The sequence below is a fragment of the Ictidomys tridecemlineatus genome, chromosome 2 (assembly GCF_052094955.1).
Source record: "Ictidomys tridecemlineatus isolate mIctTri1 chromosome 2, mIctTri1.hap1, whole genome shotgun sequence".
NCBI lineage: Eukaryota > Metazoa > Chordata > Mammalia > Rodentia > Sciuridae > Ictidomys > Ictidomys tridecemlineatus.
The window spans coordinates 200,450,203-200,522,291 of NC_135478.1; the positions used below are offsets into that span (position 1 = coordinate 200,450,203).

The 72,089-nt window shown below is 35.5% G+C and overlaps 3 protein-coding genes and 1 long non-coding RNA gene across 7 annotated transcripts; 2 read left to right on the forward strand and 2 right to left on the reverse strand.

Annotated features, from left to right (window-relative positions):
• The first annotated feature begins 10,662 nt into the window (after positions 1 to 10,662).
• LOC110597023 (uncharacterized) lies at positions 10,663 to 39,299 on the forward strand. Of its 2 annotated transcripts, none has more exons than XR_002482873.3 (7): positions 10,663 to 10,853; positions 23,890 to 24,033; positions 24,128 to 24,299; positions 24,975 to 25,045; positions 29,774 to 29,853; positions 36,258 to 36,367; positions 38,663 to 39,299. It is a non-coding gene; the product is annotated as an uncharacterized LOC110597023 (long non-coding RNA). The 2 variants fall into 2 exon arrangements; XR_013435299.1 differs by having other exon boundaries at positions 10,663 to 10,822.
• Positions 15,366 to 19,720, reverse strand: Gng11 (G protein subunit gamma 11). Its single transcript, XM_005340528.5, has 2 exons — positions 19,228 to 19,720; positions 15,366 to 15,795 (listed from the first exon to the last, which is right to left on the reverse strand). Exons 1-2 carry the CDS (start codon positions 19,321 to 19,323, stop codon positions 15,670 to 15,672), a joined length of 222 nt encoding a protein of 73 aa, XP_005340585.1. The 5' UTR covers positions 19,324 to 19,720; the 3' UTR covers positions 15,366 to 15,669.
• Gngt1 (G protein subunit gamma transducin 1) lies at positions 23,742 to 30,196 on the reverse strand. 3 transcript variants are annotated; one of them, XM_040291515.2, is made up of 3 exons: positions 30,178 to 30,196; positions 26,774 to 26,879; positions 23,742 to 24,002 (listed from the first exon to the last, which is right to left on the reverse strand). In XM_040291515.2, exons 2-3 carry the CDS (start codon positions 26,867 to 26,869, stop codon positions 23,874 to 23,876), a joined length of 225 nt encoding a protein of 74 aa, XP_040147449.1. In that variant the 5' UTR covers positions 26,870 to 26,879; positions 30,178 to 30,196; the 3' UTR covers positions 23,742 to 23,873. The 3 variants fall into 3 exon arrangements, with proteins under 3 accessions (XP_040147449.1, XP_077896540.1, XP_077896539.1); XM_078040414.1 differs by lacking the exon at positions 30,178 to 30,196 and adding an exon at positions 27,123 to 27,243; XM_078040413.1 differs by lacking the exon at positions 30,178 to 30,196 and adding an exon at positions 26,963 to 27,069.
• Positions 39,300 to 40,775: 1,476 nt separating the features above from the next.
• On the forward strand, positions 40,776 to 45,968 carry Tfpi2 (tissue factor pathway inhibitor 2). The gene is made up of 5 exons (XM_005340530.5): positions 40,776 to 40,999; positions 41,194 to 41,376; positions 42,779 to 42,958; positions 44,504 to 44,674; positions 45,036 to 45,968. Exons 1-5 carry the CDS (start codon positions 40,912 to 40,914, stop codon positions 45,116 to 45,118), a joined length of 705 nt encoding a protein of 234 aa, XP_005340587.2. The 5' UTR covers positions 40,776 to 40,911; the 3' UTR covers positions 45,119 to 45,968.
• Positions 45,969 to 72,089: the final 26,121 nt, after the last annotated feature.

A 72,089-nucleotide genomic window follows, 5' to 3' on the forward strand; every position in this document is an offset into this window, starting at 1 on the left:
GCTTCCTCAGCTACCAACTAAGAGTCCCTGGATGGGTATATACAGAACAATGGGAGGAAAATCTGACCTCGTAGATTCAAAATGTGTGGTGTGCCATCACGAAGCCAAACTGGGTAGTTTGTACTTTTATGAGATGATAAAAAAATTAAAGTCACTGAGGGTTTCTGGAAAAAGAAATGTTTTATTGGATGGGTGGATGGGTGGTAAGAGTCCTCAGAGAAAAGTAAAGAAAGAAGTGTAAGGAACAGGGGTCATTGAGTACCAGTGGATAAGAGCCCTGGGAAGAGTCATGCCTAACATGCTGGGAAAGTGCCACTTGGTAGAGGTGGGCAAAAAGAAGCATGGCAGGCAAGGCTTCCTCTCAGAGCAGAAAAGGGCTCTGAGCTGAAACCAACTGCAATGATACAGAAGACCGTGAGATGAGAATTTAAAGACACTGGAGTTGGTGGTTGGAGTAACACAGGAAGGAATTTGCAATGGGAATGGAAACAGATTGCAGAATTTCAAGGAAGGGATGGAGACACACAAATAATGCAGGCAATGCTCTAAGAAATAGGCAACTGGTCAAAAATGAAAGGTGTTGCACTCACAATAAACAGGAACAAGGAGTTTCTCCTTTTGTTTTATCACCCAGTCTCATGTAGGAAGAAAAAATAGGAGAGTGCACAAATGATACTCTCAGATCTGTTTCTACGGAGTAGTAGCATGGGGCGTTTGCAGCAAGATGGCAGGCTCAAGTCGGGATGGGCTCTGGAAGAGATGAAAGAAGCATTGTGATGGAGGCAGTGGAGCCTTCAAATGAGAAGTAAAAGAATCCCAGAGCACAGCACTAGTTAGCACAAGTTTTCTCCATACCAAGTGAACGTCCTGAAAGCAGATGAAACTCAAAACTATGATGACAAAACTATGCTCTAAGATATAGGCAACTGGTCAAAAATGAAAGATGTTGCACTCACTTTCCTGTGGAGAGGCTATAGAATGCTTTGTCAAACCCATCCCTTTCTTACTACATTATCTAATATGTAACTGAGTGAAAGGTACCATGAGTGATATATGTACAAATGCCTTGCAAGGACAGTTTGGGGGAAGTGACTCAATAAAGAATAGCAGCAAGAACATAATTGCTCTATTAACTAATATTGCTGAGGCTTATGATACTTTGGTGTTATACACATGCTTTAGTGAATATCCTGGCATATGCATTTGTGCACACATGGCTGGTGTTTCTACAGGACAATTGCCTGAAGGGGGATTGCTAAACCATCCTTATGGCGTGTGCATGCAGGAGAGCACACAAACACACATTCAAAGAATAGCAGCAAGAGATAAGATGCAAGTATGCCAGACAGATGCCTTGAGTAGAATTCAGAGCAAGAGGTGACCGTGGGGAAGTCAGTCTCAGGGATCCTAAAGGACCATTTAATATGGTCTGACCTTGGAGTGATACAGGTATGCCATTAAAATGGTTGATCACCTAATACAGGGTGGTGGAGGCTAAGAAAGTCAGAATGTGGGGGAAATTTTGGAGAAGTAGAAAGACTAGAGAGTAGTATGGACAAATACTGATATTTATGTAAAGGAGAGGGAGAAATGGAGGCTTAGAAAATTTCTAAGTTTGAGATACTGAAGATGTAAACATTTTAAAATAAGGCAGTACTGGTGAGGTAAAGAGAAAGGGAAGATGAAGGAGACTAAGTAGTGACTGCCACTCAGAAATAAAAGGACAAGAGTGGTATTTTGATATTTAAATTCATAATTTATCATAAAGTGAAAATGAATTATCATCATATTCCATATTCTGCCCAAGGTGCTGTTTCCTCTGAAAGAAGGTCAAGGTCCAGAACTGTGATACCTTTGGCCTTCTGGCTCTGATGATTGATTTAAAAAAAAAAAAGTCATGGCTTAAATAAATCATCCAGGAGCACCAGGGGTCAGGCCCCTGACAATTTATGAGGCTTATCCTAATAAGGGAATGAGAGTGAAGTGCATCATTAATCAGCCTACAGAGACCATGTGGGAACCAGACAAGGTAATGACCTCCCACCCTTCATTACTCTCTTGTATTTCCAGAACCCCTAGGGCACACAATCTCCTGTCCTCCTTATTGTTGCTCCTCCCACAGTTAAGAAGATCCTATAAAGGACCCCAGGAAATGCAGCACAAACTGACTTTGGGGAATTACAAATGAGTAAAAACATTAAAGGGTGTTGAACTGACTATTATCCATGGAAATTAGATTTAAAACCAAAATAAAATAAAATAAAATAATAAAACAGCTTTTAAATGACTAAAGGAAAAAATGAAGTCAGCATACTTCCTAAGTGACATCACAAGTGCACATATTAGAGTATATGGCACAAATAACTTTCACAAAGTGAATACACGTTGCCAGGGACTCTACCCAACACAGAACATTATCTGCATCCCAGAAAACCCCTCAGGGTTCCCCCAGGAAAACCCAGTCTTTACTCTTAGCACCACAGATTAGTGTCACATTAAAATATTTGGTCATTTTGTTCAAATCTTAAATAATCTCAAGATCATTTAAAAATTTAAAGATAACATTATTAATATTTTTAATTGGCAATATACCAACAAAAATATTAGTATTTCTGTACCTTAATAGCACAGTATATGTAAGGCAGTGGTGGCCCAGATAAAGAGGAAGGGAAGATGGGAGAGACTAAGTAGTGATTGCCTACTCAGGACTAAAAGGGGAATAGTGGTATTTTAACACTCAAGTTCAAAAGGAGTCTTGTAACTACTGAGATGAAGGAGATGGAGAAATTGTAAGGTGGCAGTGTGAAGAGGGTCTTGGTCTCAGACCTTAAAGTTGGCAGGCAGGGGAAATGAAGGGTGGAGTTGAGGTCCCTGAGCCACATGTTGATGTCATCAAGGAGGAAGCTCAGTGAGCTGGTGATTGCATCCCAAGGGAGCAGAGGGCCAAAGCAAGGAACCAACTGGGAATGTTAACAGAGTGGTGGTCAGAGGGGTGGGGAGCCCCTCATTCCATGGAGGAAAACTAGTGGACAAAGCAGCAGCGGCCTCTTTGATTGTGATGATAGAAAGGTTAACGAAGGAAATGATTGGCAAGAAAACCCTAATGGTCAGTCTGACCACCCTGCAGCGGGAGGGGGTCAGGAGTCCCTGAGCTGACACCACGCAGCCTCCAACCGTCTCCACTAAGGGCCCAACGCCATCTGCTCGCGTGGGAAAGCGGTGCCCGCAACCTTCCACTGAAGGTAAAAAGATTCTGACCATTATTGCCTCATGCACATTTTTTGAGATGAACAAAGTAGATTGTCTTGTGGCTGGGGAGTGGAAGTATGTATACACAATACTGTAAATTGTATTTCAGAAAGTTCACTGACACCCCTGCCCCCACCAACAAAAACCCTCAAATATATCCATAGAGAGTAGGAGTTAGGGACTTGGGATTTACAGAAAACGTGTGTTTGAAAACACAACTCACCAACTGAAGATATGTATTTAAACAGAGTAAAGACACTAGTGAGAAAAGAACTCTATAAAGTTAGAACTCATGGCTACCTTTATGGCAGTGGGAAAAAAAACCCGTAAATTATTGCTTAATTTTCTCATTTCCAGGATGAAAATAAGTGAGGGGAGTATAATTCTTACTCTGCCTACTTCTCAGGATTAAGTAAAATAATGCCGATATGCTATCAAAACATCACACTCACAGAAGTCACAATTAGTGTTAAGCTTTGCCTATCACTTGTTGGTTTATTCGTCCCCTTTAGAATCCAGATTTCCTGCAATATAAACTAATTGAGGAGCAAGACAAGGTGTGTCTTCTTCCCTGTGTGACTACATGAGTGAGTCTTCTCTGCAATGTGGAGTTACAACTGGAAAAAAAGGAAATAGGGATTTTATGTCAAAAAGGATTTTCCTGTGGAAAATGTAAACCCGTGTAAACTATGATCTGTGCAACTACGAAAGACCTTTGATTTAAGAGTTAAGTAAATGATAAGTGACACAAAAATTATTCTGCACTTATTTTTCACTTTTCTTTTAATCTTATATTTCATCTTCTGGATATCTTTACCCTAATCATCTGAAGGAATAAAGATAATTTTGCTGTACCAAAAAAAAAAAGAAAGAAAGAAAGAAAGAAAGAAAGAGAAAGAAAGAAAGAAAGAGAAAGAAAGAAAGAAAAGAGAAAGAAAGAAAGAAAAGAGAAAGAAAGAAAAAGAAAAAGAAAGGAAAAAAGCAAGATAGTGAAAGTCTGCTTAAGCAAAACCCAACCAAACAATCATTAGCAGAAAATTTCAGTTAACTCAATTTTTAGGAGATAATAAGGTTGAGATCAGCCTAATTGGGTTTTGGTGACCACATGTTTTAGTCAGCTTTTTCACTGCTGTGACTGAAACATGACCAGAACAACTGTAAAGGAGGAATGGTTTATTTGGGGGCTCATGGTTTCAAAGGTCTCAGTCCATAAGTGGCTCAGTCCATAAGTCCATATCCTGCCTCACACTAGAGGTGAGGCAGGGTGTCATGGTGGAACAATGTGGCAAAGGGAAGTGGCTCACATGAATATCAGTAAGGAGAGAGAGGGAGAGGGAGAGAGGGAGGGAGGGAGGAGGAAGGAGGGAGGGGAGAGAGAGAGGGAGAGACTCCACTCTCCAGATACAAAATATACACCCTATAGCTATGCCCCCAATGAACTGCTTCTTCCATCCCACACCCACCTGCCTCCAGTTCCCACCCAGTTAATCCCATCAGAGATCAATTCACTGATTAGGTTAAGGCTATAACCCAATCATTTCTCCTCCAAACCTTCTTGCATTGTCTCACACGTGACCTTTTAGGGGCCACATCACATCCAAACCATAACACTACAATACTAGTGATAATGAATATGAAGGATGAGAAGAAGAGAAAGTAAGAGGGAGAGAAAAAAAGCAGAAGAGGGAGCAGAAGGAAGAGGAGTGAGAAGAAAAAAATTGGAGAGGAAGAAAAGAAAGATGTCAACAATAATGTAGATCAAGAAAATACATGGGATTCTAAGCCTATAATCTCTATCTTTCTTCCCCACTTGTTAAGTCAGTCTCTCTTTAAGAAAGGTTAACTATACTGTGTACTAAGGGGAATGCAAAAGGTGTATCTAATGCTGTTCCTTGTTAGGTACCTATATATGAAGTAACCTGCTGGTTTCAAGTGAAAGAAGTTAAACCATGCGTCGGTAGAGAATGGAGTGTACAATATATCCAAGGAAATAATATTAAGCAGTAAAAATCTAAGAATTGAGTTTAAATCAGAATCCCTAGCTTTGAATCCTTCTTCCCATCATTTAAAACCTGTACCTAGGGAAATTTTCTAAGCTCTCCAAACCTCAGTTTTGTCAAAAGGAATAATCCAGCACCTATCATATAAAGTTCTTGTGAGGCTAAAATAATGTGAACAAATCCCTAAGCACAATACTTGATACACTCAACAAATGTTGGCAAGCAGCAGGAAGCAGCACAGAAGGAAGGAGACTTTAAATATGAAGATGTCAGACTTGTCTCATTGTGACTTTGCCACCAATTTGCTGCTCCACTTTTAAAAAGGTCACTCTCTCGTGGTTTCCTCATCTCGTGGTTTTTTCATCTGTCTTAGAAGTTAAGGGGTGTGCAGTCCATGAGACTGACTTCGCTTCTGATACCAATTACAGCTTCAAGCACTCCCCAGGACCACCCTCAGAGTCACAAATATACCAGGAGAACCCACAGAACTCACCCAAAGCTCTATTATCACAGATTATTCAAGCTAAAGAATACAGATCAAACTTAGTCAAGGGAAGAGATTCTTGGGGTAAACTCCAAAAGGTGTTTGAGCATGAAGCTTCTAATTATGCTCTCCCAGAGGAGGTGTGAACAGCTCCCTTGGAAACAAAGTGTGACATTACACACGGAATACAGCTAACCAGGAAATGCACCCAATCCTTGGTATCAGAGTCCTTACTAGAGCTCCATGGCCCACTGGCCTCAGTCTCTCAAGTATCCAGTTGATACTCCTAGTGCACATTAGACTCCTGGCCAGGTGCAGTGGCACATACCTGTAATCCTAGCAGCTTTGGAGGCTGAGGCAGGGGGATCACAAGTTGCTGAGCCAGCTTCAACAAATTAGAGTGTCTCTAAGCAACTCAACAAGACCCTGTCTCTAAATAAAATATTTTTTAAAAGGCGCTAGAGATATGGCTCAGTGGTTAATCACCCCTGGGTTAAATTAAAAAAATAATAAAAATAAAAATTTAAAAATTTAAAAAAAGACTTTCTGGCATGGCCCAACCCTTGTAGGTAAAGAGAATCCCTCTCAGGTAGGACATTCAAAAAGCTGAGAGAGTACCTCCTGGAGGTAACAGGTAAAGACCCTCTCTTTGGTCAAGGTTAAATTCATTACTACAGACACTATAAAAAGCTGAGTTTTCAACATTAACACACCTTCAAACTTTTATTAACTGGAACGTACAAAAATAAATAAATTTTACATATTAACTAGAACACAAACAAATACATGTTTCATAAGACAAAAAACCTTTTTACTCTATAGGATATATGCGAATATTTTTGGTTGATTTTATTTGATCTTATTAAAAATATTGGTTACGTTCCACTAAATCAACGACTAATGGTTTCTAACATGTAGTTTGAAAAACATTCATCTAAAAGAGGGGTCAAGGGACTATGGCTGTGGACCAAGTCCAGCAGCTGCTTGTTTTTATAAAAAGTGATTTTATTGGAGCACAGCTACATTTATGGGTTTATTTATTTTATTGTTGGGCTGCTTTCATATTAAAATAGCTATGTCAGAGATAGTAGGCTTGCAAAGGCTAAAATATTTACTATCTTGCCCTCCACAGAAAAAGTTTGGTAACCTCTGATCTAGTGTACCGTTATGATTTATGACTTCAGGGAAATACATTTATAATATTACCTAACATCCTTTCCAATATTTGACAAATGCAAAACCTTATGCTCACTTTTGGGTCTATAAAAATGCATGATAATGTGGTAAGTTTCAGTTTCAGGCAAAGAAGTAAATTTTTCAAAGGGAGGTCTGTAATATTGTTTTGGAAAATGACCTTTTAAAAAGGATAGAAGAATCTTGTATTTCCAGAGCCAGCTACCTAGTCAATAAGGCACCACCAGCTCTGTAATGCTTTAAGTCCATTACTTGTGTGTCCCAAAACTTGTGGCTGTATTACTCATTAATCAAAAAATATTAGCAAACTCCATCAGACAACCTGTACCTTTCAACTGTGGCAAAATGTGAGGAATTGTGTGGCATAGTAAAGCAAAGCAGGAAATCCTATTCAGGATTTAGGAGAAAGAGTTTAATCTTAACAAGAGAATTATATTGAACCATGGAGGGGGACAAAACTTTCCAACACACAGATATTTGTAGGAGCTGCTCTAAAGTCCAGATCCAAACAGGGTAGTCAGGAAAACTGAAACAGAAGCAAACATGTTAAGTGGAGAGGAGGTAAATAGCAAACTCAAGTTCTCTGGGCATCTCTCTTATCTCTGTCATCTTCTGCTGAATATGAGGAAAAGACTAGAAAGAAATGCAAGGTGCCCCAGAGATTGAGCTAGGGAGAGGTGGAAGCCAGGGTATACCAGTTTTTGAAATATTGGGAGTATTGTTATACTGTAACTTTTACTCTCACTGTGTCCTGTGTTAGGAACAAAAATAAAATCTTGGGGATCCACTGAAATTGTCTCTTGAAAATGAATCCCTCTGTGTGAAGAGGTGACCACATTGCAAGGATTTTTTGTATATCTAACAGGTATAAGGGACATAGTCAGATCCTGTAGTCTTCTACTTCCCAGAAATTGATATTTCTATCAATTGACTTAATAAATTTTTAAAAGGTTACTCATTTTCTCATAGGTAAAATTAGATTTTGCCAGACCCCTCCCACTCTTTCTGAGGCTTCTGTCTCAACAGCTTTCAAATCTTCTCCTCCCACCAATTTCAATTACTTGTCTGTATGCCCTGACCATTCTGTGTTTTGCCTTCAGCATCCAACCTTAAACCATCAAAAGAGTTCCTTGTCTTACACATTCCTCTGTCATTCTGACTGGCTCCTACAGCCCAGGGCTGAGACAAAGATCCTTACCTAATAAGGTGGATTGATTGTGAAATGACCCCAGTTTTCTACCTTTCCTTGTAACCATGCTTCTCTCCATGACTTTGCAACTTCTCAAAAGAGACATCCATTTTCCTTCCTTTATTCTGGGTTGGATTGTTGTCTTGCTTTTTCAACTGAATGCAGTGGAAGTAAAGTTGTACTGATTCTACTCTCAGACCTTAAAGCACCTTTTTTAAATACTTCTAATCTCTTTTTCTGAGAAGCTTGTCATCTCATAAGAACTAGCCCAGGCAAGCCTAGTGAAGAATGAAAGACATCCACTTTGCTCCAATTAATTTCTAGCCAAAACCCAACTTACCTGCCAGGCCCCAGCTGATCTACCAGCTGACCCCAGATGAGTAAAACCAGCCAAGATTAACAGAAGCAGGCCCAGATAATTTGACTGGTAGACTGATAAGCTGTAATAAATGTATTGTTTTAAGTCATTGATTTTGAGAGTCTGTTACCTACAATAGCTGAAAAAGGGCAAAGGTTTTTTACTAAAGACAATGTACCCCATTAACTAGTATGTTCTTTCTATTCTTACATAAATTTGATCAATAGCTCCTTGGTCTGCCAATCCATACCCAATAAATGAAATTTCTTCCTGCTAGTTTAGTATTTCACAAGTTGTTTTCCTTCACTTAAGCCACTGTGTCTCCTTCCATGAGATGTTACAGAAGGGAGAAAATATCCAAGTTTTTCTCTAATTATTCACTTATTAGCCTGCCTTTTATCAAGCACTTAATCCAAAATTAAATTAAGTCGAATTTGATAAATGTCACTACCATTTATTTTAACTGTTTTAACTGCCTGTTCTTAGAATGCAGGAAAAATACGGGTTGAATTGTCTATAAAATTGTTTGCAGGCCTTTGATTTGTCAAATCAAATTGAAATGAATGGTCTTTTTAAAAAATATATTTATTTTTTAGTTTTAAATGGACATAATATCATATATATATATATATATATAGTGCTGAGGATTGAACCCAGTGCCTCATGCATGCTAGCGAGTGCTCTATCAGTGAGCCACTATCCCAGCCCCTAAAATGAATGGTCTTTAAATTTCCAAATTACTCTCCACTCAAGACTGAAAACTCTAAATAGTCATAATTATTAATTTATTCTATCTCATGTTTGCTTTTACATTCAAATAATTAATGTAAATGTCAATTAGCAGAAAATACAATTGTGTACAATCTTTTGAAGATGTATAAAAACAAAACAGAGAAAAGGCGAATCTGCATATTAGCAATTAAAACATGTCATTCATATTGTGATGTTCCTCCCTCAAACACACTTCTATAATAAAAAATGAATTTTTAGCAACAGTGGTCTTTGACCTGTTCTTAAATAACAGTGAACTGTACCAATATCAGAGTTTTCAGGTTGTTTCTAAAGTCCTTAATATAAATTAAAAGGCCTCCTTTTAAACTGAGACATGTATAGGTTTCACATCATAAAACATGAAGACCAACTTTCTTTCTTCCTTTCCTGTACAGTATCAGAGTGCATTAGATTTTATATGTGAATACTCTAATGACTTCCAATAGGAGTTTGAAGCTGCTAGTATTAAGTAGCAAAGAGTGCTAAGACATGAGTATTTTTACAAATTTAAAGATCTCTATTCCACAGTCCAGGGAATCAGGTCCATTAATTCTCAAACTAACTCTGTAAAGTAAATCATTTACAACAACTGTCATAGACTGGGCCCAAGATTAAGATGTGACAAGCTAAAACCTATGGTTACCTTGATTATAGAAAACCCAAGTTTTTACAGATAATGGGGATTTGATAACTTCTTAGAAAAGATTCTTTAGTACCTATAAACAATTGTCTAGGGCTAGCTCAACTATACCTCAATAATTTTGCTATTTTCAAGAAAATCTTTATAGTTTCTGATTGATTTCTTTTAGGCAGTCTACCATAATTGGTGTGGCTACCATCAGATAACTTCTGGTGTTAAATTGAGACTATATTATTCAACAAATGAGCAAAAGCTATTTTATGCATGATTATAGTTCATCACTATCATAATAATCTAGAGCTGTGATTTTTTTTTAATGAAAGCAAAATTCACTAAGTTGGTATACACTAAAATTATTATAATCATATTAGGTTGTGATTAGATAAAACCAACACTGAAACAACTAAAATAAGCTACTACACAACATTGCATCAAACAGAAAAGCTAAACTTTAACAAGGCTTTAATAACTATGCCAAAAGTCCCTTCAGAAAGTCGTTTAGGTAATAGTTCTTTTCTCTCCTCATAATCATTGAGTCCCATAAGGTCATTAGTATTATATAGTATTTCAGGCACAGTTTCGCCGTTGTTATGGTTTGGATCTGGAATATTCCCCCCAAAGCTCATGTGTTCAGAACCTGGTTCCAATGCAGCAAGATTTAGAGGTAGGGCTTTTAGGCAATGATTGGATCATAAGAGCTCTGACCTCAATAGTTAGATCAATCCATTGATAGCTGAATGGATTGGTGGGAGGTTGGACCTAGCTGGAGGAAGTAGGTCACTGGAGGTATGTGCTAAAAGATTCTCTCCTTCTTGCCCCTTCTACCTCTGTCCGTGCTTCCTGCCTGCCATGAGCTGAGCAGCCTTCTTCTGCCATGTCCTTCTGCCGTGATATTTCTACCTTGCATCCAGCCAACCATGGACTGAATCCTGAAACTGTGAGCCAAAATAAATCTTTCTTCTTCTAAGGTATTCTTGTCTGATATTTTGGTCACAACAACAGAAAGCTGGCTAACACAGCCATTTAAACTAGCAATATGACTGTGCAAGTTATTTGCCTTATTATGTAAGGTATTTATGAGAATTGAATATTATAAATTACATAAAAAGTTTACTCCAGTTCTGAGAAAATATTAAGCATTTTGTATGTATGAGCTATGATCATCACTAAAAAATACGAAAACCACTTTCTTGTTTATTCTATCTTATATATCATAATATATTCTTATCTGATTAATTAGAATTTCTATAAATGGCCTGACATTAAGGACTTCAATTCATCACTGCATTTCTTTGGTCTAAACCAGGACCAAGCATAGAGGGAGTGCCATACATATTTATTGTTGAATAAATAAATGAATATATACTCTTTGTCCCAAGTAGTTACCTGGATTTTTCACTTCTTTGCATCATATTAGACCTCCCATGACTTGACTTAATTTGCTTGACTTTTAGCATGTTCTGCCTGGAACCTCATAAAGTGAGGGACAGTCTATAATGTCTGCTTCAATCTTTACTCTTTATCTTTTGTTCTTTCTTTCTCAAAGTATAAACCTTGTTGTTGTCAGTATAGTCTTTGTGTTATAAGAGTATCCTCTGGCCATTCTTCAAGAGAAGGTCTGCTACCAGTCAGTTCTCCTAATTTTCCTTTAGGAGAATGTCTCCTTAGAAAGTCTTTATTTTCTCTTTATTCTTGAAGGGTAGTTCCACTGGTATGGGATTTAATTTTAACAGTTCTTTTCATTTAGTTTATTAATAATGAGATGTTGTGCCTCTTCTTTCTGGTCCATGTTTTCTGAGGACAAATCCATTTAATCCAAATTTTTCTTCCTTTATACATAATGTATCATTTACTTCTGTCTTTTAAGAAGTTTTTTCCTTCGTCTTTCATTTTAAGATGCTTAATTATGATGTCTCTAGGTGTGAATTTCTTTGAATATATTTTATCTGTGGTTTGCTCAGTTTCCTGACTCAGTAGATATATGTCTTTTGCTAAATTTGAAAGTTCTCATCCATTATTTTTCTCTTGCTACTTCTTCATCCCACTCGACTGTTTTCCTGTGGGCACTCCGATTACACCCATTTAGATCCTTTGTTATTATCCTATATGTTCTTGTGAATCTGTTCATTTCTTTTTCGATTCATTTACTGTTGTTCAAATTGAGTAAATACCACTGATTGGTGTTCAAGCCCACTGATCCTATCCTCTCATCACTGCTCTATTTTTGAGTCCATCTAATGAGATTTATTTTTTAAAATTTCAATTACTGTGTTTTCTACAATTTTCACTAAGTATTTCTATATAACTTCTACTGCTTTGTTGGGATTTTCTTTTTCTTTTCTTTTTTTTTCTTTCTTTGTACCAAGAGACTTTGTAATTGACTGTTGAAGCATTTGTATGATGATTGCTTTAAAATATTTGTTAGATAATTCTCACACCTGGATCATAGTGGTATTGATATCAGTTGATTGTCTTTTCTACTCAGATTGCATTTTTTTCTATTTTTTTTTATAAAACAAAGAATTTCAATTTTCTCATGAATATTTTGGCTATTATATAAGAAAACTATTGATCCTACTTAAAATTTCTATTTTAACATTTAAAATTTTTTTTTAGTTATATATGGACCCAATATCTTTATTTTGCTTATTTATTTTTATGTGGTGCTAAGGATCGAACCCAGGGCTTCACACCTGAGAGGCAAGTACTCCACAACTGAGCTACAACCCCAGTCCCTTTACATAGGTTTTAACTACTTTTGTGGACTTTGGTTTGATTTTCAGGGATCTTGCGATGCTGTTCAAGGTTGCTTTTTTCCACTGGTGTTGCTGAAGCTCCTGCTCAGTGTGACTCTAGGTCTCCTCTGAGGGAACTGTTTGCCCTCAGCTGCCTTGGATATAAAGATTTTAATTTAAGTAGTGAAACAATGAATTTTTATCTTAGAACTTGGCATATATGTGTGTGTGTGTGCAAGTTTAACAAGTTTTTTTTCCTACCTGAAAGTGATATTCTTCTACATATTTTTCTAAAAATTTTAAAGTTTGCCCTTTACAATTTTGATTCTTGACACTGCCAAACTGTTTTTTAAACCATGATTTTAAAGATTCATTTCATCTGCTTAAATTGACCAAATTTTATACCTGCTGTTATCACTGTGCATTTCTTTGTGATTTCCTGTGAATTTATAATTATTTCCAAAAAATTAACAAGTGAAAAATCCTCTGTGTTTCAATAAATAGTTCTCAATAGACAAAGTGAAAAATTAATGGAATAAGAGAAGTTATTCCCTAGATGTATCACCACAAAGAATGACTGTCTCAAATATATGAAGAGTTCCTACAACTTAATGAGAAAAAAAATGAGAAAAAGATGATAACAGGAAAGTTAAAAATATAAAACTGACCTAAGTTAAAAGTTGACAATAAAAATCCCTGGAAATCAAGGAAATGAAAATTTAAACAGTAGTGATATACTAATTCTTAATGTTGTCTAAACTAATTCTCATCCAAAATAAAAAATATGTGATCTTAAAATACTAAGTGTAGGTGAGCTTGTAATGTAGATTCTAAGAATAGAAAAGATCAATTTTTCTAACTTAGGATGAGTTCAAAGAATTTAAATCTCAATGCACAAAATATGGCAACTAATTTTAATCAATATCAAATGATTACACAATTATCTACTTGCAAAAATTTGAGTGATGATTTAAATTTTACTTAAAAAATTCTCACTGAATATTACATTTATAGCATTCAAATACTAGTCATTGTAGTTTTTACTATTATAAGTTTCTAGCACTTAAACATTTGAAAAACAAAACAGTTTTATTATATTTCTATTGGTTTGCTGAATTATGATGATGACAAAGTAAAAAAAATTAATAACAGTTTTGATTTAGTAGAAAAAGCTACAAGATTGGGTATTTATTAGAGAAAACTGGAAACTGGTTGGCTAATTTGTCAGATAGTTGGGACGTGAAGAACAAAAGGTAAAACTTATGGGTGCCCATGGATAGATGGCTGAATGTGACTGGTATTTTGAGTGGGAGACAGCCTGGTAATACAGCTCTCAAGATGTTAGAGGATAAAAGTGCTGATCTGCTTTACCAGTGACCAGAATAGATGTTTTCTTTATTATGCAACAAAATTGGATAACTTTAAAGAAATGAAGCAGCTCATCAAAGTAAAACTTTAGAAGCACCAAGATAGTAAAATGCCATGTCTTATTAAATGTTAAATGACTAATAGCAGCAACACACTCAATACTAATTTTTCAATGGTGCTTGGAAGAAATATATGTTATACTCTTAAATCTTACCTTGGATTGGATCATGCTTTAGACTAGAATTGTCCCTGGGCTCTCAGTAATCCTAATTGATGTCATCACTTGGAAAATGACAGGAAACTGAAGGAAATAGTCTCTGTTTGGAGTTTGATGTAATCTACTTTTTGAAAAGCCTTGGTATCCTGTTTTCTATCAAGTATGTCAGAGCAAGAAGACTAATATGCTTTAGAAAGCTGTTATAGACCACAGATACCTCTCTAGCTTAATAAGGAAGGCACACTTACATATGTGAGTGGGAGAAAATATAAGAAGTATGGGCTTCCAGTGCCACAGTTTAAATCACAAGACAAGTTAGTAACTTTTGTTTATCTTTTGCCCAAATCTGGAGCACTTTGCAATCAAAGATAGAGTGGAAAAGAGGGAAACTGCATAGAGAGGAAGAAAACTACCTTTCTTTGAGGTATTCATGAAGTAACTTGTATTTGGTACTCTCCAGCTAAACCCACTGCAGCTAATGTCACTAAGAAAATTGAAGTCATGGCGTAGAGGTATTTGCAACATGTTATCATCAATGATGGATGAGTGCCCAAAATATGTAAAATATTCTTAATAATCAGTATTTAAAAGGCAAATCAATTTTTTAAATGGACCAGGGTTCACTGTATTATTATTATTTTTTTTTTTTTTTTGAAGAGAAGAAAAATAGTCATGTTTGGCTTGCATCTGCTAAAGAGCACCTAGAAGATACAGCTTTTTGATGGCAAACATACTGGCTAGATCCTCAAAGCCAGGGCTGGCCCTCCCACTGCACTGCAGGTAGGAGGGGTATCTCTGTTTCCCAGCCTGGGCCTTTTCCCAAAGCCACTGATGCAGAAACACTTTGAACAAAATCTAAATGATGATAAACTGGGGAAAGTGCTAATGTAGACATGGCTTGGCCTGGGTCCTGACTCGGATAATCTGAATCCTGTCAACATTATTAGGAATTCAACCTGCTCAGTTTCCTAATGGGGTTAGATCAAACACATTCCAGAAGTCAGAATGCAGCACAGTAAACACGTGGAACAGAGAGAGCTGATTTGGAGACCTGATCCAACACACCACCTGATCTTCTCATCCATTTCCCAAACACTCAGAAGGTTACAGAAAGGAATAGTAGCTAATGCATGAAAAGTGCTTTCTGAAATCACCAACACTTATTTTCCCAAGATGAAACTTTATTTGGGGCATCAAGCAACATATTAAAAGAGGTGAGTCATGCACAATTCATGTCCTTAATTCCATAATTGTACATCAGATATTCTGTCCTCTTAAAAAGGGCATACAGTGAGCAAAGATGAGAAGCAGATATGCTTTTATACATAAACCTATCAATATAGTGCTTAAGAGATTTCTTCTTTAGACTTCATTTTTTCTTCCTTAAAAGGCTGGTAGGTTTTATTTGGGGAAACTAAAACAACTATCTCTTTCACTGAGGATGAGGTTTCTCCCCAGAGTTATTTATGAAATAATGCAGCTGCCTTTTTCCTTGAAGGGATTCTTGTCTTCTGGAATTCCCTTCACCAGTGGATCTTCTCCAGAACGTTCTTCGATATAGTTCTTTATTTCTTCAGAACACTTAGACACCTGATGTACAGAAACAACAAATAAATAAATATTAATAAAAAGAATTAGTTCAGAAATGTTCAAACTTTATCATCACCTTTTAGTGAAATTATTATAGTTGTATAAGCCAGCTTTACTTTTTAAAAATTTACATTTGTACATAATTTCTGTACTAGACACTTAATAATATTATTTCTATATAAGATATAATCTATTCAATATAGTTCTTACTATTGGTCAAGATCAAAATATTTCAAAGTCACTGTATTAAGTAAATCATCCCTAGAAATTTGCATTCATTATGTCTCATATGAGTTCCTTCCTAGGTTAAAACATAATTTTGACATGTTTACCATAATTTGGGAACTCAAACATATTATACTTTAAAATTTTCATGATAATGAAGAAATGCAGCAGGAAAAATGCCCAGTTTTGGCGTGTGTTGTGCCTCAATTCTCACTCAGTGGTATGTGCCCTGTCTGGAATTTCACACAGTGACAGCAGCATTAGGGAAAACCACTCTGGGAAGGGTGGAGTTGCCCACATAGCTCATTCTGTGTCTCTGTTCATAGTCCCTTCCTGCTGCATAAAGGCAATAATCATAATAAAAGCCTTATCAAAGGCTTATTAAGCTTATCTGAAATTCTTGGGTTCATGTAATCAGTTTAAACTTTTTCTGCAATGAAAAAAGGATTGAATAGTTTCTTCAAAAAGTTTATCCTTAAAGGACAGTTTGAAAGAGTTTACACACACACACACACACACACACACACACACACACGGAATAAATAGGAGTGAAAAGAGAAGAATTGATGTCTTAATAAATGTTTATATTCCTAGTAAGAAATTAGAAGTAAAAACTGTAGATGCTTTAACCAATTGCACTGGAGATCTATTGAAAGCAGGCGAATATTCCCATTGAATTTGTTAGCTAGATTAGTAGCTTCAAACTATTTTAATGAATATCACTATAACATATTTTCATATGCATCCCAAAATGTACATAATAATTTACTTATAAATAAGTGCAGATACCACAGTGTTAATATATTATACACAATTTTAAAGCACAAATGATAATTATGGAAGTATGAAATTTAAACTTTGACAAAAATAAAAATTTCATTATTTCACTTAAAAACCGCAAGGGTTATTCTTTGCACAGCAGAGTGGAGGTCACTGATTCAAAATTTAAAACTAGGTGATACAACTTAAAATATAGTTATGTAACTTTTTACAGCAAAATAAAATCTTTTCAAGGACCATTCTCTCAGATAATATTTGCTCTCAATTGTTGCTGCCAATCATAGGGTGTGTTATTATAAATAAATTATCAGAATTGATGAAGCAAGTGGCTATTACCTGGAGTCTGTGGCCCTCAAGAAATTTCTAGATAAGATTCAAGTTCACATTATATTTGTTCTTATAGAGGCTTTTTCATTAGGTTTCCAAAGAGGTCTGTAATCTCTGAAAGTGAATTATTGTTCCTCTGATACATTTCCATTCATGATCAAGGGAATATGTTTGACCAACATTCTAATTAGCTAGAGCACCAGATGTAACTTGTGAATTTGTATTCTTGGCCTGAACAGAGCACACAGCTCAGATGTTAACAGTCGAGTAACAAAATAATAAACTGGGCATCAGGAAAAGCATTTTCAAGTATCTGCCTATCACTCTCAGTGGTCTTATGTAAGGAACTAGTCAGCTGCTCCGACACTCAGGTTTTTGTTTTTCATTTTTTTTTTAAATCCTTAAAGTGAAGTAGTTGAATAGTCTTTAGGAGTCACAACACTAGCCTAGTACTAATAGTCTATAATTTACAGTGCATAATAAAATAGATTTGAATATTTTTTATTAGGACTTAGATGTCTCTGCCTTGTCTAGCAAGCCTAACCCTGAAGTTTTCTCTTCCTCTGGCGTACAACTGGAGTTGGGAAACTGACTTAACAGGGCATGTCTTAAGGGGTAGTGGTGTCTGGCAGGGAGAAGCTGCTAAGGAATGATGCTTGTTTTCTACATTGTCACTTGCCTGATATCTAATTTGAAACATGAAATAAGTAAAACAGACTTGTTTCTTTTTTCCCCCTTATAGTTCTGCATAGTGATACCAAATATTAAGATATTGCAACTTTGCACAGGCAATGTATTATTTCAATATAAGCAATTCTATTTAATTCATAATACTAAGTGGTAAAATCAAGGTGGCCAACACTTGCTATACTGGGGGATTTGCCTTGACTGAAATGAGACCCTTCAAGAAACAAGCTTATTAACTGGGTCCTGTTTATCCCTATGAACATTGGCATTTTGAAAGTTTCAGCATAGAGAAGAAGGACATCCCATTGCAAATTCTAGGAGGAGCCAAGATTTGGAATTGGGAAGTAGAAGGTTAAGTTTGAAGACCAAAAAAAAAAAAAAAAAAAAAAAAAAAAATGTGTAAAATGTAAAAGTAAAACTTGAAAAAATCTTCCAATCATCACAGACTGAAATAGAATATTAAGAAGAATGACAATATTTATAAGATTTGCTTCATTTCCATTCTTTTTCTTAAAAATTTTAAAGTATTAAATGATAAATAAAATCAGCTCAAAACATTCTTGCTATAGAGAAAAGATTAGATAACTTCCTTTAAAAAAGAAAAATCTATCCATAAGCTTTCTTCTCCTGTGCCACAGATTGCTTGATGGTATATAAAGGGAAGAAAGATTAGTTTCCTAATTAAGGCTCTCATTACCAGTAGAAATTGAAGTAAAAGCTACAAAACTTTCATCAAGTTTCAGGGGACATCTCTGAATACACAGGCATATGTTTTTGATGAAATAGTAGTCCCTTCTCAGTCGTGTCTAAAATTTTTAAATTGCAACTCATACATCTCAGTAGAGATATAATTATTTATAAATAAATAGATTCTACTGTATGGACCCATTATTCATATTTATAAAACTGGATATTATAAAGACATGGGATTTACAAATAAAAACAGAAACTCGGACATTTTGTTTCCAAGCTCCAATGGACAAAACTATCACATCACTGAAGACCACTGGTGAAATTCAAAACTAGGTGAAGTAGTTGGAAGACTTTAAAATGTGGTTTTAGAGAAATTCAAATACCATTCTTTCCAGAACCAACTAGCCATCGTCATTTTCCTATCGCTGGGTTTTTTAAACCAACTGCTGTTTAGTTCAATGCAAGTTCCTTGTCTCTTTCCCAGGTACAGGCTCCTTCCCTGTTAGGCATTTGGCTTAATGTGACATTCTTCATCAGGTCCTTGCTCTCCTCTACCTCCTATCCCTCACATCCACTGGCAGATCCCAGGCACTGCTAAAGTCTTACTTAAAGAGAAGCTGCAAGAATAAATACAAACCACTTGTTTTATTGCAACTAACTAGGAAAAGCACACCCTCCTTTATTTCAGAGAGGGAAGTATTCTGGAACAGACACACTTACCTGTTGTCTCTGCAGCTTCACTTCTTTGCGAAGTTGCTCAACTTCCATCTTCAGCTTTTCTTTCTCTGGCAAATCCTCGATGTGAAGGGCAGGCATTTTTGCTCCAGCCCTGGGCCCAGGGGGAGCTCAGGCAGTGGAGCGGCTGGAAGTGCTGTGAACCAGGGCGCCTCCCGAAATAACTGCAGGCCCTGGCCTCCCGCCCGCCAGCGCAGGACGTGACTGCCTCCCAGCGCCGCTGTCCCCAGCTCCCGGGGGGCTCGGCTTCCTCCGGGACGCCTCCTCACGCCAGCCCTTCCTAGAGTCCAGGGAGCCTAAGCTTTTTCCCAGTCCCTACAACCCCCAAGGTCCCACCCCGGGAACTCAGGGTCAGTCTTGAGTCAAGGTCGGATCCGCTTCCAGCAGCAGGATCCCGCAGCAGGGATGCTGGTCCCGCGCTGCGGAGCCCTGGACCTGCCACGCCTGGCCGCGGGGATCCACTGGACCGGCACAACAAAAGTTTTACTTTTGGTCTTTTTTTTTTTTTTCTTTTCCCTTTTCCAAGTCACATCCGGGTTTTGTTTGTGAAACAAGGAAAAGAAAGACACTGCCCAGCAGGAAATAACGGTCATTCACCTCTCCAAGAGTTTTTAAAATGTACAGTATATGACTTTTCCATATATATATATATGCTTTAAAAAAAAGTAAAAGTAACAATCTTCATTTTTAAATTAAAAGAGCAATGATCACAACGTATTTATTTTGGCATGAAATAAGGAGGGAAACATTTCTTTTTACTATTTTCCTGATTTAGTAAGTACATTACTAAAAATTCATATGAAAAAACTCTATATGAAAATATTAAAGAAGTTATGTTGGAATTGATTTAATATTAACTCAGGTTAAAAAATCACTATTCTGGTCTTATTTTATCTTGTGTGTTTGCCAGACACACATTTTGTCTGCCTCCCTTTCATGGGTATAAACTAGATTACCCCTCAAATTCTGCATTCTTACATTTATAAAATAGAAACTGTTTAGAGGTCATTAGAATGATAGTTTAAGGAAGTATTTAACAAACATTTGATGCAGTCTTAGTTCATTTGATTTGGATTTTTATCACATGTCAATTTCCAGGAACTTGGTCATTTCTTAAGATTCCTTTTCTGGGTAGAGATGATGTCAGGTCATAGGATGATCTGGGTCTGATGTTCCTGTTACCTCAACACTACTTATAGTTTACAATACCAAAATGATTGATCAGTTTTGTTCCTACAAGACCTTACTTCCCATCATAGATAATTGTTCATTCTCATTGTTCAGTTGACTATTTTCTTCATGTTAAAAACATTCTTTAGGAATTTAGGAAGTTTGAGTTAAGTTTTGTTTTGAAATCTGGCCAAAATCAAATCAGTCCAAATAAAAATAACAGGAGAGCATTTTTTGTTTGTTGAGTTGAACTTGAACTCACCTACACGTGCAAGTATGTGCAAAGTAATCTCAAACTTCAAGTAGTTTAAATGATATATTGTAATATTTATAACTTGTTCTAACTAATGATAGCAGAAAGTTTTGTTGAAGAGCCAATTGCTATGGTTGTGCCAGGCGTATTTTTTTGTTTCCCTGGAGTCTTACCTCATTCCATTTAACCCAGTAACCACTGGCCCTGAAATAACAACTTCTGAACAAAATAGTCTTTGGTGGTGATAGCTGTGCAACCTCTGGGAGTCATGATTTAATGGACAGTCTTTATACTTCCTTCCTATGATTTCTCTCTTACTCAAAATTCTGACAATCTGTGTTTTTTAGCAATAAAAATTTCACCCTACTGTTGATTTAATCATTAATTAAGCCATAAGAATTTTGAATTCTCCAGTATAAGTAATGCACAAGTACTGAGCTTGCCTGTTTTTAACTGAATTAAATATTTATGAGGTCAATTAAATTGTAGAGACAGTTTGTTAGTTAGTATGGCAGTTTCAAAGATGAAGAGGGCTTCATTCAGGCTTGGGAAATGTACAATACAACATTGAAATTAAGACAACCATTAAAAATCATAACAAATAAAAACAGAAAATAATGTAATGTTAAGTGACTTAAGAGATACACAAAATACTCTTGAGAGAGTGATGAACATCCAATCTCAGAAGAGGAGAAGAATTTCAAAGACTGAAATGAGATGGGGTGGAGAGACCTTTCAGATGGAGGGGTCAGTATGGCCAAGTTTCAAATGGGGAAATACAGGATCATGTCAGGGACTGTGTGTTCACTACCAAAAGTCTACTGGGCTTACAATAATGAAGGACATTTATTGAGGCTTTTTCTATATTCCAGTTTCTGATCTAAAAGTTTTCAGATATCCAAGTATAGATAATGCCTCATTTTATACATGAAAGAAGAAGAAGAAAAAAAGGAGTTTCATGGAGCTGAAGTTGCTTATCCAAAGTCCTTAATAAAGTAGAAAAGAATGTTTTAACTGAGAATCATCAGGCTCCCAAATCTACCTCCATTTGGAAGATAAAAACTAGAGATTAAATTGGTTAGGACTGCACTTTAGATGTTACTGAATTCAACAGCATTAAATTTGTGTTCATTTTCATCAGAAAAAAAAAAGGAATATATGGAACACTTCTCTAAACACTTAACTTTCAGATGGGAAACTCTTAGAGGCAGACCACAATTAAATAAAATACATAGTATGATAGATGGTGATGGGTGCTATGGAGGAAAATAAAGGGGAGGGAGCAAGACAGGAAGTGCTAGTGGTGGGTGGGAGGAATTTAAATAGAAGAGTTATCCTCAGGAAAACAGAGATAAGAGAATCCATGGTTTATCCTGGAATCCCTTAACACCCAAAGCATATTTCATGAAGATATGTGGTGGAGTGTACTGCTATTTAGCCAGAAACACAGTCTTGACCTGAGAATTTAGCCAATTCTCATCTTTGAGGCATTATTTTCTCCATTTCAAAATGAAGGGGTTGGACAAGAATCAACAGATATTTGTTGAGCATTTACTATGGTCACTGAGTTGAGAGCCAAATTTGGGAAAACCTTCAGACTCCCTTCCAGATTAAATAATGGATGGTATTTATCTTGTTTTTAAAAGATGACAGTCAATTAACATTTGAGTATTCTGATGACTGAGGCATCCAGAATAGCATTGCAAATGGGAGGCAGTAAGAAAGAAACACAACAAAAATTTCTGAGTTGAAGTAATGATATTTGTCATTTGTCACAGAAGCAGAGGCAAGTTAGGAATAGCAAATTTTCTATCATTAGCCTTCACCTTTCTGTAAAGGAGATTACTGGTGAGGGTTTTCATGGGGCTGGGGTGAAGTAGCATATACCTTAAAGAATTCTGAAATGTTACCTTGTTTCTTTCGTAGTAATAATACTAGTTAACATTTATTGGGTCTCACTGTGGGCCAGGAAATATGTTACATGTTATAGTTTCTCTAGTATATTATTTAAATTCCATAAGAAAGAGTAGTTAGAACCATTATCATCTTCAATTTCCAGTAGAAGAACTGCATTATGGTTTGGGCATGAGGTGTCCCCCAAAAGTTCCTATTAGTCAGGTTATTCAGAAGTAAATGACTAGGTTATAAGGGCTGTAACCTAATTATCCTAGTTTGAATGGATGATTCAAACTAGATGGTGGTCATAGGCAGGTGAGGGGCATGACTAGAGGAGGTGGGTCACTGGGGTATGCTCTGGAAGGGTTGTTCTCTGTGCCCCCCACGTCTGCTTTCTGACCCCACCAGGAGCCGAGGAGCTTTTCTCTTCTGGGCCCTTCTCCCATGATGTTCTGCCTCATCTTGGGCCCAAAGCAATGGAGTTTAAGACCCCTGCAACTATAAACCAGAATAACCTTTTCCTCCCCTAAGTTGTTCACATTGGGTATTTTAGTCGCAGCAACACAAAAGCTGACTAAAGCAAACAAAGATTTAGAAAGAATTAAGGAACATCCAAAGTCAGTTAGGCAAGAAAGTGGCAGAACCAGAACTCTCTGGTTTCTAAGTCCATTCTAATAACTTTTATCCTGTTGCTAGTTAAATTCACTATGCTTCAGTGACCACAGACTGAACCCTTAATCCAGTTAGCATTCTGGGGGGAAATCACATCACTGGTGAGAAGTAGAGTTGGGTAAGAATGGAGAAAGAGGTTACATTAAAACCATCCCCATTGACTTGGGGTAAGGAGAAAGGGAAAGAAAAATCACCAAGAACAAAACCCTTGCAGCACATATCCTGCCAAGATAGGTCATCAGTGTGTCAAAACAATAGACTTCCTAATTCTGTGACCAAGAGAAAGGTTGAGAAAAAACATGTCTAACTTGTAACATTGCAAAGTAGAATATTATGAGTATTGAAAGGAAAGTGAAGAAACAAAACATTTACTGTCTGCTCATAACTTCCAATACTAAGAGATTAGTTAAAAAACAATTTTAACTGTTTTTAAAGATTTCATCAATATTTATTGTCAATTATGTGTTAAACCGTGTGCTAACTATCTTGAGAAAAGCATAAAATCATCTGTTGTTAATCCTAGTTTTTATTAAAGTTTACATTTATAAATTTAAACATTCATGTGCTTGTTTAATTATACATGAGAAAAAAATCACACTTTCTTTACAATTACAGATATTCTAAAGACTTTTTTTTTCCTTTATGAAATCACACAGCCTCCTTTGAGCTCTTTGAAGGGATTTTTGTCTTCTGGGATACCTTTTACTAGTGGATCTTCCCCAGATCTATCTTCAACATAATCCCTTACTGCTTCACAACATTTGGACACCTTAAGAGGAAGGAGAAAGACAACTCATAAGGTATAAAACAGAATACTGTAGATTTTGAGAATTTATTTATTACAGTAAACTTTCACGTTGTATCTTTACAAATGATTCTTTCTTTTTTCTGCAGATGCATATGTGCGTTTTACATAGAAGAAGAAAGAGCTGCCCCCAACTTGCCCTCCTGAATATTTACAGACACTGGCCACATTCCAGGGAGGGTTCCCAGCAGAACCTGCCTTCAGCCTCAAAGGAGACAAGATCCAGGGGTCGAACACAACTGGAGCACAAGTGAATATTAAGTAAATCTTCTTCCTCATTCCAAAAAGTGACTAGTAAAGATAGAAGGGAATGAGTAATTTTAAATTCCAGGCTTATCAACTCCTGGATTTGCAGAAATACACACGTATACTTACACTTTAAACTTGTCCACAAGGACTGACCATGACAGCGCTCTACATGAGCTCTGTGGGGTTGGGAACTTTGGCTGGTTTGTTTAATGCATCCCAGGTATCCAGAGCAGAATGTGCATTTAGTTAGTGCTCAATAAATAAGTATGTACTGAGCTGAGTCACTCATGTTTATGAGTTTGCCCCAACTCACCTGTAACATTATTATCACAGCTTATTTAAAAAATAAAACAACAACCACAAAAAACAAGCTTTAGTGTTTTTTGGACTCCCCCAGAAAGAAAGGAGAGAGGCAATGTTGTATACACATGTAACTACAAATGTGTGTAGTACTAGTTGGTAGGGGATCCACTTATTCATGCTTTTAGCTTCAATTTGTTTTGTTTTCAATTAATGTTATTCATGACAGTAACATTGAAATACTTCATTTTTGGAAGTTTATTCAGTGACCATTTCTTAAATTATTAAACAATTCATTGATTTTTTTTTCAAGTAAAATCTTTTTTTTTTTTAAAGAGAGAGTGAGAGAGGAGAGAGAGAGAGAAATTTTTAATATTTATTTTTTAGTTCTCGGTGGACACAACATCTTTTGTTGATATGTGGTGCTGAGGATCAAACCCGGGTCGCACGCATGCCAGGTGAGCGCGCTACCGCTTGAGCCACATCCCCAGCCCTCAAGTAAAATCTTTATATCATATATATATATATTTATATTGATATATGTGTATGTATGTGTGTGTGTGTCTGAATGTTTGTGTCTCCCCAAATTTATATGTTGAAATCCTAAGCCTTGATGTGATAGTATTAGAAAATGGAGTCTTATGAGAGTGATTAGATCATGAAGGTAGAGCCCTCATGAATGAGATTAGTGTCCTTAGGAAAGAGACCCCAGAGAGCTACCTTGCCTCTTTGGCCAGGTAAGAACACAGAGAAAAGGAAAGATATTCATTGCAGTGTATGAACAGGGAGCAGGCCCTTGATCTTGGAATTACCATTGTTGCAGAACTGTGAGAAATAAATTTCTGTTGTTTATGAGCCTCCCAGTACATGATATTCTGTTCCAGCAGCTTCAATAGACTAAGACAAATGTGGATGTTTGTGGGTGAATATGTGTGTGTATGTGTGTGTGAAGGGTTAGGTGTGTGTTTATCTCTAGAGCAAGAAGGAGAGAAAGTTCTTACAGTCTGATATTAAATCACTTTGACTTCAAATAGCTGGGAGATGTTGAGTAATGGAGAAAAAGAAACACCAAAACTTTATTTTCCTCAAATTAGAAAGATAAGAACTTTAAGTCAACGAGTATGTTTTCCAAGCTTTTGTGCTAGCTGTGGATTCAATTTTATCTTTTCATAAAAACATGCTTTGTGTGTTTGAAAGGGCAACAGGGGACTTTGAGGCAATTATAAGCATCAGATAAGCTAAAAACCTAATTTTGATTGGGACTAAGAATTTTGAGCAAGGTATGAAAAGAATATAAACCCCCTTTGCACTTTGTCCTGATAAAACGATATATTCTTCAAAAATGTAAGATATGCTGCTATCATTTGTGGGGGAGTTTGAGTTCTGCTAACTTTCCTAAAATGAAGAAATCTAAAGTACAGATCTACATTTTCCAAGCTTTAGTCACTATTTGTTTGGTGGAGAATTAATTACGTTGCCATGTCTGCCCCTTCTAGTGGCAGAGAACTCTTGGTAACCATTTCTAAGAGCTCTCAGATGCTTTTGGAAGAAACCAGTGAGTTTTTGTGCCAGAACTCATCCTTAGTTGCAAAAGAAGAATAGAATGTACTCATTCATTACTGCCCAAGACAGTGCTGGAGAGGATGAGGTCATGATTTAAAGACTTGGACAACATCAAAATATTGCATGTAAAGAGAATTTAGAAAAGTACAAACAAAATGTCTACATGCATTGTTTCATTTTAATGCTTCACTAAAATCTAGTCTCTTTCTCCCTCTTTTCTTCTCTCCCTTCATCCTTCTCTTCTCGTGTTCCTTACTTCCTCTCTTCCTGCCTTCCTTTCTCCTTTCTCTCTCCTTCTTACTTTCTTTATTTTTAGCCACTCTTTTAAAATGTGAAAATGTTTTTTAGCTTAGTGATCATACAAAAAACAGGTTAAGGAAGGGCTGATCTTGGCCTAGGCACAATAGTTTTTCAACCCTTGACCTGGAGTCTAAATCAGAGACATAATCTTGGTGTTTAACTTTCTTAATCTCTAATGAATTTTTACATGAATAATTTATTTTTAAGCACATTGAGTCGTTTAGGTATATAATAGAACAGCAACAACAGTCAATGTTTTATAACCTGGGATTCCCAGAGCATCTATTGCTTAAAATAAAATTCTATGGAGAGCTGCAACTTACCAGTACCCTTTCCAGTGTCAGTTCTTTCTTGAGTTGGTCAACCTCCATCTTCAATTTGTCCTTTTCCGACAGGTCCTCAATATTGATCACTGGCATCTTTTGCCTGCTGTAAAAATAGAGTGTTAACTCAAACAGCTGAATTTCTGGACTTCAATCCAGTCTTAGCTCTTTCCTCGGCTCTTAACTTACTAAGCAAACTACTCTTGGTTTTTATTTTAAATTTCTTAAGACAGTGAATTTCTTGCGAGCTCTCTCTGAACAACTCTAGCACTGCACACTAGCTTTGGGGTTTCAGAGCTTCACTATAATCTTCACTAATATGATTAAAGCAAGCGTTTGACTCTCACACCTGCCAGTAGTTTGTAGGAGGTGTCAGTTTAGTTAGCATATAAGCAAAAAATTTAAGTCTCCTCCTTTCCCCTGGTCTTTTGCACTTTGCAAACTTTAGGTTTTCAACCCTCAACTCTGGTGTCAAGCCCTCCACCCCATCATTTATACCATTTAACTCAGTTTGAGGTCATTTTGAGGACTACCCATTAATCTCCTAAATTGCTAGAGTATTTAATCTGGTATTAAAGGAAAAGTATCTAAAAAGTGTCAGTATAAATTTATTATAGGTAATGGACTGAAATGTGAACCAACAAAATAAAAATAGAGTAAACAAATAACCTTCTTTATCAGAAATAAACTAGTATATTACTTAAAAGTGTTTCTCCACACAATACCTGGAATTTGTATGTAGATGTTATAATGAATTGCATAATGCTGATGAGCAGATGTAACAGGTTAAAGAGAACACAGGGAGTCTGATCTACCAATGCACATCACATGAGAAGAACAGACTCTTCTGACTTGTTAGAGATCTCTTTTCCTCAATTAAACCAACACGTAATGGGGAAGATGCTTTCTAGCCTAGTACTCCAATGAAATTGCCTGGAAAGAATTTCACTGTAGCCAATGAATTCAATTTTTTCCTTCTCTGGTCTTCTCTTTTTCTATTTTGTCTCTTTAGTTTAATTTTTATAAGGAAGTACTTTTTTGAAAGTACACATATTCAGATCATATGTCATTTCAGAGAACATGACATTGAATGTCTGCATGAAAATACTCTGCTAATGATATATAGGCAGTGAATTTATTTCCTTGTATTAATACAATGTTTTCATTTCCAGAACCTTTAAGGAAATATTGTTTCCCTTCCCAATCTTATAATATTCTTTTCCTCTTTAGGAAAGAGGTAGTTTAGGGTATTTGGGGGGTTAACTGTCATGCAGCAAAGGCCAGTAAAGACAGACAAGAATACTCTTTGGGCATGGAGCCCAGTGTTTCATATATCATTGTGTTTTGGGTGTTATATTCTTAAGAAACAATCTGACAATAAAGAGATCATTTCTTCCTGTGCAATAATTGTCTGATATTTGACAGCCCATTCTCAAATTTATTCTTCCTTCTTACCCAATTTCAGGCTATGTATAAAACTTCATAAGTATTTCTGCTAGCTTTATCTGATCATTTTGTCCTTTTTACAACTTTTCTCCACACTGAAAAACTTCTCATACTTCACACTTCAGTGTGTGTAAGAATTTCTTTGGTGTATAGTAAAAATAGTGTATTTTTTTCAGAATGTATTTTTAATTTCTTAATGAGAGCACATATCTCATTAAACATGAGCCCAATCAAAGAGCTTTTGACTTGGCAAATCTGGGACAGTACTTAAGATTTATTTTTCTCTATTCCAGGAAGTTATACTATATGATGCCAAAAAAAAAAAGTCTTTCACTTGCTAGCTGTGTGGCCTTGACCAAATTATCTAACCTGGCCATGCCTTGGTTTACTGGAAAATAGGAGCAATACTAGGTTGAAGTTTGTTTTGTTTTTGTACTGGGCATTGAACCCAGGAACACCTTACCACTGAGCTACATCTTTATCCCTATTTATTTATTTATTTGTTTATTTTGAGACATGGTCTCCAAAGCTGCTGAGGTTTTTCATTAAATTGCTGAGACTGGCCTCGAACTCCTGATCCTCTTGCCTCAGCCTCCAGAGTTACTGGGATTAGAGGTGTGTACTACCAGGCCCACCTTGAAGATATTCTATTCTTTAAAAAACAGAAACCTCTTTTCCAGGTTGAAGTACCCATCCTCTAGCAGCTACAGGTATTAACTGTCATGGGCAGACCTTCTATGCAAGTTGGCTCTTGACTGACGGGAACAATTTCACCTGTAACACCTAGAAGACTATGTCCTTACCTATCCCTGAGGGTGATCTAAGTGTAGCAAATAGCTGGCTGAATCTAGCAGCTTTGGCCTTTGTTTCTTGGTTGAAAATCTTAGTTGTAGTTGAGAAATTACCAGAGTTCCAGAATTTTAGGATGATACTTGATTTTTGAAATTACTTTTTTACTAATTTCTGCCCCATCCAGTTTTTCTCACTTCTTCAGAGATTTCGCCTTGAGAGCTTACCCTCAATAAACCATCTGGGTAAGACTCCCTGTCTTAGACTTTGCTTCTAGGAAACCCAGTCTAAAATAGTGAACTGTTAGTAGAGAGGCCATACATTTCATAAGTTTGTGTCCTCACTACTACTTATGGTATAGAGAAGAGAATCAGCAAGTGGTGGTAAGTTTACTTAACATTTGTCATAAAATTCACCTAGATATAGAAAAATTTGCAAATTATCTGACTTCATGTATTAACAAGTAATGTCTCAACTCTAAAATGTGATTTACCATGTTTAATAACATATAATCATTTTTAAAAAATCACTTCATTTTGAGGAAGACTCTAGGAAGCTCGCCAAAATCGATGCCACAGTTCTTGTATTAAAAGAAAAAAAGAGTAGATCACAATTTTCACTCCTTCGAGGACACCCAGCCACACAAGGGATAACATCGTACATTGTCTGCATAGAGATTCCTAATGTTTACAGTTATATTAGAGTCAAGGGATCAAAGAATTCATATATAACTTTGTCTCCTTTACTCTCTATCCTATTTTTCAGATGAGGCAAACATGGCCTAGCATCTTTAAGTGTTCAACATCAACCATTAAGAGGCAGTAAAACTGAGCTTACCACACCAGGTATTTGATTTCTGTTTTGGGGTGTTTTCACTTCCAATGCACTTCTCTCAAATTAGTGTTACAGGAGAGGAATTGTTTTTCAAACAATTCTATAGAATAACATACAGAATTCAGAGTTGGCAATAAATGGAACTAAATCCTACCCATTCCCTTGTTTTTTAAGCTTTCAGGTTAGTCCACTTCTCCATGGGAAGTCTTAAGAGGAGCTAGATAACATTACTGGCCCAACTACTAACCATCCTCAATCAACCCAAAGACCCATAGCCCAATAAGCCCACCCAGGGGGAAAACATACCCATTAAGAAGGAGACTTTGCCTTTTTACCTTTTCTTTCATCTTGCACTACCATTAGAGAATCCAAGGTGCTGAAAAAGCAAAGCAGAGAGGAGTGGGAGGAAGAATCTCAGAATTGTACTCCATTCATAGAAGTTCTCAATGGGAGCAATACTGCCCCCTACAGGAGATTTTTGAAAATAAGTCAGGTTATTTGTTGTGGTTTTTAATAGATTTTGTGGGTGTGAATGCTGGATGTCAGATATCTTGCATTTCCCAAGACCTTAATGCATAAGTTGAACTCTTCCAAAGCCAACATGACTGTCAAATATCATGTCAAACATCTACATAGTCAAAAATTTATATTATTTGACCTTAAATCTAACTTCATTTTAGATAAAAACATAAAATGTATTTCATGGTGTTATACACACTGAATTTTACAATAATGAAAATATTTACTAAATAGAGTAGAGATCATGCACCAGTAATTATTTGCAGAAACTTGTTTACGTTGTTTACAGAAAATCATATCATTAACTGCCCACGTAGCTTGGTTTATGTGTCAGTTGGTATTCTTAGCTGCTGTATCCTTGGTGATTCTACACATTAGAATCATTTGACCACTTTTTTATATATACTCATGATGAATATTTTCATATTAAACCCATTTTCATTCTTTATAATTTGCTGAATTTGAAAAAACTCCTTAATTACAATCCAAGCACCATATTGATGGTTTTAGATGGGCCACTATAAAATATTTCTTAAACAACCAGACTCTGGATGGATGAGATTTGTGATCATATAGCCCCAGAAGAGAGAGAGAGAGCTAGAACACACATTGTCTTGAATCTTCTTGGTCTTAATTACCAGGATGGGTTCTTACTAGCCAAATATGGCCAACAATATCTGTCTAAAGGATTGCCAAGTGGGCAGTTTCTCATAAAGAAATGGAAGCTAAACAACATAGTTCATTATGCACTTCTGTAAACACATAATATTTTTTATGCAAACAATCTCCATACATTAATTTTCTTTTAAAAAAAGTTCATATTTACCAAATGTAGAAAAGAAAGGCAGATGCACTTAGCAATGCAATCAAGTCATCGTGGCTATTGACAGAGGCCTGGGGCTTCCATTGCTCCATCAGCATTAGTGGTTTCTTTTTTCAAAATTCATTTGAACATTTTGGGAGGATAGAATTATATAAAGTGGGTTAAGGGCCTCTAATATCTTTAAAGTTTCCATTACGTTTCTTGTGAATTTATTTTAGAATTAACATGAGCTAGAATAAGGTTCAAAGGCTGCCTGTTTTCTGTTTTTAAGTGTGTATCAAAAAAACCTGATAAATAAGATATTTAACTTATGAGGGCCTAGATTAAGGACAAGTCATTCAAGTTAGTGCTCAAAATTCCTTTGTTTTATACAGAGGATTAATCACCAGTTCCTTGAAATAGAAATGTTGCCTGCATATTCCAAATATTATCTAATTTGTAAACATTCAGTTTGACACAATTTTTCAGAAAAAATCCACTATATTAAATTTGAAATCATATGTATGTAACTTACCTTACACTATTCTTTTTCATCCTAATATTTTACTTAGGACTATAAAAGATTAACAGCTAGCATTTTGTTCATTCATCCCACAAATATGTAGTGAGCATCTCTTATGTGCTAGACACAATTCTAGATGGGTTGGCAGTAGGAGAGGGGGAATAAAAACAAAAAAAAATTATTCTAGTGAGGAAGAAAAACAATAACAATATACAAAAGTAAATTATACCTAATTTAAATTGGAATAACTGCTAAGGAAACATGTAAATCAAGAAAAGAGTAAGAATAGGAGTGTCAGAAATGTTTTAACTATAGAGGCAGGAGGATTTCAAGTTCAAAGTCAGCCTCAGTAACTTAGAGAGGCCCTAAGTAACTTAGTGAGTGAGATGGTGTTGGTGTCTCAAAATAAAGAATAAATAAGGGCTGGGATATGGCTCAGTGGTTGAGTGCCCCTGGGTTTAATCCCTGGTAGAAAAAAAAATGTTTCAACTACAGAAGGTGGTCATGGAGGCCATTCTGAGACAATGCTCCTGGAGTGAAGACCCATGAGAGTGGGCTATGCAGGTGTCTAAGAGATGACCATCCCAGGGCATGGCAAGGGCAGGGCAGCAGCGAGCAAGCGTGAATCTGAGGAGCCTAGTGACTACAGGGGAGAGCAGTGCAGGAAATCAGGGCCCATGGAGTTTTCACAGGCAACTGTGAAGATGTGCTGTATTCTGAGTGACTTAGGGAACATTAGGGACCTTTCAGTAATAGGGTGACATTATCTGTCACATATTTTGGCAGGGTCATTCTGGCAGCTATTTGGAGATTAGATCATAGGGAGCCGAGGGTGGCAGGGAGCAGCAATTGCAGTAACTGAGGTAAGATAGGATGATAGGTAAAACCAGAATGTTAGGAATGGATTTGGGGACAGCTGGCAAGATCCTAGATATATTTTGAAAGTAAATACAATAGGATGTACTGACAGAACAAATGCTGAGTTAAAAAAAAAAAAAGGTGGGGATGGGAATGAATGTGATTTTTTTTCTTTGCCTGAGAAACAAAGAAGAGTTTTACTATTTCCTGAGATCAGAAAGTCCTGGAACACCAAGTTTGAGAAAACTGTTAGCCATTCTTTTCAACAGGCAGTTCTTGAAGGGCAGAGCCATGAAAATGGATGAGGATACTCAGGATAAGATCATCCCAAGGCACTCTAAAAGGAGAGAGATGAGATGATATTAACAAACAGTGAGTTTGTGTCCCAAGGATTAAGTGAGATGCTTTAATTATTAGCTTATGATATTTGTGCCCTTACCATCTGCCAGTCACTTTGTTGAATGTTCACATGCCATGCATGTATATCCGGGTATGTTTTCACTTTTCTTTCTGTGTTTACATCTGGGCTGATCAAATGATAGCAGCTAACACTATTTGTTATTCAGTAAATATTTACCAAGTCATTACCAGGGACCAAGCACTGTTTTGATTCCTGTGGGGTTGAAGCAGTAAACAAAATCAACTTTCTTAGCTCCTGTTGTCTCCTCAGCTCCTGAGGAGACAGATATGAAGATCAGGAGATGAGAATTTGGTACAGGGATAAGGGCTAAGTGGGGGGGGGGAATGGCTCACACCAAGGTCTGAGGTGGGAACAAGCTGATTGAACTAGGAGATTAGAAAATACAGTGGAACTTGTACACAGTAAAATCAAATAAGAGTGAATTAAGGGAGACAATATAGGATCACAAAAAGCCTGGAAAATCATGGTGAGGAATAAACTGAGAAGCTACTGAAGAGCTGTGATTTTATATTAAAGGAATAGGGAATTGTGATGTGGTGTGTGATGTATAAAAATTACTCTGATTGCTTTGTAGGGGTTGAGTGGGAAACAAGTGAAACGAGAGTTTCAGTAAGAACCTAATCTAGTGATCCCTTAAGAAGCTGATGGATTTAAATTACGATGGTTATTTGCTATGGTTATAAAAGAAACATTCAGATTAAAAATATGATTTGGAACTAGAAATGATGGGAACATTAAGGGATTTGGTGAAGATAGGATGGAGGTGTAAAGAGTAATTCCAGAATTTTTGCCTTGAGAATCTTAGTATCTAAGTATCATTTATCAGAAAAGAGGAAATGGGGATTTATAATCAAGACTTCAGCTCAGGAAATATAATGCTGGAGATATTAGACATCCAAGTGGAGATGTTAAGAAGAAATTAATATTTGGAATTCAGAAGAGAGGAGAGATCAAAGATGACACACAATTTTATGTTTATGTAAATATATGAGTGTGTGCAGTTGACAGTTTTAGTTTTTTGAAATCACATAAAAAGAAGAGTACATTTAGAGGAAAGTTCTTAAGGGTGAGCCTTGAGTCATCCCAATTTTTAATGTTCAGCCAGAGGAAAAGGACAGATAAATTGAGAACTTGTAGCAATTCAGTAGAGGAAAACCCCTTGGCCATTATTCTGGGTCCTTTCTCTTCTTGTCCATTCAAGGGCTTCATTCACCTTATTTCTACAAAATCAGCTCTGCCCCTCTCTAACCTGTAAGCACTCACCCCCAGGTTTTAAGAGTTTCTATGTGTAATGCTCTCTCTGATATATTTTCAATCTAAACTTAAAGTTTCATGACTCCATGTCCCTTTTCCATTAGAGCTTTGTTTCACTCCTTGCTTTTCCATCAAACTTAATGAAAATTGTTCCTGTCACTCACTATTCACCTCCACTTTCTTATCTGCTCTTTCTCCCACTTTCTCTTCTAATTAAACTTCCATATGGGGAAGAGAAACAACAGGAAGTGCCTCAAGGGCAACGATTGATATGTTGCCACTTCTTACTGGACCGCTGAGTCCCTGTACATCCTTGCAAAGAAGCTGTCACTAAGAACACCCAAGACCACATATCCATCTACATTTGTCCAACTTATCACTCAAGATTAGCGATTTCAAATTCTTCCTCATTCCTGAAATGTTTTCCTCTTAGACTTCTTGATACCCCATGAAGGGGTTGGTCTCTGGCCAGAGTATTACTTCCACTGTGAGAGAAAGGAAGATTGGGAATACAGGAGATTCATTTGGCCAGCAGGAATAACTCACACTTCCCTGGTTGGGAGTTATGTGCAGTCCAGGCCAGCATATGCAACTCTCTTCTGGTACTGAAGTCTCAGTTAAACTGGTTTTCCCCTCAGCTAACAGGTAATGGTGAGAGTCTTAGGAGATATATGTCACTTTCAAATTGCATCTACTGCCTCCTCTACCCCTTATGGCAGCTTGGTCTTCTTGCTTGATTTAAGTTACGAAAGCTTTTCCATATAAAGCTGGAACAAATAGACATTTGAAGGGCATATGGTACTTCAGTCATTAATGCATGACTAATGTCAGATTTTGGCTCTCCTATAAAAATGAAAATATTTTTTGCAAGAATAAGGTGTCTCTACATTTGAAAGGTCAAGGTCTATTAATTTATGCTAAATATAACCCTGAAAATGAGGACTTCTGTGATTAGCTCTCTCAATCCTCTAATCTGATTATCAATTTTTGGCAGATGTTCCTCTTAGAACATCATGGCAATGTATTTGCATTGTAGCTGTCTGTTTTCTCTCGAATGAATTGTAAACTTCATGTTTGGTTAAAAATGAAATCTGAGATAAGGCTGTCCAGGTATTGAACCAGGGTCCTAAACACTTTATACAGGTTGAGCAACCCTAATCCCCAAAGCCAAAATCCAAAATGCTTCAAAATACAAAACTTTTTGAGCATTTACATGATATCACAAGTGAAAAATTTCATAACTGACCTCATGTGACTGATCACAGTCAAAATGCAAATGAACTAAAAATATTATATAAAATTGCCTTATGGCTATGCAATAAGGTGTATACCAAACATAAATGAATCTGTGTTTAGACTTGGGTCCCATCTCCAATACGTTTGTGTATGCAAAATTCCAAAAGTAAGAAAAATCCCAAATTCAAAACACTCATTGTCTCAAGCATTCTGGATGAGGTCTATTCAGCCTGTTATGTAGTAAGCCTGACTTCATCTTTTGGAAATATGAAAGAAAAGGATGTGCCTACAGTGAGTGAGACCAGGGGTCAGGACTCAGATTGCCTGTGCAGGCTATGTAGCTTGGGGAAAGTCAAGTGTTCATCTGAAGCTTTGGTTAACTTACTATAGAGTAAGGAGAATAAAGAATTTTCCTCAAGTGGTTATAGTGGGGGACATACTGAACTGAGGAAGGCCAAATATAATGCAAGCTCTCAATAAACATTATGGTGCTCCTTACTATGGTTATTGCTGCTGAGCGTCCCGTAGGGAGAAATTTTTCTTACTCCATTCTTGACATGCCACTGTCTAGTAGCTTGGAAAGCCAGACTGCAGTTTTAACTAGATAATGAGGCTGTGCTTATGTGGAAGATCTTGGATAAAATGGTTCAAAATTGGTCCCAACTTTCTGGGTGTCATACACAATTAAAAATTTGGCCCATTAAGTGAGAGAAAAGATGGTCTACATCATGAGTAGGCATTTGAAGGAACATATACCCAGGAAACAGAGCAAAGAGGTTTCTATCATTTTGTTTCTCTACAGAAGGCAATATTCTGCCAGAGCTATAGCAACTGAAATGACCAACCAAATCACCTATCTGATTAGAGAATGAGTCTCTCTGCATGCCATGGACATAGAAGATGTAGTGTCAGGTATGTTGGTATACATTTAATTTATTTTGAATTGATCTTTGCGTACTTCCTCTTATATGAGCCCATAGACTATGGAACATATTTTTAATGTTGTAATAAAAACACTATATTGTAAACAGGTTGTATATGGTTCATTTGTTTATCCTACTATGCTATGAAACCCCTAGTGTGTTTATCTTAATTTCCCAAATATATAGCACAAAGTCTGGAACATTTTAATTATTTAACCAAATTATTTTTTATATAGGTGAATGAATGAATAATGACAGTCAGAGGTACATTAAAACTTCCATTTTCTCTTTTTCTCTAGAGGGAACAGGAATGGTAAACATTCATCATACCGACTGTCCCATCCTTTGGTGTGGCTTCTTTATTACATAATACACTCAAATACACACTATGTCTGACAGAGGGTGCATTAGAGTCAACACTTCTGACTGGGCCCAATTGGTTAGAAAAATGCCTAGTTGGTGAAGGAGTTGCCCAAACTTTAACAAAACCCTCCTGACTGTTTCTCTCTCAGAGGAGATTAACTGCATCTCTTAGCAGATGTGTGATCTCCTCCTTAGTGTCAGCTAGACTCATTTCAGGTTTTATTTTGATAGGGCTTAGACTAGCAGGCAGCAAGAACTGTCTGTTTATTAAGGGGTTGCCAATGTTACTCCTTGAATGACTGTTATATAATATGTATCCCCAAATCACTGGGTTCAATTAATTTTCATCATTCGCTCGTATACCAGACATACCATATCTCCCTAAGGTGTCTGCAGAGAGAAGAAACATCTGCTTCAGTCCTTTCCATAAATTCTTCATCACCTAAGAAACTTGTGGGGATCTCAGAGGACAGGGCATCTTACTGAAGCTTGGAAATTCTAGGGGCCAGTATGATCCAGATTAACCTCAGATTCATTCTTCTGGGGGCCAAATAGGATGGGAGAGAGATCAGGGTAAAAGAATCCAACATGCAGAGGTACTCCTGACTCACTGTGGCTGACATGCTTTTAATTCTGGCTCTTCACATTCTCCTCTAAGGTCTTGGTACAGTAGGAAGAGCTTCGGTCTGGGTGTGTTAGAATGATTATAGGAACAGAACCAAGAACTGTGGGTTCTGGTTTCAACTCTGCTCACAATTGCATTAAGTAAACATGACCAGATATTTTGTCATCCTAGGTTCAGTTTATACAGATGTAAAATGAACACAATTAAATTTTTTTTTTAGCATTTGGCATCCACACTATAAGAACTCCATACCTTTAATTTTATCATATTTCAAACTATTTCAAGCTTCTCTCTTTAGTCATCACCACTGTAACTATCACTGGGTATGGTATTGAGAAGTCAATCTGGATGACTGTTTTCCCCAGTTCCCTCCCAGTATGGCATTTCCTGTTGACTCTGGACAAAGGAAATATTCCCCTTAGGCTTGTGGCAACCTTTTGGTCTAGATACGCATGTAAGGACATGGAGAGACGTGACATCCCTCTGAAAGTCATGGGAGTCACTTTGCTCCTCCCATATGGCCCCTCCTGTAAATTCAGTGAAGTTAGAGTAATCCCCCAGAGAAATTTAGATTCCCTGTACACTGGAAGATGTCTTTTTTCATGGATACAAAAATACTCAAGTGTTCCTCCTAAACGTAGTAATTTCCTTAGTGTCAACCTGGCTTGAACAGTCCCAACCTTCTAACTATCACTCTTGTTCAATTCTCCTTCCTCCTATGGTAGACAAAGAGGCATTAAAGATGCACCTTGTTTCACATAGAAAAAGGAAAGAATATAAATTTCTAAAGTGCCTCTCAGAGTACTGAGTTCAACCTGTGTCTATCCACTACACCGAAGAAGAAGCATGAGGCCTGCTTTGTCCTACTCATGCTCCTGATCCACGAGTCACACTATAGCCCACAGTGGACTCAGTATTCTGCTCTGACTGAGAGCACCTGGAAACTTATTATCTTGAAAGAAACTATCACAAAATGGTGTCTGGTTGGTATGACCCCTTCTGGGTACAGGGGTGGCTTCCAAGCTTCACCAAGAAGAGCCTATGGGAGCAAGGCCACAGGTTTCGGTCCTACAAGTCCAGTTCAACTTGCTCTATTTCCTAATTAGAATCAATGTACCATCTATAAACTGTGCCAGGTTTCTCAATGGGAAGTGGAATAGGGAATGATTTGGATGACTCTATGCCATGGTGTAAGGAAATGAATGTCTTTTTGGATACTTAAGCACTTTCCATTTAATCCTCATAACATGTCTGTGTGGTAGAGTGATTAATAATGCCTTTTCTTTTTTTAAACAGAGAATGAAACTGAAGCTCTAAGAGTTTAACTTCTTCATAAGAGCAAGGAATAAAATCCACATGTCCTCTGACTCCCAAGCCTATCTCTCCAATATAACATGTAATTTCCCAAAATATTTGCTGTGATTCAAAAGGCTTTTTTTAAAAAAAAAATATGAGTAGTAGATGATCAAAAAATTTCCAGTAGCTGAGAACAAAGAAGAGAAATAAATGTTGTTAGTCAATACCAAGTAACAACTCTTGATTCAGTATCAATCTTTGAATTTTATTTATGTCTGTTTTGGAGATATGTTTTGTTATATTCAGAACAATGTGAATAAGTAAGCTTGAAGCTAACTTTTCTTCTGAATACAATCCTGGCTAAATGTTTGCTAAAATCTCCCTCCACTAATAGTATTTGGAAGGTATTAGGAGGTCCTAATCTTGTACTTCCCAAACTGTCTGCCTCAGTGGATGATGCTCTGGTGACTCTGGAGAATTGACTATATTCATCTCTACCCGACTCTGTTATTCACTGATAACTGCAGTGGCCATTGGAATTCGTCATAATGAGAGCATTACACCATGGAAACTATACAAACTTCCCTTTCCCTGCTTCTTGAGAGTTTGTAGTTAGGCATTTACTCTTATAGATCTGACCATCATTCTTAATCAAAGGTATCTGGTAATCAAAACTGACAGTATTTCCAGAACAGGTTACTATTTTGAGGAATATGATTCTACAGTATGATGTCAGGGCTGTTGAAAACTGACACAAAGGACATGATGTGCAAAATATCCCAGACTACGGACCAAACTATGAGCAAGTTTTCAGGGGTTTCCAGAAACTTGGAAGATAACTTCTTTTAACTCCCTTCAGTATCTCCAGGGAAAGTCAGGAATAATTGTTAACTAGAGAATGTCAAATAAAAAGAGGAAAAGGGGAGGAAGGGAAGACATATTTCTCAAAGAAACCTTTAAACTACCCTCCTAAAATATCTTCAGCATTTCATCTATCATCTCAATATGGATTTTATATTAAAAAGTAACAAACTTTTAACAGATGTACTGACCTAAGGCAATAACTGTGAGGGGCTGATCTGGTCAATTTCTCAGGATACTTCAAAAAGACCTCTCTGGACTTGTATGCTCCTTTCCCAAAAGCATATAGCTATTACTCTTATACAAGGCTGATGGGGATGTAAAACAATGCAACCATTTCAGAAAATTGTTGTGTGGCAGTTTCTAATATCTGTAAGTATTCAATTCAAGAGTAATAAAAATTGCATATCCATACATTACTTCACAGCCCCAAACTAGAAAAACAGTACATTTGTTGTATATAATCAACAACAGGATATTCGTGGTATAGTCTTATATTGGATTAAAATGAATGAATCATTGACACAATGACAAGGGTGTATTTCAAAAATAATAGTTGAGCAAGAGTAATGCAAATGGTACATACTTTATGATTCCATTTCTATGAAATTCAAGATCAGGCAAAACTAATATATGATGACAGAAATCAGAAATGGTTGCTCCTGGCCTGGGGATGGAAGGATTGACTCTGGGAAAGGTATGAGAGAACTTTCTGAGATGAGAGAAATATTCTATTTCTTGTTTGAAGTTGTGGATATACAGTTGTGAAAATCCAAACACTTAAGATACATTCTGAGCATTTTCTTAAATGTAAATTAGAATTCAATCGAAATACAGATGTAAGTACATTGAAATTATGACTCCAACCTACAGAGTCCATTGTCCCTCTCTGGTCAGACCCGTGGCTAATGACTCACACTTTCTCTCAGCCTTTCTCAGACGTGCACTCCAAGCTCCCGAGATGTGGGTTCGAGGCTTCCTGGATGCTCTGCTGCAAATTGGAAATATTGAGCAATCAGTCACGGGTCATTTCCCTTTGGCTTTCCGACTTCCCTCCACGCACTCTGGGCATCCCCTCTGGCTGCAGGAGAAAGTTTGGGAGGCAGGTTGAACTTTTCAACTTGGTGGGGAATTCCTCTTCCCCACGACACACTTAGCAGCCTGGGCCGGGTGGGGGTGGGGTGGGGGCGTGGGGGTGGGGGCGGGTCACCGCCCCGCCTCGTGAGTCAGCGGCCCCTCGTGGCTCCGCCCATGCGCGCTCTGCCCCTGGGGGGTCGATCGGACGCTCAAAAACGGCACCCGCTGCCAGACGGTGGCACGCCGCGCACCTCGGTCCCGCCTGCGCTGTCCTGGGACGCCCCGTCCCGCTGCTCGCTTGGACCGGCACGATGGACCCGACTCGCCGCCTGGCGCTGATGTTTTTGCCGCTGCTCATGATCGGGGCCGCCCCCGGCCGCCTGGTTCAGGCGCACATAGGTATCCGGCCCGGTCCAGAAGCCGTTCGTGGCGCCCGCCGTCCTGGACCCTCGGCCCGCTCTCTGGGCCCGGCTTTCCCCCGTGCCCTCTGCTCGGCGTCCCAGTTGACAGTTGCTGGGACCCAAGCCGCCGCCTCCCAGGGACGGTGTCTGACTCCCTCCCCTCTCCTCTGCCCTCCTTTTGCCCCCTCATAGGAAATAACGCGGAGATCTGCCTCCTGCCCCCCGAGGAAGGGCCCTGTAGGGCCCGAATTCCCAGCTACTACTACGACAGGCACACGCAGAGCTGCCGCCAGTTCATCTACGGGGGCTGCAAGGGCAACGCCAACAACTTCGAAACCTGGGCGGCCTGCGATGAAGCTTGCTGGAGGATCGAGAGTAAGTGCCCGGCACACGGTCCCCCACTCCCCCCGCCCGCCCGCCGCGCCCCCGACGGCTGGGGCCATTCGCACACTCTCCGCATCTCGCTTCTCCGCTAAAGTGTGTCCTAAAGTTCCTCCAATGTCAAGCAGAACCCACTTGGCTTTTAGTTTTCCAAAAATGATCCCAGATCTACAACCTCTGTACAGTTTCCCTCACCTAACTGACATCACAATTGAGTGCCCTCGCGGACTCTGGGAAAGAGGTTAGTTCAACTGGGGCCACAAAAATTCGAGGGAATTAACCGGGCACGGTGGCGCATGCCTGTAGCCCCAACGGCTGGCTGCGGAGGCCGAAAGCAGGAGGATCGCAAATTCAAAGATAGCCCCAGCAATTTAGCGAGGCCCGAAGTAATTTAGGGAGGCCTGAAGCAATTTAGCCAGATCCTGTCTCAATAATAATAATTAAAAAAAAAAAAAAAGGCTGGGCGTGTGGCTCAGTAGTTAAAAGCCCCTGGGTTCAACCCCTGGTACCCAAAACAGAAGGTGTTGGGAGGGAATGTATCAAGTGAAACATAGTGCTTTTTTCTCTCCTTGAGAACACCATTTCCTTGTGTCAATTATCCAATCTAAAATATTTTTGGTGTTTTCAATTTCTTTTAATTTTAATTTTTTTTGGGGAAGGTATTAGGACTTGAACTCAGAGGCCCTTACTACTGAGCCACATCCTCAGCCCTTTTTTTATTTTGAGACATGGTCTGGCTAAATTGACTAAGGACTTGCTAAATTGCTGAGGCTGACTTTGAACTTTTGATCCTCCTGACTCAGCCTCCCAAATCGCTGGGATTACAGGCATGCACCACCACAGCCAGTGATGGGTTTTATTATTAAAGTGTGATTTAGCTCATTGTGTAACTTTTTGCCCTGATACCTAAACTTGTCTTGTGTTAAGTGTAGGGATATGGTGATTTACAAAACTCTGTCCAATTTTACTTGTTTGTTATAACTCTTCAAGGACTATATCAGGGCTTTGCCATTTAAGACTATGAGCAGGGGGCATGGAATTCATATAAACATGATTTGATTAACTTTATATGTAGAAACAACCAGAGAACAGGGAGTCTTTCCTCTGAACTTCAAAGATACAACACAAGTCAAATCTGAATATACTCTTTAAAACAAGTCAAATCACTAGATTAATGGACAGTATTCTGAGGATTTACTCTTCCAGTACTAAATGATTATTTTCCCCCAAATTTGTTTACTTAAATCATAGTAAAATTTTGATTGATTTTACTTCATATGGTTGAACGAGCAAGGTCTTGTGTATGGTGGATAAGCACTCCAACACTGAGCTGCATCCTTAGCCCCTAGAAGGCTACTTTTGACCAACATTGTTTTATTGGCTTTTTTTTCTGTAGAAGTTCCCCACATTTGTCGGTTGGAAGTCAATGAAAATATATGTGAGGAGCCCAGAGAAATGTATTTCTTCAATCTAATGACCATGACATGTGAAAAATTCATGTCTGGTGGTTGTAACCGTAATGAAAACCAGTTCTCTGATGAAGCTTCTTGTATGGACTTCTGTGCACCAAAGAAAAGTACGTAGTATGTTTTATGGTATTTCTATTTCATTTTTCTATCAAGACTTTTTGATGGGAAAAAATCAATAAGTTGATGTGAAATTAAGATGGTTTGGGTCCTGGTGATTTCATATATAATGTAATATCAACCTCAAGAATGCTTGTCATGAGAAAAAGTATTTTGTCCCCATTTTTACTTTTGAGGATATAAGCTAGAAGTTAATGACTTGCCAAGTTCTCAGGGCTGGTAAGTGATGGAGCTGTTATTCAAACTTTTGCTTCCTTTTCTGTGTTCTCTTTAAAACTACTGGTTGAGCATGTCTGATTAATCCAAAACTCTGAAATTCTAAATACTTCATAATAGGAAACTTTTTTGAGTGCTGTCATGTTGTCATAAGTGGAAAATTCTACACCTGACCTCCTCTGATGGACTGCCTTCAAGAAAACAAGACACATTAAATAAAATATATAAAATTACCTTTAGGCTATGCATATAGGGCATATATGAAAAGAAGTGAATCTCATGTTTGGATTTGGGTTCCCTCTTCCAGATATCTTATGTGCGTGAATGTGTGTGAAAATAGTCCAAAATTCAAAGAGATATGAAATCTAAAACTATTTCGTGTTTCAAGCATTTTGGATAAGGAATGTTCAACCTGCATTTCTCATTTTATATATTAACAATTATAGTATAATCTAGAAGTTAATGACTTGCCAAGTTCTCAGGGCTGGTAAGTGATGGATGGTAAGCTTTGTGTGGAATCAGGTTTGCATATGAGACAGTGGAATATATACAGACTTCAGATTTCAGTTAGATTTCTGTATTCTTTAGGAATTACAAATTGCTTCACCAAGGGTTCTCTATCCTTTTCCCTTTTTCTTTTTCTTACAACCCACATCCTAATCCTCAAACTCATAGGTGACTTGGTAAGTATTTTAATTTTGTGGAAAGAAATAATACATGCATTTCTCCCAGACATACCAAAGATACATTCAGTCATCAAGAAATTATGCTTTGACAGAGAATTTGATTAAGCCATATAGCTATAGTGTAGTAAATATGCAAAAGGGGGAAATGGTTGCTGCTGATGTTCTCTTAAGTCATTTGTGTAGATGTTGTTCCAATGGTTGGTAATTGGGAATATACACACACTCACATATTGTATATAATCTTGATTAATAATGGAAGGAGAGCTGATAAAAACATTTAAAATAAAACTACCAACACAAGAAAGTTCACCAAAGTATGTCACGTTTTATCTCTTAAAACTTAGGGAATTTTTTTTTTTACTTGACTATGTCTGGTTTAGGCGTTTAATTTCTTTTCATATTTAAAGGATGAAAGACATTCAGAAGGAATTCTGTCAGTTTACAAAAATTTAGAATCATCAAAATATGGCACACAAGTTTACCTGTAATTTGAGACTTATCTTCTCAAATGGCTTAATATGATATTTTGAATTCAGAATGAAGCCTCTTTGGGATTTGATTACTTCAGCAGTCATCACCTTTTATTAATTTTTGTATTTTAGCATTTCTAATTTTATTTTCTTTTTCATAAAGGTCCAATATTTTGCTACAGCCCAAAAGATGAGGGTCTGTGCTCTGCTAATGTGACTCGCTATTATTTTAATACAAGATACAAAACTTGCATGGCTTTCACCTATAGTGGCTGTGGAGGGAATGACAATAACTTTACTAACATGAAGGATTGCACACGTGTTTGTGCAAAAGGTAGTGAATTTTTTCTTACTCAGTTTTTATATAAACTTTATAAATAATTCATAAGCAAAATTATATTTTATGTATCCATTTTACTAATAGAAAATTGCCATTTCTAGACCAGTTCTACATAAAGAGCACTTACGTGCTGATCTATTTTGTCCAAATGTTTATACTGGACAGTAGCTATATACTAGTATTTTTAAAGGAAGAAGGTTATAAACTGAGTGTATAAGGAACTTAACTGAATTTTTTGTCATCAATAAACATAAGATATCTTGAGGTGAGCTTTGAAGCATGCTAGGAAAGGTGATTTAAAGTGAGCCTGCAGATGAAAGACATATGTTGTTGATTGTTATTTTGTTGACTTTAGCATTGAAGAAGGGGAAGAAAAAGAAGATGCCAAAGCTTCGTTTTGCCAGTAGAGGCCTGAAAATTGAGAGGAAGCAATTTTAAGCATTTTCTTGTATGTCATCCTATGAATGGTTATTGTCTTTATGGTTCTATCTGAAGAATAATATGGGAGCATGAGGAAACAAATCAATAGTGATTCAATCACAGTTTTTATTGAACTTGTATCAATCAAGTTACTTCTTTATACATAACTTGCTGCTATTCAAATGTTAACCTGTTATTTTAATTTACTGTCCACCTTTTTATGAGATTGAATTCTTACAGTGTATAAGATATAAAAACAAATATGATTCACCCAGTTCTTAGGGTTGTTAGTCCTAATTTCAGAAGGTGATAGTAACTGAAGTAGCATTAGACAGAATCATGTACTTTAAACATATATAATCATACAAAGAACTGGAAAATACATTTCATTATGAACTTAAAAAATTGGATTGTATATTAAACCCAAGGAGATAAAATAGCAAATTTACCAAGACTTTAAAAATCATTCCAAATAATACTAAAGTAGACCCTACATTACTGTACTCCCATTTCTGTTGTGTGAGATTGCAGGGTGATGAGTAAGGGGATTTATTTAAGAGATAATACAATAACTTTTTTGACTTAATTAAAAAGCTAGTCAATTTATTAAAATCATAAATATTCTCCTGGGAAAATTATTATGTCTCTATCTCTTTTTCTCTGTCTATCCTCAATTACATATATAGTGTGTATACATATAGATAGATGGTCTTAAGTTTTCCTGTTGTTATATTATTTCCTAAGAGAAAATGGGTGGGACACCACTAAAATTGTTAAAATTTTTGTTGTGTTCTTGTTTATATTATACCAAAAATCATGCATGATTTAATAATTTAAATTCCACCAATAAATTGTTTTATAAATAGGATCAATAAAATGAGTTTTTTTTCTTTCTCTGTAATAAATTTTCTAAAATTCCTGTTTTCTTGGCAAAATTAACATATTAAAATATTAACATATTTAAAATTATGCCTCTTATTTAGCAAAATTGCAATTGCATTTGTCCTTTGCTTGAACAGTGTCTCTTTTGAAAACCTGTCCAAGAATTAGTTTTAAGAAAAGTATATACCTAAGGACATTGATTGTTACTGAAAACTGGAAATAAACTAGATATTAATCAATTTGAAGAATTTTTAGAGGAGGAGTGAACAAAATATCTATATATAGATAACATCTGATCCCAATACCTTTAAAAAATAGGGCCTAAAGAATATGAATAAGCCAGATAAGGTGGTGCACACCTATTATCCCAGCAGCTTGGGAGGCTGAGGCAGAAGGATTGTGAGTTCAAACCAGCCTCAGCAAATTAGCAAGGCCCTAAGCAACTCGGCAAGATCCTGTTTCTAAATAAAATCCAAAAAGTGCTGGGCATGTGGTTCAGTGATTAAGCAGGACCCCTGGGTTCAATCCCTGCTACCAAAAAAAAAAAAAAACCAAAACCCCACAATACGAATAAGCATACATGTATACACGCATACAAACATCACAGAAGATCTAAAAACATTAAAAATGGTTACCTGTAGAGGAAGGGAGAGGACAGAAGTGGACCAGGTATATGATAAAAATTTCTGTGAATATCCCTTTTCTAATTTTTATCTTGGATCAGGTAAATATTTTACATAATATAAAATAAATTTAAAAATAAGAAAGCATTTCTTAAAACCAAAACAATTGATCCACATTTATATCAAATAGTGGCCTAACTACACAGAGAATATATACTTATTTTTCAGTAACTTTCAAAACACATTTTTGAACATGTATCTTTTTGGATATATAACCTAAGGGTAAAAAATACTGAAGAAATCTGAAAAAGTGTTCAGTAAGTAGTCTTATCATAATTAGTAATACTGCTATTGTTACTTTCAATTATGAATAGAATATTCTCTATATATTTTTAGAAAACAAGTATTTACTTTTAAAATTTTTAGTTTTAAGAGAAAAAACTATGTAAAAACATTTAAACTGATAAAAATAGTACAAACATTTTTTTCTCTTAAAAATGTTTTTCCAATCCTTCCATTGAAAAGTTTGAAGTTTTGACATATTGATAGCAGCAAGTATATGCCTACCACCAAGACTTTGATCTCCCGATATTATATCTCAGTGAAGAGAACCAGTGTTTTTCAGAGAAATCTGTTAATACAGATCTGGGCCAAGTAATATAGGAGCCTAGGTTATATTACTCCAAAAATCAAGGAAGTTGTCAAAAGCTAATGAGTTGTGCCACTAACAGGAGTGTAACATTAGGTAGCTTCTACTGACCTAAAATGAGACTATGTGAACAAGAAATAATGAGCTCAATACATGAGAAAAACCAAACATATATAACTCCATGAGTTCATAATTACACACACACAAGCACACATGCACACATCTAGAAAACTTTCTTGGTGCTGGACACGGTTGTGCATGCCTGTATTCCCAGTAGTTCGAGAAGCTGTGGCAGGAGGATCTAGAGTTCAAAGCCAACCTCAGCAACTTAGTGAGGCCCTAAGCAAATCAATGAGACCTTGTCTCTAGATAAAAACAAAAAACAACAACAACAAAAAAACAAAACTGGGGATGTGGCTTAGTGGTTAAGTGACCCTGAGTTTAATCCCCAGTATCAAGAAAAAAATAAAAAGAAATTCTTGATAACTTGTAAGTTTTAAGACATTTTTCTCATTACTTTGAATATTAAACTGATGAATTAACAGAATAAAGCATTTATCCTTTTTTTAAAATTTATGCTTTAAAAACAATACACAGCAATAATATTAGGGAAAGTTATACATTGAATTCCACCTAATATATGCATTAAGAAGTTAGAAGATACCCCTTATGAAAGTTTGAGTCTAGGTGAAAATTATCAGTGGGTACTGAAACTATTGCATAGAAGGCTGGTGGGAAACAGTATTATGGGGATCAAGCAACCATTTTAATCAACAGATAATGTTAACATCCATAAAAGTGTGTTGTAGACATTATATGCCTCCTGATAATGGTTCAGTAAGAAGTGGAAATCCTCCACAAGATATCCTTGCAGAAAGAAAAAAAAATCAGACTACAGTCAGTCAAACCTCTAGATCTTTTTTTTTTTTTTTTTTTTTTTAAGAGAGAGTGAGAGAGGAGAGAGAGAGATAGAGAATTTTTTTTTTAATATTTATTTTTTAGTTCTCGGCGGACACAACATCTTTGTTGGTATGTGGTGCTGAGGATCGAACCCGGGCCGCACGCATGCTAAGCGAGCGCGCTACCGCTTGAGCCACATCCCCAGCCCCAAACCTCTAGATCTTATAATCATATCTCCAGATTATCAGGAAATACTGGAGATACAGGAGCAAATTATAAGAAGTCAGAGGAAAAAATCTGCCAAATCCACAATGGTGTGTCAGGACAAATATACAGGTTTCTCCAAAATTTTTTCAGTCAAAAATTTTTAAAAAGACACAGGGGGGATAGTGCTTTTATAGAATGTGTGACTTAAGAGCAACAAAAAGCAGCATGCCATTGAAAGGTTTAGGTTGAATAAGGCCTGTGTTTATAATTATTTTTGGTGGATTTAGAGAAAAATTATAGTACAAGATTTCTTTGTGTGCTTTGTGGTTGTAGACTAAGTGATATCAAGCCTTTGAGGATTTGGGGGGCTTCTGGAATCTCCAAAGAGAATCCTAATTTGGTATTTCAAATACCAAATTTATGTGAAGGAGATCCTTCACATAAAACTGCTTGAATCCCCAGACCTCTACGATTTCATTAAATATGTATCAGATATCACATTGTACTCCATAAATATACAATCATTATTTATCAATAAAATTTGAAAACAAAATATTTTTTAACGTAAGAGGGGAAAAGTATATATAAAGCAATCATAGGATATGCTGCAGTCAAAAGGAAATTCCTTCTCACCACAAAAGCATAAAAGACAATTAAACTACTGTGGTTTTACCAGACAGCCTGATTAAAAGGAATGTCTCATTCTTTGACCCCAAAATATTTTAAAAAGCAAGAATGGGGGAGGTATGGGAGTAACTTTTAATGAGAAAATAATCTTTTCGTGTCTCTTTTACACACGCACACACGCACACACACACACACACACACACACGCACACACACACACACACGCACACACACACGACATTAAGTCATGGAAACTGCAATGGAGACTTCCACACCATCTGGATCATGGTTCCCCCAAGTATCATCCTGTCTCCACTAAGTCTTAAGCCTTGTTTTACCCTCTAATGGAAATCCTGCACAGTGTCTATCCCAGTACGATACAGGGGCTGTAGAAATTTCAGCTGAGTTATAACCAGAGGTAAAGCTCTAGAATGACACTTGGAAGTAGACCTAAAACAAAATAATTAGAAGGATGCATATTGATGCTTCTTTGGACCCTATGATCTGTAGGCTGCATTATGGTTTGGCAGGTACTCCCATTTTTGGTTTTCTTTTACTTTTGGTACTGGGAATCAAACTCAGGGCCTTGCACATGCTAGGGAAGTACTCGACGGCTGAGCTATACCTCCAGCCCTTTTAATTTTATTTTGACACAGACTATGTTTGCAAGACTGGCCTTCAATTTGTGGTTCTCCTACCTAAGCCTTCATAGTAGCTGAGATAGCAGGCATTCATCATCATAGAATGCTAGGAACTCATCTTTACAAGTTTTTTGTTTCTGATAAAATTAGGTCTTGGGAAAAAAATAAAATGGGAAAAGCAGAGTTGTAACTTTTAAGATATCTATTATTATATACTTAGAGACAAGCAAATATTATCTAAAACTCCTTCATTTCTCTTGACCTGCATATTCAATTATTCACCTAATATATGTATTTAAGTCTATTCTAATCCTCCTTATTTTATGCCAGGAAAATGTTTTTTCTTTCCTCCTTTGTCTGCTCCATATCTTGGCATTGTTGCCAGGTACTCTTTCTGGGGAAAAAAAAATCTGCTCAGGTTACTTGTTTGCTTAAAATTTATTGGTGGTTTTCTATTAAATCTTTGTTTAGTCTCCAAGCCTCTAGCGTGTCATATAAACCTTCTCATGAGTGGTCCATGACAGTTGTTTCTAGATTCATCTTACCCTATTTCACCATCATCTGTAACCCACTGTAATTTGGAGTTTAGTGACTCCCAAATATCTGCAGTTTCCAACGCATGTCATACTACTTTACTTTTCTATAATGTGGTTCCCAGTTTTTGGTCATGACAGCCATGAGAGGAGCCAGGTACACAGCATGCTCCTATCTTTTGCTCTGTGCCCGGGGTTTTGATTTAGTGGTTTGGAGATAGTGCTCAAACATGTACTCTGTAAACAATAACTTCAGAAGATTAGGATGTAGACTTGCAAGGTCCTTTGAGAAATATTGTTTAACAACTTACCAGAATTTTTTTTTCTTTGGAAAAAAAAAATCCTCCCTCCTTGCAAATATTTGACAAAGTGAACCTTCTTGTTGACAAAGCATTTCTTGACCTTCTCAAGCAGGTTTTATCACTTATCCTAACAGTTTGGCTCAACCTAGTGCAACTTTTTAGTTGCACTAGTACAGTATTTAATTATTTTCCTAGAACTTTTATTGTTAAAGATATCTATTTTTTCATGTAAAAATGAATAAGTTATTTTCATTTTAACTACACTATTATATTTTCTGCATACCATATAGAAAAAAAACACAATCCAGAACTTCACTGTCATATGATTCATCACCACATTTCAGTTTTCTTAAAGTAGAAATAACCTAGCCAAGGAGTAAAAGCACTTTAATGCTCTCATTATATAGTGAAAAATTGCATAACAGTTATATCAATATCTTCAACTAAGAATGTAAAACTAAGAAGAAATCACTTCTTTGTTAGGACAAAATGGTATTTTTGCATTAGCTAATTGGTGTTTCTAAAATAACTACTAGGGTTAAACTTTTTTTTTTTTGGTTTAAATTTAAGGTGTACAACAATGTTTTGATAGTAAGTGAAATGATTACCATCGATAAACAATTTAACTTACCTTTTATACTTACTTATATACTGGTAAGAGCACCTGAATTAAACTTTTAGTAAATTTTCAATATAAAATATTAAGTATAATTCTTAAAACATAAGATCTCTAGATTTATTTATCCTACCCAAATGCAAGTTTGTAAACTTTGACCAACATCTTCCCATTTTCTCTCCTTTCCTGCCTTTGGTTCTAACTCTCTTTCTCTCTGGTTTCCATATGTAAGTGAGATCATAATAGTATTTTTCTTTTTGTGTCTTATTTATTTACTTAGCATAATGTCTTCCAGGACCATCCATGTTACTGCAAATGATAGTATTTCCTTTTTAAAGGCATATAATATTTTGACTATACACATATATTACATTATTAATGTATACATATTAATATTATATAATATTACATATATACACACATAACATATATACATATATACATATATGTGTGTGTACATATATATATATACCATAAGTGTCCTAAGTTGATAAACACTTAGGTCGTCTCCATTTCTTGGCTACAGTGAATAGCCAGCTGTTCAATGCAGTTCAATAGGCTTCATTGAACAAAGGAATACAGATATGTTTTTGAGGTATTCCTTTGATTTTCTTTAGGAAGAAATCCCAGAAGAGGATAACTGGATCATATAGTAGTTATATATTTAAAAATTTGAGCCTATATACTGCCCTGTATAATGGTGCACAAAATTACATTTCTCAGGTATAATAGGTTCCCCTTTCTTTTTGACTTTCAGGTGACAGTTTTTCTAATGGGGCTAGATACTTCTTTGTGGTTTTGATTGGCACTCCCCTGACATGAGTGATTCAGAGCAACTTTTCATGTATTTGTCGGTTATTTATATGTCTTCTTTGAAAAATGTGTTTTCAGATCTTTGGCCTATTATTTTTGCTACTGTGTTGAGTGAGCTCCTTACATATTTTGGATACTAAATCCCATCAGACACATGGTTCACAAATATTTTCTCCCAATTTATAGGATGTCTTTTCATTTGTTGTTTGCTTTGCCATGCAGAAGCTTTTTAGTTTGGTGTTGTCCCCTTGTTTAGTTTTGCTTTGGTTACCAGAGCTTCTGTTGTAACATCCCAGAAATCATTGTTGAGGCCAATATCAGTTTTCCTAGGAATTTATAGTTCAGGTCTTATGTTTACATCTTTAATCTATTTTTAATGGATTGTATAAGGGGTTCAGTTTCATTATTTTGTTTGTGGGCATCTGTTTGTTCAATTCCATTTATTGAGGGGACTGTCTTTTCCCCATTGTGTCTTCTTGGTGGCCTTGATCAGGTACTAGTTGATTATATATAACTTGGGTTTATTTCTGACCTCTCTGTGTGTCTCATTGATATATATCTGTTTCTATGCCAATTCCACATTGTTTTGATTACTATTACTTTGTAGCATAATTTGAAATCAGTAAGTGTAATGTGTCCAATTTTATTTCTTAAGTTTTTTGTTTGTTTTTGTTTTTGGCTCTCTGCAGAATTTCAGTCTTCCGTATAAATTTTACAATTATTCTATTTCTTTGAAAAAATGCCTTTGAAATTTTGAACCTAGGGCCTCACACCTGCTATGCAAGTCCTCTATCATGAGCTACACACCAGCTCCTTGTCTTTTGACTTTTATAGAAGAATGATGATAGATTTACAGTAATAAAATATTCTTTCTCCTCTATACATTCACCTTTGCCTATCAACCAAAATGATGCATAAACAGATGAAAGACAAAAACTAAATGATCATCAGAATAGATGCATTAAAAGTATTTGACAAGGTTCACCATCCTTTCATGATACAAATCTTCTAAAAAAAGACAGAAGGAAATTTCTTCAATATAATAAAAGCCATTTATGAAAAGGCCACAACTAGCATCATAATCAATGAAAGAAAACAGAAAGCTTTTCCTCTTATGATCTGGTACAAGACAAGAATTCCTACCCTTTCCATTCTGTTTGCTGGAAGTACTGGTAAGCACAATTGGAGAAGAAAAAGAAACATGCCAATCAGAAAGGAAGTAGTAGTATCCTCCTTATTTGCAGAAGACATGATCCTATAATTAGAAAACCTTAAAGGCTCTACAATAAAACTCTTAGAGAATAAATGAATTCCGTAGAGTAGAGGTACAGGATCAACACACAGAAATCAGTTTCATTTCTTTATACCAACAACTATCTGTAAAAGAATTCAAGATGATCATATAGTTTGTCACTACATTTATGGATAAATACCTAAAAACAATATTAAACCATCCTGTATTCAAATAAGTCATCTTTAGATTTTTCATATGTAATACTGGATTTAGTTGGTTATATTTTATTTAAGGTTATTGAACCTATATTCATAAGTAAATTTGTTAGGTATGTTTATGGTGAAAGAAACATATATATATATTATATATATATATATTATATATATATATATATATTTACTATTTTGTTTATCAATTTTTTACATTGTTTCTATTTTGGGAGTTATTGAGATTTTCTTTGTGACTTAATGTAATTCCAATTTTCACATGCTATTGAAAAGAAAGGATATTGTTTTAATTGGGATATATATTTAACATATATGTTAAGTATAATTTATTATTTAGAAACCATATCTGAATACACATACATTTGCCATCATTACTTATTAACTGTTAGGACTTTATATTTGAGTGTTGCATCAAAATTTTTTCAGTGCATTTTTAGTAATATATTCATTAAATTAAAATTGAGTTTTACTTTCTTTTTCTTACAGTAGCATATATGAATGTTGTCTGACTTTTTTCTTCCTTGTAAAGTGTCTTGGATATTGCTGGATCAGCCACAACAAATGTTCCTATACAGCATTATGTGCAGGTTTGGCTTACTATGTTCTTTGGTTCAAGAACCTTTTCTTCTCTTAGTATAGAGTATTTAATAAATGTTGCCTTTTTTACAGGTTGATGTGTCTTTTATACCTGTGGTTCTTTTCACTTTTTATCAGACCTTTGCTTTCTACTTCCTTCTTCCATTTTTCCATACACTGCCAGGTCTCCAAGGAATATTTATTTCTTCGGTTGCCTTCTTTTCCACCTCAGTGATGCCTTTTAAGATTGCCACTTCTGGTTTTGTGACTTTCATAATCCCCCTCCCTTCCTGAAAAATTACCAATAGCTATGACTTTGATCAACCAGGCCTCAGACCTAAGGAGAGGTAAAACTGTTTTCTGGGGCAAAATTTTCCTTGTTCTCCAGGTCTAGGACCTAACTGCAGTCTCCTCTTTTTCACATATTCATCTTGTTTCCTCAGTTAAATGTCAATTGAATCTTGTGATCTCTCTTTTTCTTAGTTTTACTGTAGATGTTAAGTTATGGGTGGTTTTATTAGATCTCTTATGGATCTGTATAGTCTTTGGAGGGTATGAGGAGAGATTATTATTTTTACATATATATCCACTAACATCCTAGGGAAATTTTAAGTCTCAAACAATGTATCACAATTAAAATAATCTTTAATGTTTTAAAAACCCTGGATTAATTTTTTTTCTCTTTTTTACATAATCTGGTCTTTTATTCATATCTCTTAAATCATATAGAATAGAAGTTATATGTTGACACTGTCTTTGGGACCTAAGCTCCTTAACCTATGCATACATTAATAACTTACCATACCTAATATTTGATGCTAATAGATTCTTCAGCAAAGACACAAATTTATATGACCCTAAACTATAGTTTTGTGATAGAGGCCAGCTGCTCCCCTCTGAAATGGATGTTAATCTTATATTAATCTTATGTCTTTTGTGTAGCAGCTCTTTTGATATTTGATACTGACAAGGCATGCCCTCTGTTCTTAGCCATCCTCTCCTGGGAATTTTTCATCTGAATCATACCACTACAATTCTCATGACAAATTGATATTCTCCATTGTATTTTAAAGTGAATCTTTTAGTATAATTTTACTTGTAAAATCCCCCCTTTTTTAACTTGGAGAAGTTGCTCACCTATAATTTTTAATTTAAAAAATATGTTCTCAGCCTTTTTATTTCTTGAGTTCATTAGCTGGTATATCATAAGTTAATTATTACAAGCAAAATGATTTACCACTTTTTTGACAACATTGTTATATATAATGTATATAATATACATATGTATATATATACATATACATATGTATATGTGTATATATATATATATACACATATACATATGTATATATATATAATCCAGATTTGTTTATAAGTGCTATTTCTCATGACTAATAATCAAGGTTAGTCTAACCTCAAGATTAACTATTATACTCCAAGAAGACAAGTATCAAGAGTATTTAAATCATTGTATTTCAAAATCCCTAAGTCAATTTTGTGCTACAATATGTTAAAACAAATATTTAAGTACAAGTATGAAAGGCCAGGTATTTGCCCTTTTTATATTGATTTTTGTAATAATATCACAGTGTTTAATTGCTCTTTAAAAGTAATTTCTTAGCAATTTGCATTTGTTTTTTAGGTTAACTTTAGAATCTGTTTTTCAACTTAAAACATACCATCCATTAATTGGATATGCATTTCTATTTTTTTTTATTTTCAAAATGTCGGTATCTGTAATGTTAAAAAAATTAATATTGGCTGAGCTCCATGGCACACACCTGTAATCCCCTCAACTTTGGAGTTTAAGGCAGTTGGATCGCCAGTTTGAGGCCAGGTTCAACTTAGTGAAACCCTGTCTCAAAAAAAGAAGAGGGTTCTAGAGATCTAACTAAATGGTAGAAAACCCCTCAGTTCAATCCCCAGAACTGGAAAAAAGAAAAAGAAATAAATTTGTCAATATTGTGAATGATGCAAATAGGTCGTATTTCTATCATTTTTATCAAATTATACTCAAACTTTTTCTTGATTTCACCATTAAGTCCAGGAAAGGCACAGTATTAACATGTGAGAATTTTTATGCTTCACTTGGTTAATTTAGAATTACTGGGAGCTGGGAGACTTCTTCAGTCTCAAATGCCAGCTCCAGATATCTGACATCAGAGTCAAGGATAACTCTCCTGACCTTTTTATGCAATAGGATGCTCTATCTAGCAATCTTTCTTGCCTCTGGTGAGTTTCATGTCTCTTCTGTAATGGAATTGTTTTGCTCAGCTACTTGTCCAGATAAATTGGCCTTTCAACAGAATGTAAGCTCACACTGAATCCATGTGCTGCTTGGTATTTTGGAACCCGGATGCCTATGCGTAGTTCAGACACATTCGTCTTCTCCACTCTCTCACCAGGTACCTTCTGAAGGGTCTCTCTATTTCTTTCACAGCCTCATGTCACTCATGTCCTTTGCCTGTGAAGATAACTTCCCAGGATCCCACTCTCTGTTAAACTCTGTAGAGAAAAAAGACTGATGAAACTCTTTTTCCCTTCAATGGGATCAGGATCAACATTCTAAGGATGTTAACTGTAAAGCCATGCATCTCACTTCTTTCTAGGGTTGGCTACCTGCTTTCCTCAAAGAAGTTCTCCTTACTGTCTTAAAAGTAAGGAAAGGAGTGAAACACACATGCCTATAGGACATCTATAGGGCATGGTACCTGAATCACACCAAACATTTCCTGGGTACAATTTCAGTTGATTTTTTTTCTTTAAAGCTCTTTTCACAGAAAGAGTAAAAAATCTGCAAATAGTAATTTTATGGTCTTATTAACAATATCTAAACTCTTCATGTTGCATTGGCTAAAAGTTCTGGAAATAATGACACATGATAGAAATGTATTTTTATTTACTCCAACTTATGAACATACCTTTTTGTCTTATGGTTAATTATGCCCTTGGCCATGGGCTTGGAGTATTAGTTTTCAGATTAATTAAATATAATTATTCTAATTTACTAGGATGTTCCTATTTAAATCAAAAATAGATAATGAGTTTAGTTAGATTGATAGCATATAAATGTGAATTTTTTCACTTTTGACCTTTTGATATAAATTATCTGATAACTCAACATGGATTTATCTACAAATTCTGAAAATGATCCTTATATGAATATTAAAACTTTTGATACAGTGCTGACTTCAGTTTGTTTATTTTTAAAGGAATTTTGCCAATAATCTGAATTTTTTCTGTAATGCTCTATCAGATTTTTCTTCATTAGTATATTGCTAGACAAAAAAAATTTACTCTAAATATTCGATCTTTTCTGATGTTCTGGATTATATAAGAATTATTTATTTGGTTTTTGAAGGGTTTTAATAATTCACTCTTTTAGCTTAGTACTTTTTTTAGAGACAATTCTGTGCTAGCCTCTTTATATAGGCTCTTGATTTATTTAAGTTTTCTTAGTCTTTTTCTTTAATTTGATGTAGCCTTTCAAATTACGTTGTACCATTTTAAAAAGAACTTTTCAATATTTATCTTTGATAATAACTTTGTCCACTTTATTAGGTTTTTAAATGAATATTCAATTAGACATAATTCTACTGTTTTATGTGTCCTAATAAATTCCAAAAACTTTTCAATTAGTGCAAACTTCTTTCACATCTTAATAAGTGTTCTAGTAACTTTAGTTTTCAGTGTCATTTTCATTTGCTTTATTTTTTTTATTTGGAAAATGTTAGGATTTGATAATCTGAGTCAAATTTTATCCAGAATTCCTATACTACAATTGATTATGTATGATTTCAATTATTCTAAATGTATGTATGGTTCAGAATTTAGTATTTTGGTGAACATTACCCAAATGTGATAGTGAATTTATTTCTTTCTTCAGGTCCATTTTTTTCCATGTATTTGGAAGTGTCTTTTCTCTGGTGTGTACACATTTATTTAGCATTGTTGCATATTTCTGGTAGATTGATCCTTTTATTACCTAGTAACCTATAATATCCTTTTTTTCTACAGTTTTCTTCGCTCTGAAGTCTATTTTTTTGGATGTTAATATAACCATTTCTACTCTTTAAAAAAATAGTGTTAATTTTCAGCCTACCTAAGTCATTGATCTTGAAGGCAAGTTTTCCATGACCTGTATATTTTAAGGACATTTTTCCCCTAACCTTCCAAATAGACCTGTCTTGCTCAATTTTTAGACCATGTACCTTTAGAGTAATTTTTGACATGCAGCAACCTATCTTATTATCTGTTTTGTTGTTGTTGTTATTGTTGTTTTGGCTCAATTATTTTTTCTTTCCTGTGGCTATTTCAACATTTTTAGGATTCCATCTCTATTTATTAAAGGATCTTTGGAGCATATATTTTTGGATAGGTTTTATAGCTAATACCTTGGGTATTACAATATACATACGTGCCAGACTACTGGTATGGACATGTAGCACTTCTAGTGAAGTGTGGAAAGTCAACTTCTAAATAAGTCTCTTTACTTTTCCCACTTTTAAATATAAATGTCTTCAGTCTCAGATATTCTTACAATTTTTTGTTTCAATCATCAAATGTGATTTACACACTAAGTATAATGTGCATTATGGTCTATTGTATATGCTATTTGTCCCTTTTCTATTGTTTTCTTTCCTTTCTGATAGGAAAAAATTTGTAAAATAAATTTTAAAAGTTTATACATTTTATACATTGTCATAACTTTCCTTTCTTCTGAATATGAGCTTTTGTCAATATTTAAAGGTTTGTTTATTCATACAAAGATTCTTTTAGTGTTCTTTAATTTGATATGTTTTTATTTCTATTTAATTCCTAAAGGGTGGTTTTACTGGATATAGAATATGCAGTTGAAAGTTCTTTTTCTTTGAGCACTTGAAAAATGCCTTGCTTCCTTCAGATCTCTGTGATTTCAAATAAGAAATCCTTTGTCACACAAATTGATGATTCCTTTGGACAATATATTCTTTTTCTCTGGCTGCTTTCATGATGTTTTATTTGTCTTTAGTTTTCATAAGTTTAATTATGATAGGATGGATTCTTTAAGTTTAGTCTGTTTTGGGTTAAGCTGCTTAACTTCTTGAATCTGTAGCTTTTTCAATTCCAGAAGCTTTCAGTCATTATTTCATCAAATATTCTTTCTGCTCAGCTCTCTTACTCCTTTCCTTCTGAGATTTCAGTGATATAAAAGTATCTTTTGTTAACAGCATGCATGGTTTCTAGATTCTGGTTATTGTTCTTTTATTCTCTTTTCTCTATGCTTTTCAGATTGGGTAAATTCTATTCATCAGTCTTCAAGTCATCTCCACTGTATTATTGAATCCATCCAGTGAATTGTTTCTATTATTGTATTTTTTAGTTTTGTAATTTTCCTGGAAGTTTCTTGTGGTTGGCTGATCAATTCTCCTTGTTCGTAATGTTAGATTGGCCTGATGTCAAAGGGATTTCCATTAAGTTTTGAACTTAATGAAACTTATATGGGTTGCCTTCTGTGGCTAGGGTGGAGATAAGGAAATAATGGGTTCGATTTGTCTTCTCCTGTTGAATGGACTGGACATAAGACTTCTTGTGTTATTCTCTACTCCTGGGTTCCCAAACCAGCTTGCGTTCTTTCATACCACTTTTCAGAATTTTCTTTTAGTTGTCTTATGCTATTTCCATGGACTGTGTTTGTCCTTACAGGGGAGGAGCAGGGAAATAATGGATCTATGCCATCTTTTCTGGACTATTAGTCTCCTTCATTTATCTTTGATTCATAACAGACTGTCCTTGACATGGTACCTGAAACAATCAGTTGCTAGCCTAACTGAAACTAGTAACTTTAGATGTATTCAGTAAAAATTTTATTATTGTTTCTATTTTTCTCTGTAGATTTAAAATGTTTAGTGTAATCCCTAGGGTTTTTTTTTGCAATCAGTAACTATTTTTTGAATGAATGAATGATTAAATTTTCCAGGAAAAATTCTCACTTCAAGACTTCCTCATATGCTTATGTAATATAGTCCCCTTTATTTCAGATCAGACTCGTTGGGTTGTTTAAAAAAACAGACTTGAAAAATCAGTTTTTGTGTGAGATAATTATATGATTATATAAATAGCCAAATATTCTTTTCTTGGGAATGAAAAGCAGAAATTAATTTGTGTCAGAGTGTGTTACTTGTTGCTTATTTACCATAGTCATTACTTATGAGCAAGAATTTACTAATGTGGCTTCCTCTACCTGTCCTGCTTGCATTCTTATCTAGAGATTGATCATAACCAAGACCACAGAGGCTTGTACAGGCAGTACTTGGTCACTGTGAAACTTACAAAACAACTATTACAAATATTCTTTCTTCTGGAGAGAAGTCAGGAACAGGAAATGCTAAGTTCATGCCCTTCAATCACAAAGTCAGAGAAAAGATCAGTTTAAATTCTATGGGGTTTCAGGTCTATTACTTTCAGAATGAAGGTATAACGGGGAAAGGAGTTAAGAAATACAAGTTAGCATATAATAATAGTAATTTTTGCCTTTCTTTATTAAAGTTTTTCGCAGACTATGAATAGTGGATGATTACAAGAAGATACTTTGATTTTCTTTAGAAATTACAAAGCTACATTTGTTAAGGGGAAAAATCAACTTCCTTCAAAATGATTTTACATTTCTTCTAATGTTAAAAGAAAGTAACTTTTCTTTTTTAGTAATGCCAACTATAATTAAACAGAGAGATCCAGATTGTTCAATGCTGAGGTTCATACTCTGGAATACATAAATCACATTTTGTAGATAAGTGAGATATGTATAATTAATATCATGGTAGCATAATCACCTCTGATCAGTTTGTTCAGCACACAAGGTCATGGGTTCAGATGTTATGGAGGAGTAAGATTTTCTCAATGGCAAAACAAAGCTGAGATGGGAGGGATGAAGGGAAATGGCTGAAATAGCCACCCTCCCAGGTGTGAGGGCAGAGAAGGGGTCAGGACAAGGACAACGTAAGGCAGAGTATGGGATTCTCATGAGAATCCCTGGCACAAGATTCTCCAGTGTTCTTAGTTCCTTCATAGGGTCTATAGGATCTCCTCTTTGAAATTTCTGATATTGATAATTTGTGTTTGTATTCTTTATTTTAGAATCAATCTTAATATGGGTTTATTAATTTTATAAATGTCCTCAATGAATTAATTTTGACTTGGTTAGTTTTACCCATTGTTCTTCTGTTTTTTATTTAATTGGTTTCTGTTCTTATATTTATTATTTCCTTCATTATCTACTTTAGGCTTACTTTGCTCATTTTTTTCTATCTTGTGTAATATAAACAATTGATTTCAAAGCTTTCTGCTTTCCAAATATAAATATTTAAGATTATAAATTTCTCTCTAAATTCTGTATTAGCTGAATCACACTATATTGATATGTTATTTTTATTTAGTAAAAATATTTTCTTGGCTTGTTTATAAAGACATTATTTAATTTCCATATATTTAAAGACTTTATAAATATCTTATTATTGATTTCCAGTTTAATTTTATATTTTTAAGCATACATTTTGTAAAAATTCAAATATGGATATTTATTGAGACCCTTTGGATTTTTCTTGTTGTTATTAGGGATTTAACCCAGGGACTCTTTACTACTGAGCTTTATATCTCCAGACACCCTCCCCCCGCTTTTTTTAACATAGCTTTATTAGTTTGGATTCATTCCTGGAATTACATTTTTCAGTGTTATTGCATAATAATATAAAATATTCCTATATAATCACTTCAGGTGAGAAACTGAAAAATAGTGTCAATAAAATACACATACATATGTGTACATGTACACAGTCACCTCCAGATTTTAAGGTATTACTATATTACTCTGTATAACAGTATTATTTTGAATTACTTCCATTGTTCTGGGTTGTAGTATTCTTTTTTTTTTTAGATCTTTATTAACAGCTTTATTAACAGATAATTTATGCACATTAAAATCCACATATTTAAAATGTACTGCTTGATAGACTAGACATATGTATGTAGCCATCCACCTGAGAAACCACCAGCACAGTTGAGATAGTAGTGGATATGTTCACTACCCTCAAAAAATTTTTTTTAATTTTAATTTGTTATATATGACAACAGAATGCATTACAATTCATATTACACGTATAGAGCACAATTTTTCATATCTCTAGTTGTACACAAAGTAGAGTCACATCCTTCATTGTCTTTATACATGTACTTATAGTAATGATGACCATTGCATTTCACTGTCTTTTCTACCCCTATCCCCTTCCCTCCCCCCTCCCCTTTTCCTATAAGTTCCTTAGAGCCTTGCTAAATTGCTGAGGCTGGCCTTGAACTTGTGATCCTCCTGTCTCAGCCTCCTGAGCCACTGGATACAGGCATAAGACATTTTATAACAGAGTTAGTCTTACAAATACATGTGAAAATAATTTTTATTTCGCAGTTTTTAGAGAATGTAATTGTCTGCTGACCTCAACATCTAGATTATCATGGGATTTGTTTCTGTTGATAGTTTAACACAGGTTACTGTATTTTTACTCTCTAGTAATATTTTGCACCTTTATTGAACTGTAATGGACATTCAAGAAATTCCACAAGATTATGGTGTTTTACATAGCATGCGTATGTGGTGTGTATGAAACTACTACCACAATCACAACCTTAGCCAATTTTATTTTCTTTGTGGTCCTTAGCAATGCGTCCATCCATCCATCTACTCTTCAGCTTCCCTAGGAACTTCAAGTTTTCTTTTGTGATAATGGATTGTGTGTATTATCTAGAAATATATGGAATGAGTATATTTTTGTATATATGTCTGTGAATGTATATATACATATATACATATTATATACATACACACATATACATGTGGAATCATACACTATATTGTCTTTGTTTTTGTGTGGTAGTTTATCCCTTTTATTACATTATAAAGCTACCCACATTTTTTTAATCCATTCACTTGTTGATAGATGTTTGGGACATTTCCAATTTGAGGATTATAACAAAACTATGGCACTCATATAGAAATTTTATATGCATGTGTGTGTAGGGGGAGAGATAGATGGCTGGGTCATATGGCAGTTGTATATTTAACTTTTTAAAAGTGTGTTTTTTGAAAAGAGGTAGCTGCTTTTAGCAATGCATTAAGCAGTGTCTTTTGAGTTCTAGTTCTATATTATCCTCACCAACCATTGGTACAATCAGTTGTTTTAGTATTAGTCATGTGCATGATATGGCTTTCTGTTATCTTCCTCTGAAGGGTGTTTTCAATTCTAGTCAGAAGATGCCTTGTCTGTCTTCGGTGTTCCATGTTGTCTCCCCTCCGAAGGGCAGCAATTAAAATCTCCACTCACTTTTTTTAGAATGCTCACTATTCGTTACAGAGGACTCCCTACACTCAGGGTTCAGTTGTCTGGGTTTATGCTCATGTTTGTGCTTTCCTCTTTATGGCCCCCTCGTGTGTGTGTGTGTGTGTGTGTGTATGTGTGTGTGTGTGTGTATGTATGTGTGTGTACTGGGGTTCTTCCTTATTTTTGCATCTGTCATGGCTGCCACAAACTGTAGGATCTTGCTCCCATAAGGTTTAATGGCCTTGAAAAAAATCAAAAAGTTATTTATTATGCTTTTTCCAGAATTTATGATTGATATCTGTAGGATGGTTATTCTCATGCACACTCTTCCTCCATCACTATAGCCCCCTCTATTATTCCACATGCCTTTACCAAAACAGATTGAACAGCTCATACTAAAGTAGTTATCAAATGACAGTGGCTTCAAATGATGCCTGTGATTACTTGAAACTAAATGGGGAAGGAGTGATCTGCTTGACTTTTCCTCTCATAAATGAAAATTATCACAATCTTGAGTTGGTAGACATCAAGGACTGGAATTAACCTAGTCAATGAATTGCTTTGTGCTGAAAATTTTATACCTGTGGATTGAGGCACTGATTGTTCAGATGCAAGGAGTCAATGCAGCGTCTTTTAGCAAGACATTATGAGAGTCAAAGTAAATGGTTTTAACATATGTTGTCTTTCCATAGAAACTGAATGAAGAGCAGGAACCAAGGCAAAAGACTGACTCATGGAAGAACAGGGAATCAACGTGTACATCACAATATGGAAGTATGACATCCAGTTTACATGTTTCTGATTGCTTTTTTTTTCTTTTGCAGCTTACCAAAATTGATTTGTAGCTGTGCAACTTCAACTATGGCTGACCTAATATGAGAATGTATTAAAAGAAGCAAAAAATAGCCAAATTCAACTTCTATAAACTTATTTATCTTTATCAAACTTTTGCTGTTGATTATAGTGTGAAATAAAAGTATTTGAGTAATCAGCTCTTGGATCAACAAATCTTTGGTTATCTTTCACATATAATTAGAGGCATATTTGTCCAAGGACAGATACTTATTAGTTACTTTCACTGATAATGGTTGGGAAATATTTATATATCTTTGTATTTGTATTTTCCTGTCATGTTTGCTAGTGAAGGAACACATATATAGTTAATCTTTCTTATATTTTCTTATATATATATATATATATATATATATATATATCAACATAATCTGTGACCTTTTCAAAATATTCCAACTTGATATTCTTCGATGAATATTCTCACATTTTGTTTTTATGTGTAGATTCAGGAAAGAAGCTGGTTAAATCTTGAGTCATATCCTCTTTCATCACCAAATGTGATATTTCATTGGCCTTTAAGGAGTATGAATTATATCAGTTACCTACTTCTTGGAAATATGTCCCTGATATTATAGTTAAAAAAGAGTCTATTTCCTATTAAAAATTCAAATGCTAAATTGTCCAAATGTTATAAATGTAGATGGATTTAACTTAAGTCACCTCTCCAGTTGGTTTGAACTTTGACTCTTGTCAAACTGTTGATTTTTGTTTGTCAGCATCAATTTTAAATAGCATATAATGCCATCTTCCCAAACTTTCCACACAGAAAAGAAAAACACTTTTCCTATTATTCTCTCCTCTCACAGGCTTGTGTTTTAAAAGACTTTTTGCTACCATAAACCACATTTTCTAGACAGTGGATAAAAATGTTTTTCGACCTTTTAATTTGTACAAAATAACTTAGGAGTCCACACTGATTTCTGTTGGGTAAGACAAATGATGCAGGGGCCTCAAAAGGATGCAATATAATAGCCCCCATCTTATCAGAAAACCTTAGGACCAAGTTGAAATAAAACTTAAGTTTAAATCAAGAGAAAACACTAACAGGGCCAGTGATTTCTGCTGATACCCAGAAGAGAAAATCAGCTGCATAACATAGTAACAAATAATATTGTAGAGTGAAGCCTTTGAGTATTTTCATTTCTGATTTTTAAGGACATAAATAAAAAAGTTTTACAGAACACTGAATATTTAAGTGAAGCTAATATTCTCAGTGTTGTTGTTCTCCCAGATATTCTCCTGTTATGTCAATTGTTTCAGTTTTCATGGATCTACCCTGATGCAAATTTTCTGTTTAGATATGATCAGATGTCACTTTGTAAGCAGAGTAATTTCAAGTACTTTAAAAAATATTTTTAGTAGTGCATTACAGTTATACAAAATATTGGGTTCATTGTGACATAATCATGTCCACATGCTCCACTTCAGTCCTCAGTACTTTCCCCTTCCCTCCTCCCTCCCCCTGTCTGCCATTCTCTACTGGTCTTCATACACACACACACACACACACACAAAAGTTGGTGTTTTATAGATATACATAAAAGTTAAATTCACTGGTGTATTCATTTATGTACATAGCATAATTTGATCAACTTTTATGTATAAAGATCTTTTATCATAACTTAGTGAAATTATGAAATTTTATCTTCATGCAATTCCCACAATGGCCCTGTGGGTTTCTAGATTCTACTTTTATGATCTGGGGCTCCCTCATCTATAGAAAGCCCTACTTCCTTTCCCCATTCTTCCAGCTTCTATAGAACTTATTTTCTTTTGGGGGAGATAGGGGGTGGGGTACCAGGAATTGAACTCAGGGGCTCTCTACCATTGAGCCACATCCTAGTCATTTTAGTTTTTCATCTTGAGACAGGGTGACTAAATTGCTGAAGCTGTCCTTGATCTTGTAATCCTCCTACCTTAGCCTCCCAAGTCACTGGGATTATAGTTGTTGGCCACCACACCTGGCTCAAAATTTATCCTTTCTATAATTGTCACTGTATAAAGCTTACTCTCTAATAGTATGTGATGCTAATACATTCAATGCATTTATATATGTCCTCAAATAGAATGTGAGTTTTTGATTTTGTACATCTTCAGTTTTTCACCAAAACAGGAAATAATTCTGCCCTCTGCACTCATTTGAAATTGCTTTTGTTAAAGCACTGTTAATCTGTTAATTGCCATGCATATGGGTTCTTTTTAAGTCTATCTTTCTTGCAATTTCCTCAACAGTTGTACATGGCCTACTTCTTTCTGAAATGTTCTCTTTCCTTAAATTTGGAACTACAACTCTAACCAGCTCTCCCCTATCTCTATCACATCTTTTCTGTCTGCTTAGTTGGATCATCTTCTCTTCAGTGTTGGTAATTCCCAGAATTCTATGTTCATCGGTCTTTTTTTTTTCTTATTTATCTCTCACTGCATAAATCAATTTATTTCCATGTTAAGTTTTTCTTAAAATTTTGTTGGTCACATTCAATAGGTATTTCAAGATCTACTTGGCAGTCAGTCCCTTTTGATGATACTGTACTCAGGTGAATTCTTTGTGTTTTTATATAGAGCAAATCAAGCTCTATTCTATATGCTCACTGATTTTCATATCTACTTTCATTATTTCTCTTCTACTACTAACATCTCTCTCTACAGGGACTCTGGAAGCTACTGAAGGTCAAGTTTTTGTCTTATCTCTATATGTCCAGTGCCTAATACAGTGTGTGGCGTATGGTACATGCTTAGTAAATCTATATCCAATAAGTGAGAGTAGATGAATAGATAAGCAAATTAAAAAGTAAATATTATTTAACTATATTAACTCAAACAGTTTTAGTCATCACAGTCAGTCTACATATCTCTAGAATCTGTAAGGTATTGGAAAGTGGTAAATTTGACCTAAAAACCATTCCATCATGCTGGGGATGTGGCTCAAGCAGTAGCATGCTCGCCTGGCATGCGCGGGGCGCTGGGTTGGATCCTCAGCAACATGTAAAAATAAAGATGTTGTGTACACCAAAAACTAAAAAAAAATATTTAAAAAAATTCCATCAAATCTGACCTAACTTTTCTACGTACATATGTGAATATACCACAAATTACATCTTTAAAAATATCCATAATACAGTAGTTTTAAAAAACTACAAATAGAAGAAAGATCAGTAGGGTAGAGGAAAGGGAACAGGTAGAGGGAGGAAGGGAGAGAAAGGGGATAAACTATGGGCTGAATTGGAGCAAATCATTTTCCATGCTTGTATACTTGTGTCAAAATGAACCCCAATATTGTGTGTAACTATAATGAACTAATATAAAAAGAAAAAAATATACAGAAAACACCCACTTAATCATAGTAATTTTATTTTTTCATCTTGACTAAATTGCCGAAGCTGGCCTTGAACGTGTAATCCTCCTACCTTAGCCTGTAGAAGTAATTCTACAGTATATAAATTTATGTAAATTTAGCAAAAATGTTTGCCTTTTTGTTTCTACCAATTTGAAAATTCACAATTTCTAATGATCTTTAAAATGATTCCACTTAAAACCCATCATACCACATTGTATATACTAAACTTTATTTATTCTTTAATTGGCAGGTGACACATATTTTTTTTCTTTTTGAATGCATGTGGCTGCACATTTGACTAGAAAGTAAGTTAGAAATACTAAAGGAGAAATACTATGTCCTTTTCAAAAATATGGCATTTTTTTCACTTAATATAGTCAAGCTTTCAGTACTCAGAAAATAAATGCATTTACAGTTAATGTTTAGACTTTGGGGGAAACATAAGTAGTTGTTTTCTTTAATAATACATTTGAGATAATTTCTTAATGAGTCCAAAAGAAGTGTCTGGTGAAATTGAGAATTCTTATAATAAGATTTAATGAAATTAACTTGTCTTTTAATATTGTGCCAGTCATTTCTTAGAAATACACTTGATATCTTAGTATAAACCACCCTAAAAATAACAAAGCTGACAAAAATGATCAATCCTTGGAGTATACTATCTTGTATATTCTAAAATTTTTTTTAATTTGGGGAAAACAGTTGATTGGAAAGTAGAGTTTTTTTGCCTTGACATCTTTAATTTTTAATATCTTTGAAAAATATCTTACTCTCAGAATACACAGTTAACATAACATTTTTTGTTGATAATATTCACTTGACTAAGCAATAGAAAATAAAATGGTTTTCATTATCTTCACAGCAAATGATGTGGATGCCAATTAACTCTCTTCCCCATTGAAAGCAAGAAGGATTAGATTGCAACGTGAAAACAAATAATTTGCCATGATTGCCGCTTATTTCAAGCACATCCTTGTATATAATTAGTTTATCTTCCTTAAAACAGGTTTATTTTTTTCTTCATAACTTCATGTCTAAGATGAAAATATAATTTTCTGAATTTGATTTACTTAGCATATCAACATAGTAGCAGCATTATTTATTAGATGAGAGGGTCTTATTAGGCAGGAGGAAATTCTTCCTTTGTTTCCTTCTCTGAATATTCTTTGAAGAAAAAAATATAGAAGGAAGAAATAAAAAGTCCAGTTGCTACTTCTAACAGTATTGGGTAAGAAAAGTTTGGAAATGATAGAAATAAATTGTAATAATTATAGTCTTTACTATTAAGGTATTTCAAGTTTCCAGAAACATCTCAAAATAGTAAATTACTTTTCTTCGAATATTTTCACAGTACAGAAAACAAACCATCATAGAGATTTCCTTTAGGATTTCCATAATAGCTACAATGGAAAATCTGGCAAATTCACATATGACCTTAAAATAAAAGCATGGGGGCTGGGGATGTGGCTCAAGCAGTAATGCACTGGCCGGGCATGCACGGGGCACTGTGCTCGATCCTCAGCACCACATAAAAATAAAATAAAGATGTTGTGTCCACTGAAAACTAAAATAAATATTAATTCATTCTCTCTCAAAAAAATAAAAGCATGGAATTGCATCTTTATGTCACATTCTCAGAAGCTTCTGTCTTAGCAACTAGAGTTAGCTTTGCCATAATAATTAAAATTGTAAACTCGGTTCAGTATACATGGCTTTACTGAGTTACTTCAGAGGCTGAAAAACATTTGGGAGATCTAGAAAACTTCCTGCTATGCAATTCTTATCTTTCAAAGTTCAGGTTAGTTGAAATTCTGTGAATCTGAGTATTAGATAAATTTAGCATTTGGTCTTCCTAACCCAAGGATATGACCAAATCAAATGCAAAATTTAGGATGAACTCAAGGCTAAGGATAATGCAGAGATGGAAAATACCTAAAACTTTGTGTTCATTTATTCTCAAAGGCCAGTGACTCCAAACTGAAGAAAAGGAATGCAAAATGCAGTGAAGAGACCCTCATCCTACAAAATTTTGGTGATTGTAGGTCTGAACTTAGACCAACATTTCCAAATTCTGAAAACAATACCACCAACAACAGAAGAACATTAAAAAAAGGAAAGAAAGAAAGAAAAGAAAAACTCAATTGTACACAACCAAAATAGTCTAAATAAATAACTTATACTTACATGGCATGGTGTTACCAAAGAGAAGAGAAATTGCTACGAAGTACCAGAAGGTATATTACCCTGTAAAGAGATTAGTGGCCTTGGCAGGAGACAAATGGAATTGCTGTTCATCCAACTTCCTACAAAGAAACATGCTTTGCTGTATTTTTGATGAAGAAATAGCGTCCTCACTCACATGAGTTATATCCAACATTAAATCTCTTAATAATAATTACAATGTTAGTGAGGTCAGATAAAAGAAAGAAAAAATAGGTAGAAAAGAGACATAAATGAAGGACCAGGAAATCAAATTTTAATTCACAAGTTCTGCCTACTTCTCCAGGCTTGTCACTCACTTCCTAATCCAGTTTCTCTCCCAGGTCAATCACTCCCATATTCTTGGGAAATCTGAAAATCAACCTAATGCACTGAAAATTATTCATCCCCCCATAAATAGATTAAGAAAGAGAAAATATATTGAGAAGCCTATAATTTAGGAGACCTTCCAACATTATCTACTGACGAGAAAAGGGAGACAAGATCAGCCTAAGCATCCTCACAATGACCAAACCTCCACAAATCATCTTGTAATCACCAGATTGATTTCATTCCTACATACCTTCCCATACTCACCTCTCACCTGATTTTCTTTAAAAGAGCACCCCCAGCCTGCCAAAAAATCATCTTTCCTGCATTTTTCCTTATATGTATCTACTTTTCTAAAGAAATATTTGTGTATGCTTCTGCCTACTACATAATGTTAATCTTTTCTGTAATGTAAGCCAAGGACCCCTCTGGTCCTGAGTCAAGTTCCCAGTCTCTTGAGAACTCCTCAGACCCTTCTCCAGAAACACCTCTTCTCCTATGACATTACCACTAAAAGAGTTTAATATGTTTCTTCACAAAAGCTATTTTACATATGAAGGAGAAACAACTAAAAAATAGTTATTTAAATATTTCCTTGCTGTATGTAGAGCCTGGTAAAATCTTCACACACACACACACACACACACACACACACACGCACACACACACACAAATAAATGAGGTAAATTTTGAGAATATGATCTTTTGTTTTTGATGGAATTTTTGATAATAGTCTTTTATGAACATGACATAAGATTATCTTTTAAGAAGCCTGAGATTATATATATAACTAGGAATGCTTAAGATGTACATATTTGTCTTAATAAGTAAACCATTTCATAAGAGCATTAGGCTCATAACCAATAGATGGAGAGGAAATCTTGCAAGTTCATTGTTTTTCAGTAAGGGACTACAAAATAAATAACTTTTCCTGATCACAGGGTTTTTGTTGTTTGTTTGGTGTGTGTGTGTGTGTGTGTGTGTGTGTGTGTGTTACTAAGGGCTGAATCCAGAGGGCCTTAACCACTGAGTCACATTCCCACACATTCCCAGCCCCCTTATTTTTAGTTTGAGATAGGGTCTCAGTAAGTCACTTAGAGCCTTGCTAACTTGTTGAGGCTGGCTTTGAACTTCTGATCCTCTTGTCTGAGCCTCCAGAGCTCCTGGGGTTACAGGCATTTACCATAGCAGCTAGTCCTGACCACATTCTTAAAATGTCACATTAGCTTATACAGTAGCCCAAGTTCCAACAGGAAAAACCCTACACAAACCAGATTTTCATAATGCTAAAATTGATGAAAAAGCTTGCACTTTATGCAAAAAATTCAGGTGTGAAAAAACAAAATTGGGATGCATTTGAACAAATTAAAAACATCATCTGAGGGAGTTTCCCAAATAAATATTTTTAAAACATAAAAATCAGATATTTGCCAAAAATGCCTTTAATTCGGACAGAGACACTAAAAATCAGAAGGGATAGTTAAGAATAAAAGTCAATCCACTGTTACAGATTCCTATAGGTGATATAAATTTCAAAAATGACCTTTGGAAGTCTGTGACAGCTTTTGGTGAATATTTTTAGTGACCTTCTGAAAGTTGCATATTTAAAAAAGATATTTTTCTACCTGAATGCCCCCGAGCCTGTCATCTTCAGAAATATAGTTCCTATCCTATATTAGAAGGAGCATACAGCCTGGGCAAATAAAGACATTGTTTTTATTTTATAAGGAATAAACTCCTAGTAGACAGTAACACTTAGTATAGCACATTCAGGGTTGAGAAGGAAATGGACAACAAGATTTGAACATAGAGACAGAAGTAATAGAAGCTTCAAAATGTCTAGGGGCAATGGAAAGATGCAGAATGGAAGTTTTTGGGATATCATAAATATCACAGGAAAGGAGGGGGTGCAAGAGGGAGGTAAAAATAGATGGTAGACCACAAGCCTTCAAAATTGAACTTGGAGGTGGTCTCTGTCTAACAGTCACACGAGGAATGAAAAGTTTGATGGAAAAATAACACCTGTTAGAATTTGTCATCAATAGAGCGAAAGTAAGTCTCAGAACATTCCCTGTAAGTTTAAAAATCACAAGCAAGA

Bases quoted from the DNA above. Each gene is read 5' to 3' on its own strand.
- Gng11 (XM_005340528.5), bottom strand. From the start codon at position 19,323: ATGCCTGCCCTTCACATCGAGGATTTGCCAGAGAAAGAAAAGCTGAAG. The intron at 15,796-19,227 runs GTAAGTGTGTCT...TCTGTACATCAG, and splicing joins TGAAGCTGCAGAGACAACAG to GTGTCTAAGTGTTCTGAAGA.
- Gngt1 (XM_040291515.2), bottom strand. From the start codon at position 26,869: ATGCCAGTGATCAATATTGAGGACCTGTCGGAAAAGGACAAATTGAAG. The intron at 24,003-26,773 runs GTAAGTTGCAGC...CTTCCTCTTAAG, and splicing joins TGACACTGGAAAGGGTACTG to GTGTCCAAATGTTGTGAAGC.
- Tfpi2 (XM_005340530.5), top strand. From the start codon at position 40,912: ATGGACCCGACTCGCCGCCTGGCGCTGATGTTTTTGCCGCTGCTCATG. The intron at 41,000-41,193 runs GTATCCGGCCCG...GCCCCCTCATAG, and splicing joins CCTGGTTCAGGCGCACATAG to GAAATAACGCGGAGATCTGC. The intron at 42,959-44,503 runs GTACGTAGTATG...TTTTTCATAAAG, and splicing joins CTTCTGTGCACCAAAGAAAA to GTCCAATATTTTGCTACAGC.